Consider the following 72,089-nt stretch of genomic DNA (forward strand, 5'->3'; position numbering starts at 1 on the left):
AGCTATTTCTGCGGAGCTATGTAACGAAATCAGTCCACAAACAGTTCGTCGTCGTCTTTTACAAGCTAAATTGCCGGGAAGAATTGCCAGAAAAGTGCCACTAATGCGCCAAAAAAATATCAAGACAAGATTAGAATTTGCTAAAGAGCACTTACAATGGTCCGGGTGTGAAGGCGAAAAAAATGGAGAAATATTTTATGGAGCGACGAAACAAAAATAAATTTGTTTGGAAACGACTGCCAAAGAAATGTACGCCGACCAAAAGGAAAAGAATTCCACGTTAAATTTACAAAAAAGACGGTAAAACATGGCGGGGGAAACATAATGGTTTGGGGTTGCTTTTCATGGAATGGTGTTGGTCCGATATTCCGAATAGAAGATACCATGAATGCTAGTGGGTATAGAGACATATTGGAAAACGTAATGCTTCCATATGCATCGGAAAATATGCCATTAATATGGACATTCCAGCAGGACAACGACCCAAAACATAGTTCAAGATTAGTTAAAAACTGGTTCTTGGAGAATAACGTACCTGTTTTAAGCTGGCCCAGCCAATCCCCTGATTTAAACCCAATAGAAAACTTGTGGAGTGAATTAAAGATAAGGCTTTCGAAGGAAGTTTTCAAAAATAAAGACGATTTATGGGAGAAAACGCAAAAAATATGGTACGAGATTCCATTGGAGAAGTGTCAGAACTTGATATCCAGTATGCCCAGAAGAGTGGAGAAAGTTTTACAAAACAAAGGTGGATATACTGGATACTAGCTTTACTTTAATAATAAACTAATTTTTTTAAGATAAAATTTATTAGCTTTTGTTTAATAAGAATTTTTAAAAATGTATCTATTATTATGAGCACCAAATTTTTCGAAATTTAAGAAATTTAATTTACTTTATAATATTTATTATTAATTATGAAATATTTTGTTTTTGTTTTTTACTCTCCTTTTAACTATAAATAAAAATCGACTGAATTTTTTTTATAATTTTACAATATACCATTATTTTTTTTCGTTTTTAAAAAATAAATTTTGGTGTATCTATTATTTTGAGCAGATGTGTATGTATATTGGCAACAATTTATTGTTGTTTTTTTTCGTCATTTAACTGATAAGGAAGAAATGTTGGAGATTAAATAAAACCTATTATTACTAGTTTAATGTAGAGGTAAAAAAAACGTCTTCATAAAAAACAGAATATTATTAACCAAAACAAAATTTGATAATGAAAATTGGCTAAACAAATATTTGCCTACCTTCAAAAATGTACATACATAATTTCTAACACAATATTTAGCCATTATATTGCACAGTGGTTTGAGATAATGTCAATTTGAAATTTATTTAAAAGATTATATACAATAAATTTTTAGTGCAAAATATATAAAGGCAAATATGTACGTTCTGTCACTTTTGCCAAAATCCAAAAAAAAAATGTTCGATATTTTTGCAAATTTAAATTAATTTATTAAATTTTCCGAAAATCAACAAATTATGATATTAACAATGAATGAAATCATTTCTCAATATCGAGGAAAATATAAAAATGGTCGATTTATATTTGCCTTCAAAAATAAATTAATAATATGAAGGTGGGTCAATAAGTCCACGACTTTTTGAATTTCCCGAATCTTAACTGAAAGGGCAACACTGCCCCTGTCTTAGATCTCGAATATTTTTTTTTAAGTCCAATGAAATATTAGCATATACTTCTTTAAATTAAAAAAAAACTGGAGTCTATTTTCACTTTCTTATTATTTTAAAAACTCCTTTTAGTACATCTAAATAATTAGTATAAAAATATCAACAACTAACTTACCTTTATATGAGGACAAAGTTTCAATAAATTAAATTAAACAATATGCAATAAATTAATCACTCAACTTCTTTAGAAATTTTGTTTGATGTCACTCAACTCAACTGGCAAGTTGAAATTAGGCGGGAAATTGCACAAAAAAGCTCATTGTTGTGCTTTTAATTTCATTATTCATTTATTCAATCAACTCATGCATTTATTGATTGTTTTTAAAACTTCACATTTGTTGCTATTAACAGTTGCATAATCTTAACATAATGAAATGTCAATTTGTTTAAGTTTGTCTAAATTCTAATCATCAATTTAACAGTGTAACAACATGTTCATTTAGTTGATGTTATTTTTAAATGAAGTTTTCAATAAAAAATCCAATAATTTTTCAGAAAAATTAATCAAAATTTCCGATATCTGCTCTAAGTTTTGGGAGATTTTTTTTTTAAATCTAAGCTTAATCGAATAACTTTCTGATCCCAATTTGTATGACAAAAAATGAGAACTAGGAGTAATTATCCGTTAAGTTTCAACTAATTATCTAAAAAGTTTCAACTAATTATCTTTAAAAAACAGATCAAATGAAAGGTTAGGTGTTAACAAACGAATAGATAACTTGTTTGTGTTTAAATTCCCATAAGGGAAAGTAAGACAATCGATATTTATCACATGGGGTGTGTTCGTAAATTCAGTATGATTGCATCACTGCTGCAAATTAAAAGTTTGGCGTTCGAAAAAGCATATTTGCGATTATTGCTTTACGTCAAACGTTTTTTAATGCAAATTGTTGGCAGTGATGCCGCAAATTTGTGCAACCAATGCATCATTAAGTTATATGTTGCAAAAGTTTGATTTCAACAGAAAGACAGACAGACAGACAGACAGACAGACAGACAGACAGACAGACAGACAGACAGACAGACAGACAGACAGACAGACAGACAGACAGACAGACAGACAGACAGACAGACAGACAGACAGACAGACAGACAGACAGACAGACAGACAGACAGACAGACAGACAGACAGACAGACAGACAGACAGATAGATAGACAGGACAATATGTTCAATCTGTAATCACACATAATAAGAGATACCATCGGAACTGATATTTGAAAATCCCGGGGTTCGGGATTTTGATAAGAAGCCTGAAATTTCGACACGGGATAAATAAGTAAACTAATTTTTTTTTAAAAATTCTTTCGTAGTTTTACTATGATTGCATTCCGACTTAGAAAAGGGGTAAAAAGTGGAACAATTTATATTCGTTCGAGATTCACTATTAGAAATCATTGTCTTCTCAATTGTCTGTTGATGATATTAAATGGTACTTTGTGGACAATTCAACCTCGAATAAATTCATTTGTCCTGGTTCTTTCTCATTTAGATGCATTAGTGCGGTTGAGTTATTCGCATTGTTGAGTAATGTTAAGTCCATGTCCTATATATTTTGACTTGACAAAGGCGTTTAATTAAATTCACTATTTTACATTGATTAATAAGTTGTGGGTCTAGTTTAAATTCTCTTGGTCTGCTTGCAGTTTGTGGAGTATAGGAATATATGTTCGGAAATACTCCATTTACAATCTGGTGTGTTTAGGGGCCGGTCTTGGGACCTTAGTCCTTTTACTGAACATAATGATACTGGTGTATGTGTTGTGTTTATACTCTTGATATCGATGATCAATGCAAATTACCCTATGTTATTTTAATGGCACATATAGTCTATGGACTGGAGGTTTTCTCTTCTACCTTGTCTTATAATACGAGGGCGGGTCAATAAGTCCGTGACTTTTTTAATTTCCCGCCTCTTAACTGAAAGGACAACAATGCTCCTTTCAACAAGCATCCGTCAGTTGACTTTTTTGAACAAGCTTAGTTTGTGTTTGACAGCAATTAATAGCAGACTTGAGGAGAAAATGGAATACAATACAAGGGTGCAGAAAGATATTTGACTCCAACAATGATATCATCTCACAAACAAACAATTTTTTGGAAGGGATATAGATATAGAGCCCAATGTGTATTGAGCTCAAATCGTATTGCGAATTTGATTGTTCGTTATGTTTATAATGTTAGTAGTCGTATGCACATTTTGCAGATGTAAGAACATTTAAAATTTTTGTTATCTGATTTCGAAAATTATTGATTTTCTTTCATGTGATCAAAAGTGGATTTGCACAATTTTATATTCCATACATTATGGCATCTATAGGCCTTCCAAACGAATACACAAATCGATGTCATTTGTTTTATTTAAATTTAAAGATAGGAAGTATTTAATGAAATAAACTTTAAAATAAAATATAGTTTTTTTTAACGATTTATGTAAACTTACACATCAACTTTATTTTATTCATTAATTTACATTTCTTTATTAAAAATTAACAAAATGTAACTTAAAACTACAACAAAAACTTTTTAAATATAAAATAAAATACCCAAACAAACCACTGTCCGTCCATGTTCACTATTTCAGCTTAATGGCAGCACGCAATTTTGCCGAACGACTGCGACTGTTGCGACCCACCTCCTCATCATCGGGGACAATGACATGTTTGTGCAACTGTTTCCAGTTGGAGGAGACAAATGACTCTACTAGTTCCTTGTCGTGGGTAACATCATGACCGCAATATTTAAGAGGAACAGGATTGGCCAAACCTTCTATGACATTGCCATTGAGATGACGTTTTACAATAGTGTCCTCTAGAGAATGAAAGGTTATAGCTACTAAACGTCCTTGCGGCTTTAGATATTCATTTGCCAATATCATGCCATAATTGATTTCGTTCAATTCATTGTTAACAAAAATACGTAGAGCTTGAAAGGTTTTGGTGGCCACATGGGAAGGACGTTGCATTTTATCCATTCTAAAGGGGGTATCACTTAAACACGAAGCCACTAGATCTGCTAATTGTTTGGTGGTTTCTATTTTGTAGAAAGCCGCACGGGCCTCAACTATAGCTCTGGCGATTTTTTTGGCAGCCTTTTCTTCGCCATAGATTCTTAAAATTTTCGCAATATCAACTTCTTCGGCTCGTGCTAAAACATCGGCAGCAGTAATTTGTTCAGTATTTTTTGTTAAACCACGATCCATACGCATATCTAAGGGACCATTTTTCGATATGGAAAATCCTCTATCAGCTTCATCAAATTGCATGGAGGAGCAGCCAAAATCAAATAGAATGCCATCGATACTATGACGTCCCACCTGATGATCTTTGAGGAGACGCGGCAAATCGGAAAACTTTCCTAGCAATGGTATTAATCTACCTTGATATTTAGAGCTCATAGTTTTGGCCAAATCATATGCTACCGGATCACGATCTAAGGCAAACACTTTAATGTCTTGATGCTGCTCCAAAAGTTGACTAGTATGGCCGCCTGCACCGAAGGTCATATCAATAAATGTCTGCTGTGATGAAGGTTTTAAATATGTAATGGCCTCTTGACATAAAACCGGTATGTGAGGAGGTTTTGTTGTGGCATTGGTGGTGGCCTGATTTGAACCCAACGTACAATAAGATTTTATTAATTGTTTGCGCCACATTTTGTTAGAAAAATTAAATTAATTCTTCTTTTTGTCTTCGTTTAAATATTGTAAAAATTCAGAGGACAACACTTGATTGCACTGCTGTGCCGTTAGACCGGTGGCTGTAGAGGCGTAAATACGTGTATATTTACGACCGTAGGTATTGTTGGCCAACCTTTCAAGTGAATCTATTTGTTTGGTAATTTTTTCGCTAGCTTCTTGCGTTAGATTTACTGGATTTGTTAAGCTTTTAATGTGCTTGCGTATTTGCTCACCAAGATCCCTAATAAGGAGAGTATATAAATTTTGTATAAAATGTTATGTTTAAAATGTATCTTCTTTGTTGATCATTGAGGTTAGAGAAAATGCAAATGTGAGTTTGAATTATGAATGGTTTTAAATTAAAACAAATAAAAAAATTAAATAAATAGCATGATGAGTTTAGTAGAACGCATATTGAATGTGGTGTTTTTAATAATTTATATGTTATATGTTAAAAAAGTAAAAAATAAAACATACCAGAGCTGGGTTTGAATACTAAATAAATTATATTTAAAATTTACAATAAAACCGGATTTATAAAGAAAACTTTACATATAATTAAGGGTCTCATTTTGTAAACCGAAACGTTTGGAAGCGTTAGCAATTTGTATGAAGAATACTGGGAAAAGGGTTTGAAACTTGAATATTTTCCATACAAAATTTTGTTAACGTTTGTCGTTTCGTTTTATAAAATTAGACCCTAAGTAAAATTTTCACAATACTGTTTTTTAGCAATAGCACATATTCTTAAGTTGTAAACAATTTTGCGATATCCCGATATTCCCACGACAATTAGATCTTCGCTCCGGATTGACTCGAGTCTCACTTGACGATCGATTGTCAACTCAGCGACAGCTGTATCAACCGAAAGTTTACCATCGCAGAAAAAAAAATTCATAATTGTAAAGAATTTTTTATAAATATTAAAATTGTAGTAGACAAGATCAAACTAATTTTTCAAGATTTTTGAAGCTGAATGCCAAAAATTCTTAAAAAAACGATTTTCACAAAAAAATAAATTTTTGGCACAATAAAACATTTTTTTCTCTTATTTATTTTACTCATATTGTCTAAATTTTTTTTCAAAATTTCATTTAAAATATGTTAAAACAAAAACTATTTTTTTTTTTACAAAAATTTGCAAATTTTTAAAACACAGTTTAAATTTTAGTGAATGTCGGATTTCAGAATTAATCGATTTTCGATCAACCATTTTCATTTCGATATTTGAAATCGATTAGGCGAACCCAGTAATCAACTGTTTTATAATCTATCAGTCATTTTTGGGATCTAGGGTTCCTAATCGCAAAATATTTTTTAGAAATTTTAGTCGCGAAATTTGGAAATGTCCTTCTTAAATTTAAAGTATTAATTCCGCACAGATAAAAGACATTCGTTGTGATTTGTTGCCTATCGAATGATACGATTATATTTATCGATTTTGTCTATACTAGCAGCAGAAAGTCAATTGATACAGTAGTAATACTATTTAAATAAGCTTTTGGGTGTATGACTTAAAAATGTGGAAATGTTTTCAAATTTTTAGATTTTTTTTTTGAAACATTTGTACTAAAGTATATTTATATTGATTTTTATACCATTCACCTTCGTGAGAAGGGTATATATAAAGAAATATATTCTTATAAAGTATAAATATTCTGGATCCTTATAGATAGCGGTGTAGATTAAGCCATGACCGCCTGTCTGCTGTCCGCCTGTCTAAATTTAAAAAAAAAAACTATTCAAAAAAAAATTTTCCAAAAAATTAAAAAACAACTGGAAAAAAAATAAATTTTGTTTACCTAAAAATATTTAAAATTTTTATTTTGAAGTATAATTTGGTGAATGGCATGATACAACAATATAAGGTACACCCAGTAGAAAATAAATTCTCAATTATACAATTCTTGTAACGTCAAACAAAAGAAAATATAAAAAATATGAAAAAAATCAAAATCAAAGTTTGACATTATAGGGCTAAATATTGAAAACTCTCCCTAGTGATTCTACCTTCTACAATTATTGTATCATGGTAAAGGGTATATATGATTAATATTGCTCTCTTACTTGTTTTATTGTTGATTTGTTGTAGAGTTGCATATACTTACATATATAAATATACTTTGATTTCTACAATATAAATTTATTCAAATTATCGGACATTGTTGGCCCAGATAGGACGTTTTGTATCAATCGAAACAAATAGTAGGCTAACGGGACACGTTAGCCTACTCAAACATCCCAACCACTGCATTGTAAATAGTTTCAAACCGGTATTGTATAATATGACCGAGCATTGCCATGATGGGATATTACGGTTTCATGTCTGGCCGCATATTCGGGGCATTTTTCGGAAAATGCTCGCTTCAAACGAATCAATTGCGTTCGGTAAAGGTTACCCATCTTTCTGGCAACACATGGATTCCAAGCCAAAACAACTGCTCATCTTTTCATGACAAGAATGAATAAAGCCAATTTCGGATACTCTGTTATGCATCGATCGAAACAAATAGTAGTTGGACTTAGCACAGTCTGGACTATAAAGAGGAAAAACTTCCCAATCACTTCATTCGAATTACTTTTTAACAGGTATAGCAACATGTGGCCTAGCATTGTCATGTCTGGCAGAATATTATGGACATTTTTGGCCAATGCTCACTTCAAAGGAATCAGTTGCGTTCCGTACAGGTTACCTGTGATGGTCTGGTCAGATTTCAGCAGCTCATAATAGATATGAACCTTTTACTCGCACCAAGAAAGATACATCATCTATTGTAAATACCGCATTTTTAATTCTTACATCCAATAATTTTTGTCAACCATAACCGAAAAATTCGGTCTTTTAGACTAAATTGTTTGATTAGCGATAAATTCACAACTAAAACTATTTTCGCTATGACAAAAACAGAAACTTTTTTATTTAAAACCAAAGTATACCAAGTAGTCCGACTCTCAATTTTTTAAAATTACTCACTCACATATACGGGTACCGTGTGAGTTCAGAGAAATGTTAACCAATGAAATGTCTTGAAATTTTAACTTTTAAATTTTGATAAAAATAACGTTTTTACAGATTATTACACTAACACATGTTATTCTTTATTGTTTTAAAACACTTTTTGCACATTTTCATTGTTAAAACGTTTCTATTTTGCACAAATCAAGAAAAAATATTTTTGGAATTTCTGACATGTAATTTTTTGTTATTGTAGAATTTAAATTATAGGACAGAGTTCCAATTTTTGGTATTGAAAATTCATACAAATTAAAATTTAAAACATTTTTATAGAACTCTGTTGCCTGGAGAAAATTTAAAAGGTACCAACACATGTGTAATTTTGATACTAACACATGTATAGAGTTAGGTACTTTTTCACTAATACATGCTTATAGTTAGGTACTGCTGTCAAAGAGTTGGACTACTTGTTATACTTTGTTTAAAACAGTAAAATTAACATTTCAAGTAGTTCGAGAATTATTGAGATGTGGAAATAATGACAATAACAATAGTTTAAATTTGTTTATATGTATATGTACAATCTGATTTGAAAGTTTTTTTTTCAAAAAGAATTACGCATTTGACCTGATTTGAAAATTTTACTGGTTTTTAGGAATTCCCGGATTTAATCTCTATAAAAACACCCTTTATATTCGATCAGGAAAAAAACGTTTTTAAAATATGAAAATCAATTTCCGACCGTAAAAGATTTACCAGTCATTACTTTAAACATTTGACCATTTCACAACCCAGAAAAAAAATTAAAGTAGTTCAAAATTAATGTAATTTTCACGACTTTTTAAGCAATAGTTATTAGAAATCATTCTAAATTCATTGTTAAATTCGAATAAATTGTCCAATAATTATTATAATGAAGCAATTAAAAATATCATCCAAGAACAGGAATTAAAATATTTTACATTTATTTAAAATTATTTGAGATTAAAGTATTTTAGATGTAGCGTAGAAATTAATATGAAATTAAATAAATATACGTTTGTTTAGTTTTGTTATTAAAATTCATTGTGCATTCATTGATGTTTTCCTAAAATCTTTTTAAATATCTTCCGCAATGTCAATAAATGTGTTCAGCAATGAAAAAATGAAGTCAATCAAATCAATTCACCGCACTTTCATTGGTTCTATGCAATCATTCAAATGAAAAGCCCGTGTATTTAAATACTCGCATAAACATATGATCTACAATGACACTCTAATGTAAAAATCATGCATGTTGCACTTAAATCGAACCACTTCGTCATCACTTGAACTCCTACCTAAACTACTTCCTTATCACGTAATTTTTAGCTGGCATCCTAAGATGTTTCGTTTTAAATCTTGAAAAAAATTAAAAACACAAAAAATTGCTTTATTTTTGATTTTCTTGTGAAACCAAAAAAGTTATTTTATTTTTTTCTCCACTTACAAACTGCATTTAGAGTCGAAAAAAACCCAACCATTTTTAGAAAGGAATGTAAGAAAAGATAAAATCACAATTTACGGTTGGTTGTATAAGCTTTAATAATTTTATTTGTATACAGGCCAATTATGAATAAAAATTCCGCGGGAGTTTTTTCCCTTTTCTCATTTTTTCCTATTCAATTTCAATGAGAAAAAACTCCCGGGGAACAAACTCCCGCGGAATTTTTTATTCATAATTGGGCTGATAATATCTTTAGCTATTCTAAAGCATTTTGGGAAAAGGTTTCCTGATGATCTGGCCTTATTCCCCAATAATAAAGTAAATTTATCTATAATTAAATTGGAAATTTAGCAAATAAAAACTAAATTAATTTTGTATTCCCAAAAATAAGTTTTGATGAAAAATAAAGAAATTTAAAATGAATACAAACGTACATCGGTACTTCGATAAACACCGGTGCACCGGTTGTGACCTGTGCATTTTTTTATATACCTAATACTGATTTTTGTATTACTTATTTAAATTAAATAATATCCTAGTCGCTTACTACTCTATACAAGTTTAACCCTATGAAAATTCCAAATAGCTTTTTGCAAAATTCATAACAACCACGTGTTTGAAAAATCTTTTCGAATATGCATTTAAATTTAAGGAATATATTTTAAAAATTATAAATATTTTAATAAAATTTCTTTTATGCCTGGTTGTGACTTTTATGGTTGGAGTGACTTTCCCAATAAAATAAAACATATTTTACACATATAAAGAAACTTACTCTTGTCCAGTACCAAAAATGTACTCTTCATCAATTAATTGATAGGCATATTTGGAAGACATGGTTTAGTTTTTCTTTAAACAGTTTCACAACACAAACTCAAGAATTTACAAGATTACAAAAGAAAACCACAACACAATAATGCACTAATGAAAATTACAACTAAATTTAAAATCACAAACTAAGTTAACATTCAAAGACAACTGAAGCACAGCAAGTACCATCAGCAACTAATCAATGATGGATAAATGTCATATATATTTATTTGCTTAAAACCATTAAATATGTACGATTTTAAATATATATTTTTTATCTATTCCCCTTGCCCCTCCAGACAAGAACAATATCAAAATTATTAAAGAGCTACAAACATTAAATAAAAGTCAATAACCCAGCTCGTATTACCCAAAGTTATCACATAATAAAATAAAAGGAAAATGTTAAGTGCAATGGCATGAAATGTATTTTAAAATGATAAAATGTTGATATGGAGTTAGTGATCTATGATTTTAAAGAAATTTCATATGGAAAATATCATTGTTTACCTGCCAACTTTTGATTTTTCTGCTGGCCACTTTTCGAGTACTTTTAAGAATCTTTGGTATTGAATCGACATAATTTTGTGTTCTTATTGAGAGTTACTTGAAATGTATTAACATTTATTTATATTTTTGTATTAAATAATTAGAAAAATAACATTTTCTTTTCAAGTTGCTCTTATGATTACACTCACGTTTCGTAATGTTTCGGCGGTTTGATTAAACGTCAAAAAACAGCTGTAAAAACATTTAGTACGAATCAAAACAATGGCATGTCATGAACACAACCAGATTCAGTGTCGGTAAGCGTTTTAGATGAGGTTGACCTAATAGGAATTAATTTACATAGATTTTTCTAATAGCATAGTTTCATTTATCCAAAGTCTCTTTTGCATTGGATTTCGATCACAATGTAGTTTATTTTACTAGATTTTAATAAATTAGAAAGAAACAGTCTAGTTTTTACAGGAATTTTTCTGAAATTGTATGGGATTTTTATATTTGTTTTCTATTTACATAGACCGCTTTCACACTACGCAATTTAGTTGCAAAACAGCATGAAAAATTGTATTCTCCTTAACCCGACATTTTACCTCTGACATCAACAAACATAAGAGACTTTCGCAACTAAATTGCCTAGTGTGAAATGGGTCTTGGTTTTGAATTAAATCAATGAAAAAATAAAATTTAATTTGAAAATACGTCTAAAATTAAACACTAAAAAGTTTTGGGAAACAATAAACACATTTTATAATGATATAGTGATTGTGTTTAATATTTTTAATATTTAAAATTTGTTGAGCCAAATCTACAAAACTGTCTAAACGTTATTATTTGATCCATTTCTATTCCTTTTTTCATAAATTTATTAAAATATTTTTGCTAAATTTCCTACCCACCTTTCTATTATTTTTAGTACATTTTGACATTTTCTACTATTTGCTCTCCCACATTGTCAAATGTTTTTCTTGTCATTTTGACAATTCCTAGAAAACTGTCAAAATTTTTTTTAAACTTCACATTACTCTCACGTCGCTTTCGGAAACGTTCATTGGTACTGCTGCTGGGTCGCATGCCGACCTAAGGGAAAAAGTGAAAAAAGTGAAAGAATTTGTGAAAACGAAAATTTGGAAACTTTTCTAAATTGTTTATATAAAAAAACAATAAGTCAAAGAAACGAACGAAACAAAAATATAAGTTAAAATGTCCGGAATAATATCGATAACGTCGCGACGTTTACCGCGTAATGTGCTCAGTCTGGGTATGCAAGCGGCTCGTAGCCAAGAAGTAAGTAAATGGATAAATGGCTGGCTGGATTTTCAATCCATTGCCTAACGAAAATGCAAGAAGTTTAGAGAGGGTGTGGCGGGAGGTGTTGCCACAATACCGCCGAGCATTTAAGGTGTATTTGTTAAAGACGAAAATAAAGAAAAAAATTCCGAGCATCCAATGGATTATGTAATGTGGAAAAGTGATATTCTTAAAACAAAAATAATGGAAATCCAAAGTGTATCAGGGTCTTGCTGCAGCTAAAGTATGATTCACGTGACTTTTTACTGCTATTAAACTAGCAGAGACATTTGTTTTTTAATATTTTAAAGCGAAAATATTTTTTCTTATTTAAAGTGTTGTGCAATCATTGATTTTCACTTTTTAAGTTCTTTTTATAACTAACTGTGTGCTGCAGAAATGAAAATGTTTATCATTAATTTTATGTATTTAAACATTGCTGCCAAATTTTTATCTTATTGTTGTTTCTGGTTTTCAGGTTAAAAGTGCCAATGTTGTACGTCAATATGCCAGATTAGCTACTGCCCAAGCTCAACTCTTTGGAGAAACCCAGTCTGCAGTTACTGCCAGCAGGTGTGTTTTTCTTAAGTTACTTTGAATTAGAATAAAATTTATTAATTGTTATGTTTTTGTAACATTTTTAGACCTTTGGGCGTTATGGCCAACCAAAGTTTCCACACCTCAGTCAGCATGTGGAATTTGGAAACCATTAAAGTACCCCCTTTTGCTGATTCCGTATCGGAAGGTGATGTTAAGTAAGTTTTATTTATGTATTTAATTATTTGTATTACTACTTTCTAGATTTTTTTTTTGTATTTTTACTTTAAATTTCTTTTAATATCGTTTTGTTTGAGGTTTCTTTTCCCCTTTGTAGATTGTTTAATTTCAAACGTGTATTGTTTTTTTTTGCCAAGGTCCCGTATGTGGGTCATTGGCTTTTATTTACAGCTTTTGTTGTATACTTTTAGTGAATGTCTACCCGGTTTTTAGAAAATCGCAAACAAATTTAAACGGTTTTTTATTAAACTTAGCAGTTTATTAGGTATTTATTATTATTACTGTTTGTATTCTTTGCTGTAAAAGAGTTAATTAATATTTGTTTATTAAAACCATTCGAGAAAAAATTACTTTAAACTTTTAGCCAATTTCAAACATTTCATATCTCATGGCTTTAAATCTATATTATCTGTTCAAAACCTGATAAGAACCCTGACATTTTTATAAAAATTTTAAATTTTCAATAGCAGTCTTTTTTTGGTAAAACTTTTGACTTATTTGATTCATTAAATTATCGAAAGATCATTTGTTTGCGATCTTATGTAGATTCAAAATTTTTATTTAGTTATGATCTATAAAAAGCTTTTTTGGTCAAATATTTCAATCTGAACATACATACCTTAAGAGCTTTATAAACTGACAGTTTATCTGATATTAGAACTGTCATAACAACAGTTGTATACAATAAACTTGTCAAAAAGTTCCCAATTATTTAAGTCTTAAATAAACAAACAGAAAAGGTTCGAGAATTAGTTTTAAAAGCAACTTATTTTTGTGAAATCTTAAATCATAACGTCGCATTGTTATCCTATTGTAAAAAAGTTAACATGTGAAAATGTGATCTAAATAAACATTTCACGAGTTCTTAATTGAATACAAATAAATTGTGATAATGTTTAGTACCTACAATGTTTTTAATGGTGAAATTAAATAATTGTTCGACCCAAAGAGCTGCATTTGCTAATATCGATCAATAAATCGTATTTCAACGGATACAATTTTCAATTTTCAACCGAAAAACAAATAAGTCACTCGAAGACGATTGAAATTTACTTTCTGTATAAAAATAAAAGACTGTAGCGATTAGTTGTAATTTTGAACATAAATAGATTCGTACTTATATGAATATGTATTATTTCCTTTAGTTCCTATATGGAGCATAGGGCCTCTAATTCATGATAATGTATTGCCATGTATTTAGTAATTTTGTTTAATTTTTTCATAGACATTTCCCTCTCCATCCGTTCTATGTATTTTTTATTCTATGGCGTAATATTAAAATTTAATATTTTATTACACATTTGCGTTGTGGCTTTCTGCAATCAGAAAAATATTTACTCGGAAAGTGCCTTTTCGAAAGTTGCGCCTTCAACAATTAAACAATTTTGAAAGTGAAGGGCAATACAATATTGGAAAACAAGAGTATCTTCATTTTTTTATCTTCTTTAATATTTAAGAAGCATAAAAACATATTTCCGAATTAAGATTTTTATTTTTTCTATTAATTTTTAAAGTTTTCATAATTATTATTCAAACATTCTATTTTGGTATATTTCTGTTACATTATTATGTTTTGTTTGCATAATTCAGACTAAAAGGATAAAAAATGTTCTAAATCGATAAAATTATTAGAAAGTGTATTTTTTTTTTTTTTTTTTATTTCTTTATTCATTATTTAACCGAGCCCTAATGGGCCATATATGGTTAAAAGATAATATAATACAATGTGCAAAAATATGAAATTCATTACTATAATTTAATTACTTATAAGTAAGTATAATATATTTATAAGTATGTATATACATTTTTGTTTTATAATATTACTTTTTTACATATATGTACATATTTTAGTAATTCTCATTTAATAAGGAACAATATTAAAGTTGTTGTGTAGTAAAATGATCAATAAATATATTTTTTGCTTTATTTAAAGTAAAAGAAAAAGTTTTTAAATGTGCAGGAAGAGTATTCCAAATTCTAGAAATACGGATTTGGAAGGAATGTTCAAATACCGACAGACAAATCCTGGGTATAATGATTGTGGGAGAGCGGGTAGATCTTGAAAAAGCAAACATATCATATAAATTAGGTGGTGTTTTAGTTGATATTATTTTATAAAATAAATAAAGTAATCTAAAACGAACATACATAGAAAATGAAAATCCAAAAAACAATTTAACATGTGATGAAATGTGATCATGTACTCTCAAGCCATATATGTATCTAATTATCCTATTCACAATTCTGCGTACATTCCCAAAGTTAGTTCTATTAGCAGCCGAATAAATCTCAATACCATAATTCAATAGTGACAAAAGAAATGCATTAGCAATAATAATCTTTACTCTTATGGGAAAATTGTATTTTAAACTGTATAATTTCCTTAATACGAAATTTACTTTAGAATTTAATAAATTTATATGTTTGTTAAAGGAAAATTTATTATCCAAAATAATACCTAAGCAACGCATATTTTCTACAATCTCAATTTGAATATTGTCAATTGTAATATTCAAGCGTGTTGTCTCCTTGATACCAAAGCACATTAACTTAGTTTTATCTATGTTAATCCGCAAGAAATTATTTCTCATCCATGAAACAACACATTGCATTTTAGAATTTATACGTGCATTTAAAATATCAATAGATTGTCTATCAGCAAAAAACACCATATGAATATCATCAGCATATAAATATATATCTGAAACAGGCAAATTTATAGAACGAATGAAATCATCCATATAGATCATAAATAACAGGGTATTTTCCAAAAGTAAATGGTGAATTTTATGTTTCTTTATAAATGACATACATTTTAAACTAAGATATATTGCACAGATTATTACAGATATGAAACAAATGACAGTTCTCAAAAAAAAAAATATCGAACCGTTTGGTTATTTTGAAAATTTTTTGGGAAAAAATTTGTCTCTTTCCAAACCACAACCATATTGACATTTTATTTTGATTGTTTCTTTGGCCATATTACTGGAACCAGTTGATTCATATAAGTGTTATTTGTGATATATTATTTAATAACATAAAAGTCCACCAACAACATAAAGTTGGTAAATAAATAAATACATTTTAATAGAAAAAGATAATATTTTTTTAATTATGTTTATTAAGGGTTATTTTGTTTTATTTAAATTAAAGACCTACGATCATTAGAGTGTGCCGTAGGAAACCTATTTCTAGGAATAGTACACTGAATATGGGAATGAAAGGCAAATTCAGTTCCCCTCCAGAGATCGAAAAGCACGAAATCAGTACAATGTTTAAATAAAAGTTTCGTAAATTTTTTGAAATAGGTCATGTACAAAAACTAATACATGAGTGTATCATGGAGAACCTGACCACATGCTGAGCATACATTTGGGGCGGCACGGTTTATGCTGGACTAGTATGCTTTGAGATTTTTCTCCAACCCTAAACGTCATTGTAATTTATTGTAATTATGTGGATATTGTGAAAGTAAGAACGGAAATATTTCAAAATATATTTTTTCATAGATTCAGCTTATCCAGTGTTTTGTGAGCTCTCAGTGGTTTTATCCAGATTTCTACTAAATATACATTATATCTTCTTATACTCTTTACTATCATTGATAATTTTCACAATTTTTATTTGCGACCTCAAACATTTTATATATTCTGGATCCTAATAGATCCAATAGTCAATTTAGCGATGTCCGTCCGACCTTCTGCTTGTTGAAATCAACTTAGAGAAGATCCAAAACAACTAACGAACATATCGCTCATTTGCTGCAACATCGTCATAATTCAAAAAAAGTCGTTTTGAGAAAAACGACTTTGGATGTTTTATGACATTTTACTATTTCTTAAATAAATTTTCAACAACTCATGCGATTTCTGAAAAAAAACCTGATTTAAATAGTAGATACTAATATCTTTATAATCTGTATATAACACAAATTTTTACTTGTCAAATATACGTGAAAACATGAATTTTCACTTTGACGTTTACAACAAAAAAACACTATATACAAAAAATAATTGACTTTTTTTAAAACTGATAAAACTATATGAAAGCATAAAGAACGGCGCATATTTTGTATTACTCGGTTTAAAACACCCGGATTTTGAGTTATGACGTTGTTGCAGCAAATTAGCGATATGTAAATGATAGATTGATTTATTTATACATACATATTTTGCTATTGATATTCTAAAAACATAATAATTATTCTAGCAAATATATCACAAAAAATTAAAAGAATACGTCAATGAATGGCCGACATATTAGCGAAATCCTTTTTTGTTTCACTAAAAAACGTATTTTCGCCAATATTTTTTTCACTACAGACTTTCCTTCATCAATTAAGCGTAATTAGTTTATGAAGCAGTTTTTTTCAATATTATTCTGAATTAAAAATGACAGTAAATTATTCAATATTTAAAAATATATATATTCGATCCTATAAATGCACCTTATGCCTCAAAAAAATACTTTCGCAGCCTCCATCCCGAATCTCAAGTGTGTTTAAAAGATGGTTACGTTCATAATAAAAATCAGAAACGAATAACATTCACCTATAATACATAAGTATATATTATTGTATTAAGAAGTTTGTTATTATAAATCCGCAAAATCGGTTTAGTAGAAAAAAAGCTATTAAATGTGAGAAATCTTCAAAAGATTTTTATATTTTGTTTAATAACATATTAACACTGATAATTTAACATTGATAATGCGGCTTATCTTGTTGATGTAATTTTTATAAGCAAACTCATTGTAATTTTGATTGTTGCTAACGTGTTTACAGTGTTTTAATTGAAAAAAAAATACAATAACATTAATTTGTTACTGATTTTGTATGTTTGAATGGACTTTATGCTGTAATTTGTGTAATTCTAGTTAAAAGGTGAAGGCATGTTAAGATACCCAATAAGCCATTCGAAAATGTAGTTTTAAAGAACTAAAAGTAATTTAAATAATTTTTAGTAATCCCTAATATTTTAGCTTATTAAATATCTGTTTAAAACTAGAACATCTAATGTCATAATACCAGTGACGTATTATGTCATGTGGTATACAAATTTTGTTTATAAACATTTCGATTAGAGAGACTTACTTCAAAATATAGAGAAATAGGGAAAATTATATTTATAGAAACACAAATAAATATTAACTAAGTACCAACTACATAGTAACAAAGTAAAATGTTTCAAATTACTAACAGAACGTGCCTTTTTTTTGCAATACCAAAGTTTAGATTTGCGGAATATTTCAAAAAATTCATTCTATTTTAAATCTTTCTTCATGAGTACGAAACCAATTACAATTTAATAAACTTGAAATATTATACACAAATGGTCGTCTGTTTGTTTGAATACAAAATTTACATGTAGCTAGATTATTTATTCAAAATGATATTTAAATGAATCATATTGAAACCTCAGACACACACATTTTAATTAATACAGCGTTGAAGCTAAATTAGTTGTCTGGGTAACCGGCTGTCGGTTTTTTTATTTTTCCACTTTGATTTTGCTTGTGCACAGCAAAATGTAATGATGTTGTGTGTGAATGATAATTTAATTGTTTTACAAATCACTTTCACTTGTTGTGATTTCAAGTGCTTACAGATAATAATTCTATAATGCTATTGCTATTTTTTGTATTAAGTACATGTGAATTTGAAATAACCCTAAACCAAAATATTTAGCTTTGTTATTTTAGCATTAAACGTTACCACCAGCGGCTGAATGCAAAAACAAAATTGATAGCTTGGTGGTTCGTACAGCATTGTTATCATGAGCATAATAACTTTCCAATGATAAGATTAAATAAAAATGTTCATCAAGAAATTCGCAAAGTCTAGAAATAGAAAGTGTTTTAAATGAAATTCAATGTTTATTTTTTAGGGATTACTATTGAAATATGGAAAATAATTAAATGAATTCCTCCAAAGGTTTGGACACACTTTTTTAGTCAAAACACTATTGGTCAATTCGCAAGGTTGTCCTATCATGTCATATTGTCATAATATCCTAATATTTCACAATGGTTTGAAAATGTTGTTATTGCCTTTCAAGCAAAAATTGTCCCAAAATTAAAAATGAGCCGAACGCCTAAGAGTCGGTTAAGCCGACCCGCCGAGTAGTGAAATATTAGGACATTATGACGATATGACATGATAAGAGACCTTGTGAATTGACCATATGTTTAAAACAAATAAAATAAAACTAATTACCTATTACAATTGGTTCGAATTAAAGGATTTTTTTTTCAAATTGAGCTACAATTCATTGAACTAGAGGTCTAGATGTCAGATTTTTATAAATATTTTAATTAATTTGTGTTGTTTAAATTATTTTCAAAAATACATACATATTTTTATAATTATATATTTCTCTGTACCTTTCAGATTCACTTGCAAGGTCGGCGACTATGTCAAGGTCGATCAAACTGTTATGGAAATCGAAACCGATAAGACCACCGTTGGTGTACCCGCACCCTTTGGCGGTATTATCAAGGAAATTTTGGTCAGCGATGGTGATACAGTAAAGGCTGGTCAAGCTCTATTCAAATTGGAGAAGGCTGATGCCAGTGCTGCCCCCGCTGCAGCTCCCAAAGCCGACACACCACCACCACCACCAGCAGCTAAACCAGCCGCCGCAGCTCCTCCACCACCACCACCAGCTGCTAAACCCGCCGCTGCTGCTCCACCACCACCAAGGCCCGCAGCACCACGTCCCCCACCACCACCACCAGCAGCTCCAGCTGCCTCAATTCCATCGGCTTCGATACCCCGTGCTCCTGGTATAACTCCACCCCAGGTGAAAGTGCCACCATCCGATTATTCTCGTCAAATCACCGGTACACGTACCGAACAACGTGTGAAAATGAATCGTATGCGTCTAAAGATTGCCTCCCGCTTGAAGGAAGCACAAAATGTTAATGCCATGTTGACAACATTCAATGAAATTGATATGAGGTAAGGGAAATTGCTTGAATTTGTTTTAAATATACGCTAGATAGAATTTACAGCTTAAAACTTAAAAAAAATTAAGAATCACATAATTTTGTACATTTTTAAACATAAATAACAATTTATGTGTCGGAACAAATTTTCACTGAAAATATTTGTTTCACCATAAAATTTCACTAATAGTTTCATCCAAATTTTACACCAACAATTGGTTAACATACATAATTGTTTACTTAATATAGTTTTTAAACAAACATGTTCATAAATTTGTTTCAACAAAAGTTGTCACCACAGATTTTCGGAAAAATTTGTTTCGCTGAAAATGTTTCACTAAAAACTTTCACTTATAATTTTACTAAAGAAAAATGTTTTCGAAAGAATTTCACCAAAATTTTTCACTAAAAAATTTCTCCAAAAATGTTCACAAAATTATTGACGCAAGTCTTGAATTTTGTAGATGAGAGAGGAGATTGATTGGAACGATTTTCCTCTTTTTCTTCCTCTATCAAGTTAAATTGACGTGTGTGAACCAGCACTAACTAATGCACTATGAATTTCATCGAAAATTTTTACTAAAAATGTTTAATTCAGAATTGTACCAATTTCTCTAACAATTTTCACCAAACATTTTTCGCTAAAATGTTCACTCAATATTAAAAACTAGTTTTTATTAAACTGACCTCAAATAAATTTTAATTTTAAAAATTCACTAAAAAGTTTTACTAAAAAAATTTCACCAAAAGTTTTATCTAAAAACGTCACTTTAAATATTACCAAAAATGTTTACTAAAAAGTTTCATTAAACTTATCCACTCAAAATTTTCACTACAAAATTTTTTAAAAAAATGTAAATAAAAATGTCAAAAAGTTTTTTCTTAACATTTTCATCTAAAATTTTGGGTAGAAATTTCATCAAAGTCACCAAAAAATTTTATGAAATGTTTAAAGTTTTTTCTGTTAAACATTTCGGGCTTGGCTCACTAAATGCGAACGAACATTATCTTTCTTATTTTATATTGAAAACAACAATAAGGGTCTAATTTTGTAAAACGAAACGACAAACGTTAAACAAATTTTGTATGGAAAAAATTCAAGTTTCAAACCTTTTTCCCAGTATTCTTCATATAAATTGCTTTCGTTTCTAAACGTTTCGTTTTATCGCAAAAAACCGCCAAAACCCACCTTAAAGTATACCGATCGACTTAGAATCACTTTCTGAGTCGATTAAACGATGTCCGTCCGTCTGGTCGGCTGGCTGGCTGTCCACGTAAACCTTGTGCGCAGAGTACAGGTCGCAATTTTGAAGATTTTTCGATGAAATTTGGTACATATTATTTTTTCGGCTCAAGGTCCAAGCCTATTGAGACTGGCTGAAATCGGTCCATTATTTCTCCTAGCCCCCATAAAAATGTCCTCCCGAAATTGGACTTTATCGGTCATAAATGTTTAATTTATATATGTATCTCCACAAATTCCGCTCCAAATAAGTTTTATATACACAAAATTCATGTCACCAAATTTTGTTACGATCGGTCCATAATTAGTCATAGCTCCCATATAGACCCGCTTCCGAAAATCACTTTAACGTGCATAAATCGCTTAAAAATGTTGGTATACACACAAAATTCAACATAGTTATGGTTATGGTTTACGTGGTAGTTCACTACGTGCGAACAATCAAGTAGAGTCGAAGGGACCCCGTTTTGATGAGACCACACCACTCGTCAGATGTAATGACGATTACATAGCAATGTAACTAAAGTGTGCTTACTAGACCCAACCTGTAGCCGTGAGATATCTCAGAAGGTCATTGAGTTTAAACCCGGCTACCTCACTAAGGTTGGTCAATGTATAGTTGCCCATGAATTTATGTCTCTTGACACTCAGAGCTGGGCATTCGCAGAGGAGGTGGAAAATCGTTTCCTCTTTTTCCCTATCCTTACAACTGCGACAATGGTCGTTAAAAGGGAGTCCCAGGCGATTTGCGTGCTTGCCTAACGCCCAGTGTCCCGTTAATACTGCCAGCAACCTTGATATATTCTTCCTATTCCTGGTTATCAGTTGCATAGTGCGTTTCTCATTAAAAGATGGCCACATCAACTTGGCTACCCTACATGTGTCTAAATTGCGCCATCTATTCTCAGCCCTTGTAAGAAAATGTCTGAGGATGATACCTTTAATAGTCCCCAGTGGAATTGCTACTGAGACCGCATTGGAGATATCTAAGGCAGATCCCATTCTGGCTAGTTCGTCTGCCTGTTCATTACCGTAGTGGTCCCTGTGCGCAGGTACCCAAACCAAAGTAATGTCAGATAGACGACCTAGCCTTGACAGAGAATTCCTACATTGCCTAACTAGTGAAGATGAAATTGTATAGGCATTCAGTGAGAGAAGTGCCGCCTGACTGTCGACAAAAATACCTATATTGCCGCGGGTATTATGATCATGTAGTGTATTGCAAGCTGCCATGATTGCAAAAATCTCCGCCTGGAAGACACTACACTCATTCGGAAGACGATACGAAATGCCTATCTCAGGTTCGTCACAGAAGACGCCAGAACCAACACCACAGCTCATTTTAGAACCATCTGTATATATCCTAGTGTCATATTCGCGCACAAGATTACCCCTACCCCACTCACTCCTGGAGGGAATAAAGACCTTGAATACCCTATCAAAATCTGTGTATGGAGTAATATAGTCAGATGGTTGGAGAACGATCGAAGGCAACTGGCCCAAAATCCCCGCGTGGCCATATGTTCTCGATCTCCACCAACCAGATGCTTGAAGCCTCGCTGCGCTACAGGCAGAGGTGGCCATTATGTGAAGGTCTATTGGCACAAGGTGCAATATAGTGTTCAGTGCCTCTGAAGGACTAGTTCTTAGTGCGCCGGTTATACCAATACAGGCTGATCTCTGGACTTTGTATAGTTGGTCTACGACATACTTCCTTTTAGTTGCAGTCCACCATACAAGAGATCCGTAAGTAAGAATTGGACGTACTATAGCCGTATACATCCATTTAACTATGTTGGGACTAAGTCCCCATTTTCTACCAAACATCTTGCGACAGGTGTAATAGGCCACCGTAGCCCTTTTTACCCTATGTTGAGTATTTAGCTTCCATGACAATTTAGAGTCCAGTATAATACCTAGATATTTCGCATTATTTGAAAGGGGGATTTCGCAGTTTTTCAACCGTGGAAGTTTGAAGCTTGGAATCTTGGTCTTCGTCGTGAAAAGTACAAGTTCTGTTTTGCTTGGGTTCACTCCGAGACCACTAACGGTGGCCCAGTTGTCGAGCAACCCTAAAGCAGTGGACATAATATCACTGATCACGTCCGGAAACAGACCTGATACGAGTATCACCACATCGTCCGCATAAGCGACAACTTTTATCCCTTTTCTGTCTAGATCAATGAGAATCGAGTTAATAACGATAAGCCACAGTAGTGGAGAGATTACCCCACCCTGAGGAGTGCCTCTATCCACTTGCTTGGACTTAACGCTATTACCAAGATTTGCTGTGACTATTCTTGATTTCAACATGGTAACTAGCCAGTTATTGATATATTCTTCAACATCTAGGCTAGCAAGAGCTTGCTGAATAGCAAGAGTAGTTACATTATTGAAAGCACCCTCTATATCTAGAAAGGCTGCCATTGTATATTGTTTAAATTCGAGAGATCTCTCTATAACTCTTACAACCTCATGCAGAGCTGTCTCTGTAGAGCGACCCTTAAGGTAGGCATGCTGACTATTAGAGAGCCATGTTGTACCCTCTAGACGATGCCTAATGTGAGCGTCAATGAGTCTTTCCAACGTTTTAAGCTGGAAAGATGAAAGACTAATTGGACGAAAGTCCTTCGCCTTCTCATGACTTCTTTTGCCAATTTTTGGAATGAAAACGACCTTGACTCTCCTCCAATTAGTCGGAACATGGTTGAGGGAGAGACAGAGCGTAAAAATTCTATGAAGCCAGGGAATGATATGCCTTTTTGCGCTTTGTAGCATCTTTGGCAAAATACCATCTGGCCCAGGTGACTTGAATGGTGCGAAACTGTCAATCGCCCATGATATCCTGTCATAGGAGATGATGTTACTATCGATATTGGATGGAGCCCTACCTTCATTCCCAATAACCGTAGCAACATCCTTGCAGCCCGGGAAGTGAGTATTCAATAGGATGTCAAGTGACTCTGCTGAGGATTCGGACCAGGAGTCATCCATCCTTTTGATATAGGTAGGATTGGATTGCCCCTTGGCTAGAATTCTGCTTAGTCTTGCAGAGTCTTTTGTGTTATCTATAGATTCACAAAAGCATCGCCATGAGTTTCTTTTTGCGACTGCTATAGCTTTTTTGTAAGTTTTCAATAGATCACGATAGGGTTGCCATGATTTACTATTATAGCTAATGTTAAAGGCCCTACGAGTTTCCCTACGTAGTTTAGATAGCTCCGAATTCCACCATGGAGGGAAGCTTTTCTTAGCCTTAGTGACTGGACAGGAAACTTCGAAAGCTTTGACTACAGTTTTACTAAAGTTATCCTCTATTTTTTCAAGACCAGTGATCGAATCTACTACAACTGGCATATTCTTAAGTTTGTGTTTGAGGATCCCATTAAATTTGAACCAATCAGTCCTTCTTGGGTTCCTAAATTGTATTTTCTCTGTCGAGTTCTGAAGTCTAATTTCGAAGAGAATCCAGTTGTGATCAGAAAATGACCTTTTATTGGATACTCTCCACCTATCTACTGATACCTTAGACCTATCATTTATGAGTGTAATATCTAATACTTCCTCCCATCCATTATAATTGTCCGTACTTGGAAAAATGAATGTTGGCGTGTTACCAGAATTACATATGCTTAGTTTGTTGGAATTAATGAAATTAAGTAAAGACTCACCCCTTTCATTTGTTTCACTGCTGCCCCAGATTGAATGCCTGGCATTGGCATCGCATCCCAGGACAATGTCATCCGATGCCCCAACAGAGGACAGTAGAGTACTCACTACGACTGGAGGAGCTGTCTTCTCATGTGCCATGTAGCTAGAGGCGATCGTGAGGCTTCTGTTGCACGGTAGCTCGACCTTTGCTACTGTAAGGTCCTCTGAACTAAGCTGCGTACAAAGAAAAATGTTAATAGATTTTTTGGCAATAATACATGATCTTGGCCTACCATTGTTTCTTGCATAGAGAATGTTATATGCTGAGGCCGGGAACCCCTTCACTTCCAGGTCTGAAGCCCAGGGTTCCTGCACCAGCCCAATGTCCAGGTCCTCTTCGGCTAAGAGTACCCGAAGGTTATCTGTAGCACATTTCGAGTGCTGCAGATTAATCTGCACTACCTTGAGCGCCATTGTCGGTTTTTGGTGGGAGTTCGGATAGCTTCATTTCTGTGAGCAGAGAGTTTGCTGCTTCAACCTCATCCGCTTCACCGCTACCCGTACCTGAGGGCCGGAACACCTTAACCTTAGCGTCCCTCACTCCGAAGAACAGCTTAAGGCCCGCCTTCTCAAGCTCGACTGAGCCAGATTCGGTGATGGCGAGGATAAGGCATGTATGGCCATCGCCTTGCTCAGTACGGATGATGGACCAGTCATCCATGTGGATGTTGGGGTTTTGAAGCTTTAAACACTCCAACATTTTATGTGCATCGGTTGCCATCTTCGGTAACCAAATACGTGCACGCGGTCTCATTGGAATTTCTTGAGCAGGGATCAGTTTGAGGCTTAAACCATCCCATGCGTCGCTAATCTTAGCGATGCATTTGCCAAGAAAGTCCTTTGAGAACTCGTCCATGCATTTGATCACCCTGTAGCCCCGGTGGATTTCACCAGAGTCAAAGCGAGGTGCCGTACCAGTCCTATTAGCGAACAAGTGTTCCATAACGAGTTCAGCTAATTTGGACTCGATAGCACCCCATTCTGTTACCACAGGATTCATGATGCCGTCTTTCTCGGTCGCCAGAGCCATAAGAAGATGGTCTTTAACCACCTCATTGAAAGGCCGTCTGGTGGATGTAGGTCCCGGAGCGGCTTTTTTTTCGGCAACCTTTCTCCGTTTAGGCGATTTTTCTCCCTCTGCCTGAGAGCGATTTCGCTTGGACCTCTCTGTTTCATCGGCTGCTGCCTTTGAAGTGCTGGGTACGGCATCCAAAAACTTTTGGTACTCGTCTACCACAGCCTGGTATTTGGCGCGATCTTCCTCATCACGCTCATGGGGAGCACCGCTGGCAGCATTCTTGTCAATCTTGTCAAGAATAAATCGCGCCTTGGTGTATCGGGATTTGAGGATGTCTTTCTGACTCTTCCTCTTTTTTCTTTTCTTCTTCAATTGGTCGCCTGCCTTGGCATCCGATTGAAGAGAAGCATTTGACAAGTTTTTGGAGGGCAGTAGAGTGCTGTGACGGTCACCCACGCTGCCTGACATTTCGACCAAGGTCTCTTGGCTAGAGGCCAATAGGTCGTCTTCTGATGAAGAACCGAGATCATCAGTATTCATCAGGGGTTTGTTGTTGTTGTTTTTTTCTTTGTAGTTTGATGGTTTCATTTTTGGTCCCACGAGTAGGCACGTAAGGGGATGGACCATCCATGCAGTGACGGCGTACATGGACTAGACAGAAGTGATTACAACCGGCCCGTGTCATAAGCACCGGAGGGGAGCTGTTAGCGACTAATCTTCTTTAACCACTAATTAGCCATTCAGGTTCTCGGCACTGCTACCAACCACGTTAACCTTACAAGTGGGGGAAAAAGGAAAGAAGGAGAGAAAGAGGAAAGAACAGAGAGAGGAAAGAACAGTTTTGGTCCGCGGGTTGTAGCACAGGAAAGAGAAAGAAAGTGCTATCACTAGACGACCATTTGTTGTAATAACACATCGCCTGTGATAGCATATTCATAACACCAATTACATCATACTGTGACCATATGTCATAAAAAGTGTCACAGTATTATGATAGTTGGCTATCGCAAACCGTTCTACAGACCTAGCTATGTCAAGAAGTTTAGACCATTTAGAAAAAGTGTCTAAAAATATTGACAACGCTCGAGCATTTGACAGGGCTAGTGACCTGTTGTAGAAAACAGTATCACTAGACTAGGCAATTGCTCCCCCTATCCGCCACCTGGGACGCGTCCGATGGGAGACTGATAACTCCACACGGAAAAACATAGTTAACTTTAATATAGACTTAAATCACACGACGAAATTTCATGGTGATCGGTCCATAATTGGTCATAGCCCCCATATAAGGCCCACTTCCGAAAATCACTCAAAAATATAAATTATTGAAATTTTAAAAGAAAAATGTTTTTGCTCTTTTACTTAGGGTAGGGTATTATATGGTCGGGCTTGACCGACCATACTTTCTTACTTGTTTTTATTGTTTTCAATATAAAATAAGAAAGAAACTGTTCGTTCGCATTTAGTGAGTCAGGCCCTTCATTAAAAAATTTATATATCACCAAAAAGTTTCACTAATATTTGGATTTAACAAAATTTTTTTTATTAAAACAAAATTTTCTTGTAAAATTTCATAATTTTAACTAAAACCTGTAAATGTGTCTAGTGTGGGTGCAAATTAATTAGTTATTTGGAAAACTTTAAATTAATTTTTATTATTTTTCGTTTATTTTAGTGGTGCTATGGCTTTCCGTAAGGAACACTTGGAAGCCTTCCAAAAGAAATTCGGTATTAAGATTGGTTTCATGTCCATCTTTACTAAAGCTTCTGCCTATGCCTTGCAAGATCAACCCGTTGTTAATGCGGTTATTGATGGTGCCGTAAGTACATATTTTAATAAGTTTTATTTATTTATAAGTTCCACTGTTGTCAAGCTTTTCATTCCTGGGGATAGCTGTTGCGCTCAGTTGGCATTAAGTCTGATTGAGACAATGATTCTGATTCTTGTCGTATCGGAGTGTAGCTGTAATTATCGTGGGAACGATTTATATTAGTAATTGCTAGAGTCTAAACAAACTGATGGCTTCGAATTTAAATTGAAAATCCATCAGTTTGTTTAATGTTAAAAAAGCATAATTTTTATTTCAATTTGCCTTTGATTAGTTTTTAAACATTTGAAATGAGGAAATAACTTCCATTTGATAAAGATATCGCTGAGTTGACAATTTTTGGTTAAGTGGGAATCAGATCGATTTGCTACATTGCAATGTAGCAATTGTCTTGAGAAATATAAGTAACAATTAGAAGATAAACAGGCAGATCAAATTTAAATGCAATAGGACTATAAGTTTTAACTGTTAACCAACAGTTTAGTGTTAAAAAAAGCAGAATTTTTGTTTAAATTTACCATTGCAAATTACTTAAAAATGTAAATGCTTCTAAAAATCATTAATCATGAAAATTATTCAATACATTACAATTAAATGAATAATTAACGGCTATCACAGATAAAGCTATCAAAAGCTTAAGTAATTTATCTTAATAATCATTGAGGAAGTTATATTTTAATACTTTCAAAATGCTAATTAAATTCCGTAACCATTATTAAAGAAATTTTGTATTTTCTACTGCCTCTATATTTATTTTATGTTACTTTTTATCGTTTTGATAACTTTATCTCAAAAATTATCAAAAAAAAACTTAAGTTTTAAATAAATATTTTATATAAATAAACTAAATACAAACATACTTGGTTACTGCATTAAGTACATACATAGATATTGCTTTCCTTTAACATTATACTATATACATTTTTCTAGCTATACATAATGATATTTTGTTTGCCTACGTAACCATTTCATACGTTTGATGTTCTTATCATATTCTTCTGCAAATTTTAAATGTTATTTCTTTTTCTTATACTTTTTCTTTACTCTGCAAGAGTACTAATCAAATAAATATGTGTTTTACGCAATTCGGTTTAGAATTTGTGAAATACATTTGCTTTTTTAGGTCTGCTGACTTGTGACGTCAGTTTCATTTCCAAAATTTAAATCGTGATGATCATGAGTCAACAATTTAGTGGGCAATTTTTGTGTTTTGCCTTTGTTTATGTATTCATGTTCATAATTTGATACATAGACAAGTTTAAACAAGTTTTGTTTAGCGAATTTTTTTATATAAGAAAAAATTCTCTTTTGGCTTTTATATATGTTAGAGTAGTGATAAGAAAGTGTTTAAATGATTATCTAAATAAAAATACGGCATATTTGTTTACAATCATGATAGAGAACAGGGATGGGAAAATTTAAGTTTGTTCGATAAAAAAAATATTCAAATACATAGTACTTTTTTCACCCACAGAGTACTAAATTAGTATTTTAGTACTCTGTGGGTTTATAAAAAAATTATTATTCTAATAAATACTATTATTATAATACTGTTATATACAAAAAAGTCTACAGAAAATACAATTATACAATCAATTTACTATAGGAAATACTGTTATACAACATTTTCTATAAAAATACTGTTATACACAAAATTTTCTATAGAAAATACTTTTATACACATAATTTTCTATAGAAAAAAACTGTTATATACAAAAATTTCTATAAAAAAAAACTGTTATACACAAAATGTTCTATAGAAAATACTGTTATACACAACATTTTTTATAGAAAAACTATTACACACAAAGTTTTCTATAGAAAAAACAGTTATATACAACATTTTCTATAGAAAATACTTTTATACACAAAATTTTCAAAAAAAAAAAAACTGTTATACACAAAGTTTTCTTAAGAAAATATGGTTATACACAACAAATTTTCTATAAAAAAACTTTTATACCCAATGTTTTCTATGGAAAATACTGTTATACACAACATTTTCTATAGAAAATACTTTTATACACAAAATTGTCTATAAAAAAACTTTTATACACAAAATTTTCAAAAAAAAAAAACTGTTATACACAAAATTTAAAAAAAAAACTGTTATACACAAAGTTTTCTTTAGAAAATACTGTTATACACAACATTTTCTATAAAAAATACTTTTATTCACAAAATTTTCTATAAAAAAAACTGTTATACAAAAAGTTTTCTATAGAAAATATTGTTATACACAACATTTTCTATAGAAAATACTTTTATTCATAAAATTTTCTATAAAAAAAACTGTTATACACAAAATTTTCTATAAAAAAACTGTTATACACAAAATTTTCTGTAAAAAATACTGTTATACACAACTTTTTCTATAGAAAATACTGTTATACAGAAAATTTTCTAAAAAAAAACCTTTATACACAAAATTTTCTGTAAAAAAACTGTTATACACAAAGTTTTCTATAGAAAACACTGTTATACACAACATTTTGTATTGATAATACCGTTATATGGCGAAATTAAACAAAGATAATGAAGATTAACACAAATATTAGCATTTTTACATTGAAAAAGCTGTCACATAGTGAAATTAAACGAAATATAAGACGATTTACACAACATGCTCGAAAATACTTATATTGCACAGCAAAGCATTTTAAACAGCAGTATTTTCAGTGGTTCTAGTAGGCTGTTTATACGTACGTTGCCATATTTTATTTACAAAAATTGTTTTTTAGAAAATCGAATGCAAAACTGACTTTACAAGTAAATGTTGTTGAGCCAGTTGTATAAAAAGGCAACATTTTCAGTCCTTAATGAAATAGGGGGCAAACAAATTCAATATTTATTGCCTTTTTGGCTGACATTTTGAGAAACAAAATTTCGAACGGGTAATTATTTTATTATTTTAAAAAATAGCACATGAGAAAGATTATTCATTTATTTAACCAGCCTGCAAAAGGGCAACTTTTTGTCTATGAAATTGTTTAGCTAAACCGAAGCACATATTGCAAAACAAATCTGCGTTCTTGTTTTACAAATACATTTTTTGAGCTACTTGTATAAAAAGTCAGCCTTTAATAAATTTGGGAGAACATTTTTTTTAATATTTATTGCTTTTTTGCTGACATTTTAGAAAATAACACAAAATGTGCAATATGTTTCCACAACGATACCGCTCTTATACTATAAAGGCTAAAATTTGTCTCAAGAATTTGATTTTTTTTATCAAACCCACTACGTAGATTGGTAAAACAAAACTTTGTACTTGATTTACAAATAAATTTTGTTGATTCAGTTGTAAAAAGGCACAGATTGCAATACTGAACTTCGCACTCTTTTCACATATAAATTCTGTTGAGCCATTTGTATAAAAAGCCAACATTTTCAGCCCTTAGTGAAATTGGAAGACAAAAATGACATAATTTTGCCACAAAGAAACCGCTTTTATACTGTAAAAGAGCAATATTTTTTTAATAAATAGGTTTTTAGCAAACTAAAAGTTTGTATTAATTTTAAAAATAAATTTTATTGAGCTAGTTTTAAAAAAATGCACCTTAATGACATTTTGTTTTCGTTTTAGAAAACACTAAAAGATAAAATATGAGAAATAGACCAACATTTTGCTAGAAGGAAATCTTCCTTAGCCTGCAAAATTTTTCTTATGAAATTGTTTTTTAACAAACCCAAACATCTTTTACCAATACATTTTGTTGAGCTGGTTGTATTAAAATTGGGCAAAACATTTTTATATTTATTGCCATTTTGACTAACATTTTGAGAAAGAATCATGTTACCCTTTCATAATTTTGTTTATTATTTAGAAAATAACACAAAAAGGGCAAATATGAGAAAAAGGGTAACATTTTGCAAAAAAAAAACACCTTTATCTCGTAAAAGGGCAACATTTTTCTTAAGAAATAGGTTTTTAACAATCCCAATACATAGATTGCAAACAAAATATTGTACTCTTTTTACAAATAAATTTTGTTGAGCCGGTTGTATAAAAAAGGCTACACTTAAAAATTGTCCAAAACATTTTTATATTTATTGCCTTTTTGACAGACATTTTGAGAAAGAAACATGTTACCCTTTCATAATTTTTTTTATTATTATTAGAAAATAACAAAAAAGGGGCAAATATGAGAAAAAGGGCAACATTTTTCCACAAAAAAAAACACCTTTAACCCGTAAAAGAGCAAAAGAGCTTAAGAAATCACCATTAATATATATTATGACATACATATACATATTTAAAGCAAGCTTATGACATATTTGTTAATTTCCATTTTTTTTAAATTACAGGAAATCGTGTATCGTGATTATGTTGATATTTCTGTAGCCGTTGCTACTCCCAAGGGTTTGGTGGTACCTGTTATCAGAAATGTTGAAGGCATGAATTATGCCGATATTGAAATTGCTATGGCTGCTTTGGGTGACAAGGCCCGCAAGGGTGCTATTGCTGTTGAAGACATGGATGGTGGTACCTTCACCATCAGTAATGGTGGTGTATTCGGTTCTCTTTTGGGCACACCTATTATCAATCCACCACAAAGTGCTATCTTGGGTATGCATGGTATCTTTGAGAGACCCGTTGCTGTCAAGGGACAGGTAATTATAATTAAAACTAAGATCTTGAACAAAAAATTAATGAATTTCCTTTTTTTATTTATTTATTAACAGGTTGTCATTCGTCCCATGATGTATGTGGCTCTTACTTACGATCACCGATTGATTGATGGTCGTGAGGCTGTTATGTTCTTGCGTAAAATTAAGGCTGCCGTTGAAGATCCCAGAATTATTTTAGCTGGCTTGTAAATTCTCTGCTAACATAAAAGTTTTAAAAGTCTTTGTAGAACAATGAACAACAATTCTTTTATGTTTGCTATAAAATACACACACAACAAAAAAAAAGTTTAATCTAAAATAGCTTGCATATATGAAAAGAAAGTCTACTTATTCTTAATCACTGGAAAAACAAACAACCAACTTAAACTCAACTACACAAGTTTTATTTCGTAAAATAAATAAAAAGAATAATTTATAAAACTACAACTTACTACCAAATTTTATTGTTTAACAATTTAAACACAAAAAAAAATACAAATAATAATTGTAAATCATTTTGAAAAAAAAAACTCAGCTACAAATTCTATTCTTTCCTGTTTCTTTTGCTTTATTTTGCTGTCACAATCATTTATTATCTACTATTCTTCTATTTTTATGTTTGTGTAATGATTTATTTTAATTTATTAAAGAAACCAAAAAAGAAAAAAACATAAAAAATCGAAAAAAAAATAACAAAAATTGTTTTAAAATACAAACAAAAAACAACAGAAATGTTTAATTTATTTTTGATGCTTCTTCTTCAATGTTTTGATACGTTTATTCTCAATTTCACCCAATATGAGGGTATCAACGAGTTGTTCCTTGAAAGACCAGAATTTCACTTTTAGCGAAAATTTACATTCGGGCACATAACTGGGCAAATTATCGGCACTGAAGCGATAGTTGTTAATGTTGAAATTGGTGTTCTGAAATTGAAAAAAGGAAATTAATTAAATTAAATTTTCTATAATAAATTTAAATTGAGAGAATAATTGATGAGTTGAACCATAGCAGAACAAGCAAGGTACAATTATTAGAAAGTACGTTCTCAATTATACATTCCCTATAACGTCAAACAAAAAAAAATTTGAAAAAACAAAACGAAATGTCTAAGACAAAAAAAATTAATTAAACAAATTTTTGTGTATTTACTTTTTTTCGTGAAATATTCAATTCAAATTAAATTTTTTCCAAATAAATATGTGTTAGTTTTAATATAACGTGCCAAACATTGCGAAAACTCAATAAAAAGTGATTAGAGTAAATGCGTTATTTGACGTTGTAGGGGTAAATATTGAAAACTCTCCCTAATAATTGTACCTGGTTGGTTCTACCATGGAGTTGAACATGGATGACAACTAGATAGGTAACAGAGAGCCAAAATGTATTGTCATGTATTTTGTTAATGTATTACTCATTTGCTCTCTACTTCCGTTCTATGTATTTATACTATGGAGTTGAGTGTGTTCAAATCAGAGCTTCGAATTAATTATTTTTTAGCTTAATTCACAAAATTCTTAATTCGGAATTAAAAATTGTCATAAATCCATTTCCAAAATCGAATACTTTTGCTTCATTCAAAGTCTTTTATTTAAATAGAATTCATTCAACTCAAATAATTTTAAATTAAAGTGAAATATTGAGTGTGCTCTTGGATGATATATTTAAGTGATTCATTATTGACGAATTTATTCGAATTTAGGAAGGCATTTATAACGAATTGTAATGTACTATTGTTTAGGAAGTCGTTAAAATAACATTCACTTTGCAGGGGGTTACTCTCTATTTCGATTCGAAAGGAAATCATTTCGAATTACAAAATATTTCGAACATTTTCGTTTCGGATCTTTTTGGTGTTGGCATAAAAATATTTCTAAATTGATTTTTTTTTAAACATTAAAATTTTTGTTAAAATACTTGGTCCTAAACTCGAAACTTCAAATGAAATGTGCAACCTCCAAATGACTAAATTTTCAGCACTTGGGCAGAGTAAGGGACACAATGTGTATTATACATTACAAATATCTACTCACCTTCTTCATTGGACAATCTTTCGGAAAATTATTTGAATATAAGTTAATTTCATCTCTAATGAGTTTCAAAATTGTCATTAAATTACTATTTGTAAAAAAGTTGCAAGCATTTAACGATGTTGTATTAATTAAAACAAAATCCGGCTCATTAATACGCCTTAATGACAATAAAATATCCAGCTTAGGCTTGACTACTTCTGCGGCCACTTTAAAATTAACACTTATTGCTCCTTTGTTAGTTTCAATACCAGTCGAGCAGTTCACATTGGAAACCAGGGAACTGTTGCTCAAACATATAACATCTGTTAGGAAGACGTTGAACGGACGCTTAAAATATATAGTTGTTTTAATTAAAATATATTTTTAATAGCGTAATTTAATTTACCCATGATTTAACTAAATGATTTATTGAAATTAATATCGTTAAATATAACCAGAATTTCATTACTAATGTTTTTAAGGTTCCAGTTAAACGGCAAATGATTATGGACAGCTTTAATGTTAATCACTTATTTATATAAAACCAAAAATAGCAGATATATCAAGCGTGACTGACTATAAAGATTTTTTGCAAATATATACATGTTGTTTTGGAATATTTATACAGTTGGGAGGTAAAAAATAGATATTGGACAATAGTATTCAAATCGGTTAAGGTTATATCCTCTGGTAGTGTTCTTGCGCAAATGTTTTCTCCTCTGAGGTGTACCGGCTTGGCATATTACAGATTTCATTAGGTTTTTGGTTTCAGTTACCTACAGTGGTGGCCAGGAATTTAAGGCAACATTTTTTTGTTAAATTCCATGTAATTGTCAATTATTTTTTCAAATATTTCCACAAATATGTATGCATGAGGACTGTTTTAACACACAAGTGTGTTTTATTCGACACATAAAATTTTTCTACAACTTGACAAAATTTTTTTTTTTTTAAATAATCATATTTTCTCACATTTATGTATATCTTATATATAAATAGGCCACACGTTTTTTTGTGGTACACTTTTAAGTATGTTATTGACCACCAATTTTGATGAAACTTATATGGTTTAAAAGGTTATTTTCTCTAGATGTGCACAATATAATTTTTTAAATTTGCTTGAAAAACAACAACAACATGTTTATGCACATCTAAATACATGTGTATTTGTACACAAACATGAAAAATATTTTTGCGTATACTCAAAAGTAACTATATAATTTCGTTATTAGTGGTCGAATTTTGACCAAATAATTTTATTATTATAAAATATTCGGACCAAATTTCGTATTTTTAGTTCCATTAGTTTCGGTCATATCATGTTATTAACAGCGGATGTTCGCTGAGGTGGGTCAACGTATTTCCACATATCTTTGTCCTTATATGTTTTACCGATTTTTCAGAAACTAGAAACATTAATAATAAATTTCATACCCTTAGAGGTCCTTTTATTTTGGCTCTATCGCACTTAAAATTCAGTTGATGAAAAAAATTCAAGTACCACCACTGTATCTAGTTTTCATCTATGGTTTTCAGAATGAACTTGACACTCAAGCAGTCCACACATGTTCTGCATAGCATTAAGATCTGTAGATTATGGTCTTAGTTCCATAACAGACAAATCGGTTCTTAGTTGATCTGGAAATAAAATATTTTTCACGAACAATCCAAAGTATTCATTAGAGCTTTTGGTGATCATAATTTAAATAATTTAGCACCAAGCAAAACGAACGACCTAATTTTCTTGCAATTTTTCGCCCAGGCCAGCCAAAAAAGTTTTTAGGCCATGAATTGGAGGCATTACTCCATGAAGAGTGTTGCCAAACTCATCAAGAGCTTGTAAGAGGCTTTGAAAGACGATTTTGTATGCTTGAAATGCTACTTGAGCGCTAGAAAAGAAAATAATTTTTGCACCGAATAATTACTTGCGATGATCCATTACGATAACCCGAAGCGTAAGAGATCGGGTTAGGGAACATGTACGGAACGCAACATATTCGTTTGAAGGGAGCATTGGCACAAATACGCCCATAATATGCGGCCATACATAAAACCGCAATATTCCTTCATGACAACGCTCGTCCACATGTTGCAATACCTGTTAAAAACTATTTAGAAAGAAGTGGTTGGTAAGTTTTGCCTCACACGCCTTATTGTCCAGGGGGCTAAATACCGCAGTCGAACACGATCGAGTACTTATTCGAACGTGAGAATTTTATTTATTTTTGGGACAATTATAATGATTGTTTGTACTCGATAACGAACGAGTTATTTCGATTACGAGAATTTGCACCCAGACCAATTTTTTTAATAGTTTTTAAAACTATTAAAACTCACCTAAAGCCAGAAAGGTTTTTAAACAATAATTTAATTTAAAAAGTAAAATCGATTTACAAGAATTCATTATATAGCTGCTCAGAAAGATTTTTAAACAATAATTTAATGTTTAAAGTAAAATCGAATTACAAGAATTCATTATATTTCATCATTTCTTTTCGTTTAAAGTACAAATTTTGAATTTTTGTTTAAGTACTACGTCCCTATTATTTTTCCAGCCTTTTGCTTACTTTCTTTTGTGTTTGTAATTCTCATTTAGTTTAAATTTAATTTAAAAAAAATTTTGACAATGTAAAAATTGGGATTGTATCTGGTTATAATGGGTTATCGATAAAATATAAATTTTTTCTAGTATTTAAACATCTATGGGTAAATGAAATACAAAAACTATTTGAAACTTTTGAATTTAAACTTCTTTCAACATTTCGATTTTTTTTTAAACTAGCTATAGTTTGACCCAAAACTTGAAACTTCAATTAAAATGTGAATAAAATTTGTTTTATAAATCTTTTATCAATTTAAAATTTGAATATGGAGGATAAACTTTATCGTCTTATGAATGTTAAAATTGGAATTGAAATTTATTAAACATCAATTACCCTCTTCCTATAGCTTTCTACCATTAATTTAATATCCTGTTAATGAAATCCTCCTATAAAATAGAATTCCATTTGCACTGACAACTCTGCTCTGTTAGCCAAACATTTTAGTTGCTACACGGTCTTCTCCAAAATCGTTCGTTTTAAATTCGTCGTTATAGTTTGTGTTGTCCGCCATTAATAGAAAATGAAATATATACAGTGTAATTGTTAAATAAAACATTAAACTTTAGTGTAATTAAAGAAAATAGCTACATAATTAAAATTATAAGAAATCATTGCGTTAAATTAAAGTTTTTATTATGATAAATCAGTGAAAAAAAGCAAAATTATTAGTTGTGTTTAGTTGTTGTTGTTTTTCTACACTAAAGCCCTTTACACATGATTTTGTGTGTGAGTCGCGTGATGCTGTGTTGTTGTTGTTTGTGATTGTTTTTGCATATAGAAATAAAAGCAGAGCAAGAGAAAAAGTGAACTTAATTTAGCAAATGAAGAGTTTGTTTATGTTTTGAATTTAGTAAGAAGAAATACTAGAGAGATTACACGGTAATCGGTTCGGATATTTAATTTTTATATAATAATGTAAAAAAACATATGTAAAGTAATGTAAATTGTATTTCAGGTGAGTTTATTATTTAGAAACAATAATTTTGAAGCATTTATTATTTAATGAATTGATTTTCTCAAGATTTGTATTTATAAACAATAGATTTTTGTATAGGTTTATAATAATAATAATAAATATTTGAAATATTTAGTGGAAAATGAATTTCACTTTATCTAATTTAATTACATATCTATCTGTGAGAAACTTTTTATTAAAAATCGATTATTTGGCTGACTAATTTGATAAAAATCAAAAACGTCTAGGTATATATATTATATATTTATTGTGATTTTATAAACTATATTCCTTAATTTCAGTTTTCAAAAATATGACATTTTATAAATTTATGTTTCTAAGGTCAATTTCAACGTTTTTAAGCATTCAATTTAAAAAAAATATATACCTACCTACATTTATAGAATAAGCTTATACTTAATTTTTAATTTTTTTTTTAGTTTTTAAGATTCCAATCTTACGGGCTATTTATGGTCAATCATTTGTTACCAAATGTATAAATTAATTTTTATTTATATTAATTTGTTTAACAATCTGAGCTCTAAAAACCATTTGTTTATCTTTCTTGTATGGGAGACCTTCCTAAATTAGAAACATTTTCAAATATGTATTTTAACATACAAAATAATATACTCCGCCACAATTTTGGCAAATCAGGCGACTGGATTAAAATTCAAACCAAAAAATAATTTGCGTATTGCAAAAATTTAAAGTATTTAATTGGTTAAATTATTTAGAAGAGATTTATCAGTTTTATTAATTTCAATTTAAACTGAAAATTAATTGTTTTATAAATGTTTTTAAATACTCTACAATGATGTAAGAATATATGTATGTATCTATGTATCAATTCATTTAAAGGTTTGAAAGAATTAATTCTTAATTCAATTTTCGAAATGAAAATAAATCTATAAATTTATAGTCATAATTCCTTTGTACATCAAATGTATTCAATTCATTACTTTGAGAATTCATTATTTATAGAATCAAATCATTATTGAATTATACAAATTTTCATTAATTCAAATCCATTACAAAATAGCATTAAAAATGTGTGGAATGATTAAAATTTTCTTCAATTAAAATCTATTACAAAAAGGCTTAAGTAAATGATTAAAAACAAAACTGAATGAAGAGCAAATGAATCGATTATTTCTAAAAACCAGTTAAGCAACAGAAAATCCGAAATTGAGTTATTTGGCGATTACTGTTTTGTAAAGGTAAATGCATCGTTTATTATGCTGATGCAAAGCCGAGAAATCCTTGTTTAGTGCAGAAAGATGTTAAGTAACAGAGCTTGACTGGCCCTGCTAGGCTCTAATCTTTTTTTTTTCATTAATATTTACAAGCTCTAAAGTTTAGAGTTTAAACCCCTACTTGGTTGGATATGAGGATGCAGAATACATACAACAAATATGTATGTTTATATGAATATGATGTCAAACTCTTTAAAAAGTTCATTTGTCATTTAACATTTGAAGTTCCTAATAAAATTAGAATATTTCATATGAAATTTAAAATAGTTGTTTGTTTCAGAAACCAGTCAAGTGCAAACTTTATATTATTTTTTAATTATATGTTAATATAGATAAAAAAGTTTTGTGTTTATTAAACAGCTACACAAATGGATAAATTTCATAGAAAAAAAATATAAATTTTGTAAAAGTAATTTTCAGGTTCTTTAATTTACTCAAAATCAATTATTTTTTGCTTAATTCAATTTGTATTAGATTTGAATCAACAAAAAATTAATCATTCAAAGGTAGAATGAACTCTGTTATGAATTAATTCCATTATGAATTTGTTTCAAATGATTTGACAGTTCTGGCAATGTCTAACAACAGATCTGCCAATTTTTGCCATACAAAAATCTGACAACCGTGTGAGCTGACAATTTTTGTTGGACAATTGACTGGCAATGAAATAGTAAGTTTTCTTACATTGACAGTACAATATATTGTTACGAAATTGTACTTGAATTCAAATATAACGATTTTAACGGCTGATTTAAAAGTAGCATAATGTTTTCAAATAACAGTGCTGTAAAACTGTAACATATCTGTGGGCATTATTAAATAAAAGCTTTCAGTTGATTTGATCGTAAGTTGGCAACGCTGTATTCGATTTCGAATATTCAGTTAAAGAACATTGTAGAAAGTACACCACAGATGGCGTATGTATTAGAAACCTCTAGACAGTTAAAGAGAAATCTAGAGTGCAGATGGCAGTGTTATAAATAGTAGCAGAGGTTGCAGTCGTTAGTGAGTTTATCAGAGACGCTTTTCTGATAAAGTTACAATTTTCAAACTACTAAACGCTTTTATTTGCAATCAAAAGTATCCGGTTTATTTAAAGGAAATAAACCAGCGTTTTAAAAAGGTTAAAACGTAACAATACTTCTCAAATAGATTTCTTCTCGTGGGTAAATTAACTACTTTCTAAAGTGCAGTACAACATAAACGTTTGAAGTGACCACATTATAGGTTACCTAGAGACACTAAAGTGGTTACATGGAATGTCAGTGGTTACATGAAATGTCAGTATAAAAAAAATAAAATAAACAGCATGAGAATTAAACCAGTTTTCGTACAAACTCACAAAAAAGTTCAGTACGAAATAAAAGTTTAAAGTGACTATACTCTAGATTACTTAGAGACACTTAAGTGATAATTGCCTTTACGCTAGCTTACCTGGAATGTATAAAGTAACCAATTGACTTCTCTCTGCACTACAAACAGCACATACGTGTCAAATAAACCAAACTATATAAATTGGAGTCAGCCAACTGATCAGACATTGGTGACAAATACTGTCTTTAAAGAATACATTGACTACTTGCTTAACTGCTGGGTATTGAATAAATATAAATATATTCCAAAGTGGTTAGGTAAATAAAATTTCAGTAACACTTTTAGATTATTTTTTATTAATTACCTAAAATGTGCTATATCATCTAGATCTTTCAAAATAGGGTGTATGATAAATACACATTAATCCAATTCTTCATAACTTATTAATTGTATGATTTTCATAACAAATGTTCATAATTAAATGTCAATTAAAAAAGCGTTTTACTCATTATTTTTTAAAACAGATCAAGCATTTTCATATTTATCATCAGCTTTATTTAAATGTGTTTACTTAGTTTTTAAAAGCAACGTAAAATGACAACATGGATTTTTTCAATAACTCTGATAATTATAACAACCGAAATTTGTTTAGCCTGGGTAAAGAAAATTATAATTTTTACGATTTTCCTTTTAAATTTTAATTCAAAACTATTTTAGCGCTCTTTTGTCTTTCGTTTTGATTCGACCGAGTGCAAGCAGAACAATAAGATGACCGACTTTTTGAATTGCTCCATTGTAAAGTTGAAGCGCAATCAGGAGGTTTTCAATTTGAATCTACGCTTTAGTGCTGAAATCGTAAAGCCAACATTAGATTTTTGGATTATAAATGAGAGGCCAGATGAAAAAGATTTTGTTTTGGTCAATTTTACCAATGTTGATGGCTGTCTTTTTCTACAAAACAAGGATACTTATAATATTTTGCAAATTATACGCAAAGAATTTGTAAAGTATTCGAATTTACCGGAAAAATGTCCTGTAGCAAAGGTAACGAAGTTTATTTAAAAAAATTTAAATAATTTTTGATTTATTTTTTGTTTAGCTTACCAAAATTAATGTAAATCAATTAAGAATTGATGCCGAAAATTTTCCACCCTATATTCCGGAGACAAAATTTCGAGTAGAGGTTTATTTGAAAGAAAATATTGATTTAATATTCAGTTTGATTGTAAGAGGAAGAGTGGAGTCGAAAAAACGTTCGATATTTAAAAATCGTTGAAATTTGCAAAAATATATACTGTATAAAATTATCTAAATTATTTAATTTCTACGGGTATTCATCAAGGTATTTACAGACGACAATACTGAGTATTAATATTTGTCAAAAATTTATAAATCATAATACAATTTCATCGTCTAAAACAATTCAAAAACTTCCGAACCTTTCAGTAATCGCTCATTTAGTTTTGTATTTAAACGATTTTTTAACAATTTTATCTCGTAAACTGACTTTATAAGATTCTAGCTCAACCTAGTATGTTTCGGTACCTCAATTGTAGTTAAATAAAAAACTGTTAAAGGATTTTATAAAAAATTACAAGAATATAATTAATATCCGGTTTTTCAGTAGTTTTTAAGGGTTTATATGATTTTGCCTTCGATTTTGCCAAAAACAAGTATGAAAGTAGGGTCAAGCCAAAAATTTAAATAAATTATTTTCGTGAGTGATTTTCGGAAGTGAACCTTATGGACCGATCGCCATGAAATTAGGTCTTGTGATTTATGTCTATATGAAACTTATTTGTGTTGAATTCTATGTAGATACCAAGAGTTTTAAGAGATTTATGCTTGTTAAAGTGATTTTTGAATGTTGGCCTTATATGGGAGCTATGACTAATTATCCCTTTCCGTCCTAAGCAATTTCAAAATTTGCAGATTTCAGTGAATTTTTCGATCACATTTCTTGCACTCGTACACAAAATACTAAAGTAAATCGCACAAAAACATATTAGAAAATTAATAAGAAATAACACATAATATTGTGATATTTAAAAAAGTAAAAAAAAAACGAACAAAATGTATAAATGTCTCTATAAAATACGTTAAATTTACCAACACATTTGTGTAGGTGGGGACGGGAAGGGTTATGTACTGGTCATCATAAAATTAGGTGACATAACTACCGTTTGGAGCGAAATTTGTAGACATATTTTTAATATTTCACGGGAATGGAACAAGTCCTAAAAATGAGAAACCCTATAACTAACGCTCATATTGGTGAGACTTGGCAGCACTGGAAAGTTTGTTCACATCATGGTTATTGTATTTGATAGGTGTTGAAACAGAATATTCAAACAACAATTATGTTTATCAAATACACAAACCCAAATAAACATGAAAGGTTAAAAATCAAGGTTGGATACAGATTCCTAACGGTAAAAAGGTAACGGTCACATTAAACAGTATAAGGAAGACAGAACATTGAAATTAAACTTGATCAGGAAGAAAATAAGTTCTAACAGATATTGACAAGTCAAAAGAAGTCGAACAACTCTTTCGAAGAGCACTTCTATCAGAAAGTAAAGTTAAATGCTCTGATTCGTTTATGTGCAGAACCAAAGCTAGTGCTGGGTTGAAGTCGTATAAAGTTCAGAATGGATGTACTGGCAGTCGTTTCACAACGAAAGATTTGTATGTCGCTGAAGGACGAGGTAATGTTCAAGAACACAATTTCTATTTGATTTTTTTTAATTCTCTTTTGTGGTCCACATTCGGTCCGATCGTTACAAAATTTGGTGACATGAGTTATATAGAAAACTTATTTGTATTGAAGTTTATTGGAATACCAGGCTCCTCTCAGAAAATGACTTCAAATTTCATAATTGTCTTCTAATAACACTGTGCTAGTTGAAAAAACTGTCAAGCGGGGCACCCAGCGGTTAAAACTAATTTAGGTTAGCTCGTATTTTCGAGATATACCGTTATTTCGAAAATGGAAGAGGTTGCACAACATATATTCGCGTAACCCAAAAACGGTTTAGTTTATTGAATAAAATGAAAAAACAAAATTCCGCAATAAAAATACCTTTAAGAAAGGATTAACATGTTTTTAATCTTCGCAGTCGTTTTAGAAATATAAGACTGAAAATTATTTTTTAGTAAAATTTCAAAATTTTGGTTTTTTAAAATGACATGAAAAATTGGAAAATGCAGCTACGTTATTAATTTTTACGTATAGAAAATACAGTTCCAAACATAACAAGCTCTAAGTGATTAAAATCTGTCCACAACTTTTGATTTTATAAACAAAAGATTAAGCAAATATCCCCTAATAGCATTTTAAATTTTTTTCCCATATTTTTACAAAAAGTCTTCTATAAATTTGTTAATTCTTAAAAATTGTATACATTTTTGAAAAGAAGACACAATTTCCTATACGTTTATATATAATATATATATGGGGCATTTCATGTCAAGTGAACCAACTTTTGAAATCGATGTCTTCCGATCGGGATGAAATTTGCACCAAGGTTAGCTCTATTGGATAGTAACTCAGACACAATTTTTCAACAACATCGGTCGAGAACTCTCTGAGTTATAGGGGGTAAAATTTTGACAATTTGGTCAAACAGGGGTTTTTTCTTATCCATGTAACTTATTACCTATTGTTCTTAGCAAAATGTGTCCCAAATAGTATAGATAGCTATTTCTTCGATCTTTCGAAAAAAAATATTTAAAAAAAAAAATAAAAAATTTTTAATATTTTTTTTCCGAAATCAAAAACTTTTTTGACTTTTTTTTAAAATGGGTCCTTTTTTTTTTTTTTTTTTTTTTTTTCTTAAAATAAAGTTTAGATATTTTCCTTGAACACCTACTTGGTCGCTTAGTGGGATGCGAGTGGGATATCTATCAAAATAAATATTTTGTAACTCAAAACATAAAATTTTTGACTTTTTTTGCAAAATCAAAAACTTTGTTGAATTTTTTTTTTCAAAATGGACCCTTTTTTAATCTTTTTTTTTAGGTCAAACAAAAGCTTAGATATTATCCTTGAAGACCCTTTTGGTCGCTTAGTGGGATGCGAGTGGGATATCTATCAAAATAAATATTTTTTAACTCAAGACTTACAATTTTTTACTTTTTTTTTTGCAAATACGATTTTTTTTTCCAAATGGGCCCTTTTTTTAAATTTTTTTTTGTAGTCAAAAGAAAGCTTAGGTCCATTCCTTTAAGATATTTTTAGTCCCTTAGTGGGATGCGAGTGGGATATCTATCAAAATAAATATTTTGTAACGCAAGACATACAATTTTTGTGTTAAAACATATATATATATATACCTTATCTTTTCCACTAGTCAAATTTATGGATTCAAAATCAACAACAAACAGAAAATTTACAGAATCTTATTGTTTTGTAAAACCGGCACTGCATTGCCGACTATTGCAGTACTAAACATAGAAGAACACTGCACGATGTAGCTAATTACTACGAGTTATGTATTTTATCTTTTGTGGCTTGTTTTAGGGCTTGTTTTATTTAGAACTTCGTTTTCTATATGTGTGAAAAATATTAAGAGCGTATATGCATTTTACAATTTTTAATGCCGTTTTAAAAACCAAAAATTTCGAAATTTTCCTAAAAAAAAAATTTTTTTTTGCCAAAAAAAAATTATAATTCTAAAACGACTGCGAAGATTAAAAACGTGCCTTACTTAAAGGTAATTTTATTGCGGAATTTCTGTTTTTTTTAATTTATTTAGGAAACTAACCCGTTTTGGAGTTACGCGAATATATGTTGTGCAACCTCCTCAATTTTCGAAATAACGGTATATCTCGAAAATACGAGCTAACCTAAAAAAACGGTTAGCACTGGGTGCCCTTCTTGACAGAAAAAAAAGTGTCAATTTCGTGCACAGTGTAATTAATATCGTGATGGAATTGGACATAAATAAGAATTATGTGAAAGTAAATCTTTCTACCAACTTTAGTGAGAGGATAGCGCCATAATTAACCCTACCCCCGTATAATCCCTATACCCCCGTATAATCCGAATATAACACTCTTTTGATTCAACTTCGGACAGTCATTAGTTTATAAAGAAAAACACACAAAAATATATATTTTTTTTTAGCAAAATGGTTTGTACAATTTTTATTTGAATATATTTCTTATTTTAACAGTTTTGATAGAATATAGTATATAATTTTACAGTTTTCAACTTAAATTAAGTGTTATGATTTGAAATAAATACAAAATATTTTATTATTGATATAAGATCTTTTTAAAGAGATTGATGTTAAATTTATGGCAAATAAATACAAAATATTTTTATAAACAAATATTAAACAGAATTCTAGTAAATATAGCTACTTTTATATTATAAATATAGTATAGTTACAATTTTGGTTATTAAGATTAAATGCCACAATTGTCTCATTTAAAATATGGAGAAATTGTTTTAACAAATTTCTTTTTTTTATATAATTATAATTTAAAATTAAAACCACATCTCAAATGAAAGAAATGGCATTTGAAATTTTAAGTAATTTTTGGATATTTTAGAGGAATTTTGGGGCATTTTTACAATGAAATTTTAGGGGGGAGAGTTAATTAGTTAATAATAAATTAAATTATAACTAATAAAAAAAGGGAGATACAGAGTGCAATTACAGCAATATAATAAATATTCAAAATAAAAAAATCTTTTCAATAATTTATAATACTTAAATTGTTTTTATTTTAAGCTTAAATTTATGTAAAATATTTCTTATATAAAGGATTAAAGCTTTTGTTTCAAAATTTATCTTCATCATAAATCTATAATTTTCCATATGATTGCTTTTTAATATAGTTTAAAAATAAGTTTCAATTTCTTTAGGTTTAATGGCAAATAATAGTTAGTAGTAAGTTAAAGGGGTTTTGTTGTGTAATCATCCCCCCCTTTGGTTGGCTGATAATTTTTGTAAGACACTAGCAATTACACTGTTTATCCCCCTTTTATGGCCATTGCTGCAAAAGAGCATGCAAAGCTAGTGCTACTCCAAAAGAAAAAGGACACACTTGTTTAAGTGTTTAAGAAATTGTGTTTTTGCAGGAAGTATTCCTTAACATGAATACAATCTCTATAAAGATCTTTATATTATGAATTTAGCAGAAGGACTGAAATTGAATTTGAATGTGGACATATGTATATTTAAAAGTATTTGAAGCAATTTTGTTAATTGTACAATTAACCATTTGCTGGAAAATTTTATTGAAAATTAAAAATTTTTTAAAGAAAGTTTTGAAAAGAAATGTAAATGAAATTTACAGAAGGGATTTTATATAGAATTTATTATATTAAAAGGAATTTTTTCTGTAATTTGAAGACTTTTTTTTAATTAAATATAAACTTTCAAATGATATATAAAAGTTGGGAAATTTCAAGTATAACATTATTGATATATGTTATTGAAATTGTTTTTTTATAAATATTTTCAAGCAGATTGTTTTATTTAAATCTGCTATATTTGAAGTTCAAATTATATATAAAATATTTGAAAACTATATTAAGAAAAATCAATAAATTGATTGAGTTAATTAGACTTTAACTAATTTTAATAGGTTTTATATTACTGATTTGAAAGGTTTCCAATGTTATATAGAACCTAGTTTAAAGTTAAGATATTTTTATAATTTTATCTGAGTTTTGATGAGCTAAATCAGCAATATTTGAAGTGTGTGTATAAGCTTTCAAATTATATATAAAATATTTGAAAACTATATTAAGCCAGAGTTATTTTTTTATTAAGTGATTGAGGAAAACTTAAATTTATTTAGGTTATGTTAGCAAATTGATTTAGTTAATTAAGCTTTAAATAATTTTTTTAAAAATATTACAATAGTTTTTATATTATTGATTTGTATGGTTTCCAATGTTATATAGAACCTAGCTACAAGTTGAAATATTTTTATAATTTTATCAGTTTTTTTGTACTGAGTTATTAAAAATTTATGATTTTAGATAATTAGAAGTCAATATATATGGTTTTATATGATTTTATTTCTTCATAAGGTTTCCAGTGATGTATAAAATATATTGTTTTTATAAATATTGACCATGTTTTATTGTACCTTTTGGCTTTTTTTTTTTTTTTTTTTTTGCTTTCAAGTAGCAATATTAGTTATTACTAAGGTTTCCTATGATATAGGAAATAATCTTTAATAAGGGGATTTTGCATTTGTTATTTAAAATATTGGTTAAAAATTTAAGAAAAGTTTTTTATTTTCAATTTAGTACAAGATTTTATTGAATTGTACTGTAGTATTGATATTATTTGCTGCTAAGATTTTCAATGATATATAAATTGAATTAAGACTGTTTTATTAAAGCAATATTTTTTTAAACCTTTTCGTTGGCTATTATTGTAGAAATTTGGTTCTTCATAAAGGTTTCCAGAGATGTTCTGTTTAGTAGTGAAATCTTAGGCGTTTTGATCTCCTACTTAAGCAGGAAATTATTGTGAATTAAATGTTAGAGTTCAGGGTATTTATTTTCATTTAAGTAATAAAATATTGTTTAGAAATAGAAATTTGTTTCTTTTATTAATTATAAGTAATATTCTTTAATGTTTTGTTAAACATTAATTTGTTATAAGATTTCCAATATATATCGAGATTGAATAAATAAAATTTAGGCAGTCTTATACTTTTGTAGAATCTACTGGGCAGTAAATATATGATTATTGGCTTAAAACGTTTCCAATGATATACAGAATTTATTGAAAACTGTATTGTGATCATTTTTGGAATTTTTGGAATATAAAGAGATTTTCTTTTAGACTGGTAATTGAATGAATACTGAATTTGGTTAAATATTTTGGACACTGAAGAGAATTTAATTTAGTTTACAGAAATTTGCTTAAAAATATAAGATATGCAATAATATACAAAATGTATTACGATTAAATGGATTTAGCAATCGATTGAATACTGAATTTTGATAATTTTTATTTTAATTTTTGGACTGAGACTAGAAATTGGTTAAACATTATTTTTTTTGGACACTGAAGAGAAAATAAAATTTTGTTTATAGAAATTGATTTGTTCTCTTTTTATATTTTATGATTTCCAGAAATATACAAAAGTGTATTACGATTTAAAATATAAAATTTGGGTAGAATTTTTCAGTTATAAAATTTGCAGTAATAGTGAATTGTCTACAATTATATGCTTATATCATTTCCAATGGTATACAAAATTAATTGAAATCTGAATTTTGATCATTTTCATTAGAAGTTTTGCACTTTAAAGTGCTTATTTTTTTGTTGATTTGTTTAAAATCAGAAAATTGTTGAATTTAGTTAATTTATTTTGGACACTGAAGAGAATATTCAATTTTGGTTAAGGAAAATTTTTTGTTTGTTAATTATATTTGTTTAAAGTTTCGTTAGATATAATTTGCTTATAAGATATCCTATAATATATAAAATTTAGACAGTATTATTCTGTTTTAAAATCTGGACGGATTTAGCAATAGTTTACTATTATTATTGGTCGATAGACTAGACGATAGTGTGCTGGACTATTATTCTGAGAGTTGTGGGTTCGATTCCCGCCAGACACTTTGGGTGCATTTGCAGATAAGCAAAACGCTTCGCAGTTTGTTTTTTTTTTAACAATGATGTACAAAATTTATTGTAAACAGAATTTTGATTAAAGTTTTTGCACTATAAAATAATTTTTAATTTTTTTTATTTATTTAAAACCAGGAAATTGTTTTAAAACTGAATTTAGTTAAATATTTTGGATACTGCAGATTATATTTAAATTATTTTATTTTAATTATGTTTGTTTAAAGTAATAAGATCTCCAATAATACTATACGAAATGTATTAATATTAGGAGACAAAATTTAGACAGTATTGTTCAGTTGTAAAATCTGGACGGATTTAGCAGTAATTTACTGTTATTATGGGCTTATAATATTTACAATGATGTATAAAATTTATTGAAAACTGAAGTTTGATAATTTTCATTTTAATTTTTGGACTGTTTTTGGATTTAGTTTATAGAAATTTATATGTTTTTCATTAATTAATTTTATTTAATGTTTTGCTAGATATTATTTTCTTATAAGATTTCCAATAATATAAAAAATTAATTATAATGGAAAATATAAAATTTAGGCATTATTTTTCAGTTGTAAAATCTGGACGGATTAAGCAATAATTTACTGTTATTATTTTCTTATAATATTTACAATGATGTACAAAATTTATTGAAAATTGAATTTGGATCTTGTTGGATTTTAATTTTTGGACAAAATCTAGATTTTAGTTAAAAACTAAAATGTTGTTGATACTGCAGAGAATTTTAAATTTAGTTTATAGAAATTTATTTGTTTTTCTTTAATTAATTTTATTTAATGTTTCCTTATAAGATTTCTAATAATATACAAAATGTATTACGAAGAAATAAATAAAATTTAGGCAGTATTTTCTGAATGGCTGCAAATCTGGACGGCTTTGGCAGTAATAGTAAATTGTCTAGTATTATTGGCTTATAATATTTTCCAATGATATTAATATTGATTGAAAACTGAATTTTGAATATTTTCATAACAAAATTTTAGACTATAAAGTAATTGTTTTCTTTGCTGATTTGTTTAAAATCAGGAAATTGTTTAAAAACTGAATTTAGTTTAATATTTTGGACACTGAAGAGAATATTTAATTTAGTTTATAGAAATTTGTTTAGTTTGTCAATTATATTTGTTTAAAGTTTCGTTAGACATAATTTCCTTATAAGATATCCAATAATATAGAAAATGTATTACGATTGATCAATTTATTATTGGCTTAATTTTAGAATCTGGAAATATATTGAAATCTGAATTTGATTAAATTTTGAACAGAGACAATTCGTCTATGTTGATTTATTAATTTTCAAAATCTGCTTAATTGTGTTATATAGTTGGATTATAACGTTTCACATGATATATGCAATTGAATGATAACTGAAGTTTGTAATTTTTTAAAGAGATTTTTTTGTTGGCTTAATATCATATTCGTCTTTGTTGATTTATTTTTAAATCTGCTTAATTTTATTATAACTTTTCCAATGATATACAAAATTGATTGAAAACTGAATTTTGATATATTTCATCTTATATTTATTTTAATTTAAAGGTATTGGTTGAAAAATTAATTATGTTAAATTTTAAAGCTTGTTCTCTTTGACGGTTTTGTTTGTTGATTAATTTTTTAAATCGCTAATCATTTATAATTTTAAATTACAAAAAGAATTGGAAAGTTTTTGAACAATTATGAACTGTTATCGTCTATAATTTATTATACATTGATTGCAAACTCAATTTTAATATATTTCTTTGTTGATTTGTTTCAAATGTGAAACTTGTTTGAAAAGATTTTGAACAATAATGAAATATTAGTATTATTTTTGGTTGAGATTTTTTTAAAGATTATGTTATTGTCTTTAATTTGTTATACGTTTCCAATGATATACAAAATTGTTTGAAAACAGAATTTTAATATATTTCTATGCTGGCTCGTTTCAAATGTGAAAATTTGTTGAAACTGAATTTTGTTAAATTTTAAACAAAGATCATTTTTGTTAATTGATTTATTTTTTTTTTAAATTGGTAATTGTCTATAGTTTTAAATTAAAAAACAATTTCAAACATTTTTTTAAACGACAGTAAGTAACTATAAGTTAGAATATAACTAGACAGCGTGGTAATGTAAGTATTATTAATTTATTTGTAGTTTTAAGGCTTGTTGTTTTATAAGATTTCCAATGATATATAAAGTTAATTATAAAGAAGGTATTTATTGAAAACAATCTATGGTTTCATGATCTCTCAGCTGTAGTCTTAAGATTTGTTGATTTGATATTTATTTAAATTAGATTTTTGTTAAAACAATTATTAAATTTTCAAGGAATTTTTTTTATGAAGAGATTTCAAACGATATACATAAATATGTTTCTAGGTGAAGAGAAAATTAAATTAAATTGAATTTGTTGTACATGTTTACGACATAGATTTTTAGTTATTTTGATAGTAAATTTAAATGTTTACTTTCATTTTCTATTTTGGAACAAGAAAATATGAGTGGTTTCAGATGATATTACATGTGTGAATTGAAGTTATTTTTTCTAGAGTTTTAATCCCCAATGATACAAAATCATTGTTTGATAGTTTTTTTATTTTGTTGTAGATTATTTTATAGAGCTTTCAAATATAAAATGTTTCTTTAAAAGTTAGCTTTGTACTCTGAGGTTTCAAATGATATACAAAATAATCGAAATTTATTTCTTATATATTTTAATAATAATTTTGATTGGTTTTATTTTCAATATGATTTAAAATTGACAAGTTTATTGAATTTTGTTTGTGAAAATATTTTGTTTTGATAGTTTTCCAAATAGTACACAGAAAAAACTATTTCCTAAACCGTTTCAATTCAAATATATATCACATATTGAACACATTTTTGTTATTTTTTGTGTTTTCAATTACGAAAATAATTTATTCAATAATTTTTGTATTTAAAGTTCAACCAATAATGAAAATTGTATATTCAATTGTCAAAATTATCAAATTCAAAACTCAAAATTCAATAGAAAATATCAGAAAATATTGAATACTTGCTTCAATTATAAAATAATTGAAACCAGTTCAAAATGTGATAAATGTTTGAATTGAAACATAATTTTTTCTGTGTATAAATATAAAATAATTCTTGAAAAGTTAACTTTCAAGTTCGTTTTAATATTTTTTGTACAATATTGTACACTTAGGTATCAAATGATATATAAATTGATTGAAATCTATTTATATTAAATATTTTGATTGATTTTATTTTCAACATGCTTTTAAATTGACAAGTTTAATGTTTTGATGGGAAAAAAAGGTTTTCATATTTTTTTTTGAATATTTTTAAATTTAAAATTTTATTTATTTAATAAATATTTATTTGGATTATTATATTAAGGGTTTGATTGTATATTTTATACTTAAAGAGATTTAATATAAAAAACTTCACAAAATGTAAAATAGATTTTGATTTCTATTAAAAAAAAGTTTTGGTTGGTATAATTTTACGTATATTGAATTTTCATCTATATAATTTTTGTATATTGATATAGGTTTAGTAATTTTAAGAATTCAGGTATTCTTAGGCCAGGTAATTCATTCAGGAAGTGATTCAGAAAGTGATAAAAATTAAAGTAATTATACTAAAATAGTAGTAGGAAAATTCCAATAAGCTTTCTAATGATATAAATATCAAAGAATATGTATGTTTTGTGAATTTTTTGTAATTTTAATTAAATTTATTGTTAATTTGAACATATTTTTAAGATACTAAAGAGAGGTGCAAAAATGCTTATAAAATTTAAAAATTTTAACTTGAAATTCTTTAGTTCTGTTGGGAGTTATTTATTATTTTGATTGTTCAGATTTTGAATGATATATTAGATTTTATGTTGTTAAATATATTTTTAAGGTTTCTAATGATATATAGATTTTTTAAGTATTTTGATTATTTTTTTTTTATATAACTGTTATGTTTGTCATAAGTAATCGTTTCAGATAGTTGTACTTTTTAAGTTTTATTCAATGGTTCAAAGGAATTTATTCTTAATTCCATTTTTGAAATCAAAATAAATTTTATTTCCTAAACATTCCGTTAATGAAATCCGAATTAAAATTTTAGTGAATTAAGCTCAAATTGAATGGATTAATTCAGCTGTGGGTTTGTTAAACTAGGTTTTTGAATTATGTATAAAAGGAATAATTTGGTAGTTTCTTGTGAGAATGTTTTATTTTTTGGTAAAATATCTTTTGAAGTTTAACGATTTTTAAAAAAGAAATTATTTATGGTAAGTTATCTAATGAGATATAAAATATAAAAGCTATATTTACAGTAGTTTGTATATTTTATTAGTTAATTTAGTTATTTATATTTGAAGGTAATTGTAGAATTGTTTTTTTGTAGATTTGATTTAATAAATTTTTTTTATTAAGTGTATATATTTTGAGAGCTTTGACTATATTTAAATAATATATAGAAAAGAGGTTAAATGGCGACTTTTAATTTGCTTTTATGTGTTTAAAAATATAATTTTTCATGAGATTTCAAAAGATATAATAAACAATATATAAAATTTGTGTATGTATAATGTACACAACTTTATTTGGATTTTAGTACTTAAATCAATATAAAAAGGTTTGTAATATTTTGATAGATTTTCTTTTATTATATTTGTACTTGTAACATGGGGTCTCCATGTGCAATAAACTTGGAAATAATTATGTACTCAACTGTAAAATTATAAACAATTTTTAAGATATTTTTAAGAGGATTGGGAAAAGGCTAAACAAATTTTTACTTGAAACTTCAATAAGCTTTCTAATGATATACAGAAATATTCTTTAGTTCTTTTGGGAGTTATTTATTTATTAATTCCAATTTCTATTATTATTATTCAATTGTAATTGTTTTATTATTCAGATTTTGAAGGATATATTAGATTTTATATTATTAAATCTATTTTTAAGGTTTCTAATGATATATAGACGTTGGAAACAGTTATTTGTTCATTGCGAAATAATTATTCAAATAAAATTTAGGCAGTCTTAGTCCTTTGTAAAATCTACTCAACAGTAAATATATTATTATTGGCTTAAAACGTTTCCAATGATATACAGAATTTATTGAAAACTGAATTTTGATTACTTTTTGAATTTTTAAAGTATAAAGAGGTTTTTTTTGGATGAAAACTGAATTTAGTTAAATATTTTGGAGAATATTAAATTTAGTTAATAGAAATTGATTGCGTTAGACATTATTTCCTGGTACGATTTCCAAAAATATATATAGGGTATTACGATTTGAAATATAAAATTTGGGTAGAATTTTTCTGTTATAAAATCTAGATGGATTTAGCAGTAGTAATAAATTGTCTACTATTATTGGCTTATAACATTTCCAATGATATATAAAATATTTATTACAATTTTTGGAGTATAAAGTTCATGTTTTTTGGTTGATTTATTCAAAATCAGGAAATTATTTGAAAACAGAATTTAGTTAAATATTTTGGATACTGAAGAGAATATTTAGTTTTGTTTATAGCCATTGATTTTGTTAGACATTATTTCCTTGTAAGATTTCCAAAAATATACAAATTTTAAATATTACGATTTGAAATATAAAAATGATATAAAAATTGATTGAGAACTGAATTTTGAAAATTTTCATAACAAAATTTTGGACTATAAAGTAATTATTTTCTTTGCTGATTTGTTTGAAATCAGTAAATTGTTTGAAAACTGAATTTAGTTAAATATTTTGGACACTGAAGATAATATTTAATTTAGTTTATAGAAATTTGTTTGATTGTCAATTATATTTGTTTAAAGTTTCGTTAGTTATAATTTCCTTATAAGATTTCCAATAATATAGAAAATATATTACGAAATTTAGACCGTATTATTTAAATGTGAAATCTGGACGGATTTAGCAGTAGTTTAATATTATTATTGGTCGATGGTCGATAACTGGACTATTATTCTGAGGGTTGCGGGTTCAATTCCCGCCAGAGACTTTGGGTGTATCTGCAGATAAACAAAACGCTTCGCAGTTTGTGTTTTTTTAAACAATGATGTACAAAATTTATTGAAAATTGAATTTTGATTATTTTTATTAAAGTTTTTGCACTATAAATGATTTTTTTTGTGTTTGAAAACTGAATTTAGTTAAAGATTTTGGACACTGCAGTTTATAGAAATTTGTTGGTTTGGTTGGTTAAAGTTTCCTTCGAAAATTTTTTCTTTGACAAAAATTATACAGTATTATTCATTTGTAAAATCTGGACGGATTTAGAAATAATTTACTATTATTATTGGCTTGTAAAATTTACATTGATCATGCTTATTTTAATTTTTAAACTGAATCTACAACTTGGTTAAAAATTGATTTTTTTGGATACTGAAAAGAATTTTGAATTAAGTTTATAGAAATTTATTTGTTCTTTTTTGCTTAGTTTTATTTAATGTTTTGTTAGTTAATGTTTCTTATACGACTTTCAATAATATACAAAATCTATTATGAAAGAATAAATACAATTTAGGCAGTATTTTTGAGTAGTTAAATCTACTATTATTGGCTTATAATATTTCCAATGATAAAAAATTTGTTGAAAACTGAATTTTGAAAATTTTGCAAGACAGATTTTGAAATTTGAGTTATATATTTCCTTTGAAAACTTTTGTCTGAGTTTTTCGATATTAATATTGTATAAAGTGGATTTTGAAAGATATTTCAGTTTTTTGTACCGGGTCATACCTTTTTTAAATTAAGGGTTTTTAAATATTTTTATTCATTTGAAATATGCATTTTGATTTTGGAAATAATTGATTTATTTTCAACTATAAAGTGAATTTTGAATTTTTAGTTTTTGGCAATAGATTTTTTTTTAAACAAAATTAGGTTTCTATAAGAAATAATTGAATCTTGCATAGAAAACATTAATTTTATTTCTCATTAAGTAGACGAAAAATTTGAATTTATAAATTTTTTAAATGAAAAACTAAAAATATTTCTTTTAAATTAAAATTTATTATTTTTTATGACATTAGAATCAACAATTTGCTGCGAAATAATAAATTTTTGTATTGGAAAATTGGATTTAGATAATGGGAATTGGATTTTTCAAATAAAAAATTTAAAAAAATAAACAAATAAATTAAAAGATAAAATGATTAAGATTTTAAATTGAAACATTGGGTATTTGGATACAAAAATGGAATTTAGCAGATTTTGTATGAAAGTTGACAACTGCGATTTGTCAAATCCAAAGATTTTGAAATTGAAAGTCTACTTTTTGTATTAAAAAATTGGATTTTACTCTTAAATTGAAATTCATTATATTTTATTACATCAGAATCATCAGTTTGGATCAAAGTAGTAGATCTTTGTATTGGAAAATTGGATTTAGACAGATTTTGTGTAAAAGTAAGAACTAAAGAATAAAAACTTTAATGAATTTAGCAAATAAATTGGACAAATTTTATTAAAAAATTAAATGATTGAAATAAAATTGGATTTTTACTGATTCTGGTTCATTGAATTAAAATATTTTTTTTATTTTTATTGAAACGTTTTTGAATTTTGACATATACGAATCATTAAGATTTTGAATTAAAATAGTGAGTTTTTGAATACAAACAAAATGATTTCGGTAGATTTTGTTTGTAAGTTGATATTTTTAAATTAAATTGAATTTTGGTGGGTTAGAATTATAAAGATTTTGAATTAAAATATTTGTTTTATGAATTTGAAATATTTTTATTGATAAACAATTTTTATAAATTTGAAATTTATGGGGTCAGTAACATTAAGATTTTTTTCAAATAATAAGTTGGATAAACTAAAATATTTTTTATTTTATTTTTAATGAAACGTTTTGAATTTTGACAGATTTTGTAATAAAATATTGAGTTTTTGTAAGTTACTAATTTATAGTTTTAAGTTAAAAAACCATGAAATTTCTTTTAAATTAAATTGAATTTTGGTGGGTTAGAATTAATAATATTTTTAATTAAGATATTGGCTTTTTGAATTTGAAATATTTTAATTGAAAAACAGTTTATTTAAGTTGAAATATTATGTGGTCAGTATCATAAAGATTTTGCGTTAAAATATTGAGTTTTTGTATTGAAAAATTCTATTTTGACAAATTTCGTGTGTAAGTTTTTAATTTTTTTAAAAAATGTAGGTGAATCACAATCAGATTAAGATTTTTAAGTAAAATATTAAGTTTTTGAAAGAATTAGAGTTAAGGATTTTCAAATTAAAAATTGGATATATATGGAATATGAATTTTTATAAATTATTTAAAAAATTATTATTTTTTAACTGAATTCAAATATTTATTTTTTGATTAAACAAATTGGATTTTTATAGATTTTTTGACAGCTGAGATAATAAATTTGACGAATTTTGTAAAAAATAAAAAAAAATTTAAATATTCAAATAAATATTTTCATTTCTTTCTTTTAAATTGAAATTTATTGAGTTTTAGTGAATTAAAATTTTTAATCATTAATATTTTTAATTATAATATTCAGTTTTTGAATTGACAAATTTAATTTTTAGAGATTATGAATTGAATGAATTTTGTTCGTAAATATAAACATTTCAATAAACAAATGAAAATATTTCTTTTAAATAAAATTTATTTAGATGTGAAGATAGTGAAATCGATAAATTTATAATGCAAAAAAGGATTTTGACAGATTTCGGGTGAATGTTTCAAATAAAATATCAAATGAATTTTGTAATGAATAGAAAATTTTAAATAAAAAAAATTTTATTATTTCTTTTGAACTGAAATTTGTTGATTTTTTTTGAATTCGAATCCTAATTTTAAATTTAAATAATAAATTTTTGTATTGAAAAAATTGATTTTGACAGATTTTGTGTGTAAATTGACAACTGCGAAGTTTCAAAAAAAGTTGGATGAATTTTGTTAAACAGAAATTTTTTTAAAATTTTAATATTTCATTAAACTTATGAAGTTTAATAAAGTTAGGTGAATTTGAATCCTAATTTGAAATTTAAATAGTAGATTTTGGTACTAATAATATTGATTTTAACAACTGTGAATTTGCAGAAAAAAGAGTTGAATAAATTTTATTAAATTTAAAATTTTTTAAAATTTTAAATTTCTTTTAAATTGAATTTTATTGAATTTTGGAGAATTTAAATTCAAATTTTTGAATAATTGAAGAAATTAATTTTGCGAAGTTTCTAATAAAAAAAGTTGAACGAATTTTGTTAAAATTTTAATTTCTATTATACTGAAAAGTTTATAGAATTTTGGAGAATTCGAATTTTAAATTTAAATAGTAAATTTTTGTATTGAAATTATTGATTTTGACAGATTTTGTGTGTAAGATTACAACTGTGAAGTTGAAAAAGAGCTAAATAAATTAAATTAATTAAAACATATTTGAAATTTTTTTGAAATTTAAGTTTGTTGAATTTTGGAAAATTCCTAATTTTAAATTTAAATATTCGATATTTGTATTAAAAAATTGATTTAGGCAAAAAAAAGTTTAATGAATTTTGTTAAATAGAAAATTTTAAATTAAAAAATTTTAATATTTCTTTTTAACTGAAATTTATTGAATTTTGTAGAATTCGAATTCTAATTTGAAATTTAAATAGAAGATTTTTGTATTGAAAAAATGGATTTAGACAAAATTTGTGTGTAACTACAAATAAATTTAATTAAATAAAACATTTTTTAAAATTTTAAATTTCTTTTAAATTGAAGTTTATTGAATTTCGGTTAATTCGAATTATAATTCGAAATTTTTGTAAAGAAAAAATAGATTTTAACAGATTTTGTGTGTAAGATGACAACTGGGAAGTTTCAAAAAAAGTTATATAGAACATTTGTTAATATTGAAATTTATGGAATATTTGTATTGAAAACATTGATTTTGACAGATTTTGTGATTTTTTTGTGTAGTTATAACTACGAAGTTTCAAAAAAGAAATATTGAAAACTATTTTTTTAAACTTTAATATTATTTATTGAATTTTGTTGAATTCGAATCCTTATTTTAAGTTAAAATGGATTTCGACTAGTATTTATGTACAATAATATTAAAAGGCCTCTTTTGGAATAGAAATATATTGAATTTTGGTGAATTTGAATTAAATGTTTAACAACGGATTTTGTTAAAATATTATTTTTCATTGAAATATAAAGATTTTGAAATAAAAGTTAAAAAGATTTTGTTTAAATATTAAAAATCTAAAGCTCTTTTTATTAAAAATGTATTTTGATGAATTACACAAAATTAAGAAATGATTAGAAAGATATTATTGAATATATAGAAATAAATATTACAAAGATTAATATGAGCAATTGATAAATTTTGAGGATTTTTGTTAAAATGCTAAGATTTTGAATGTTTGTAAGTTGAATCAGCTAAAATTTTCAAATATTTTAAATAGGTTTTCGAAGGTTTTTATTTTAGTAATATTAAAAAGAAATAATTGTTAGAAATGCATTGAATTGTGATAAATTTGTTTGAATTGATTAATTGACAAATTTAAACAGTTTTTTGAAATTTTGTGTGAAACGCTGAATTATTAATTTAGAATTAATTAAAAATTGATTTTGATGGTTTTTTTTATTCAAAAAGGGAATATTTTAAAATATTAATCTTAATTCATAATTTAATTGATATTAGTGAATTACATTTTTGATAATTCCGAATGAATTGCTTAATAATTGAGTTTGATAATATTTTGAAATTAATATTAAACATTTTTGATAATTCAAAATTGTTTCACAAATAGTTTTTGAATGGAAAAATTGTTCAGATTTAATTGTTAATGAAAATTAATTTTGAGACAAATTTCAAAAAAAAAAAAAAAAATATTAAAAAAAAACAATATTTTGAAATTAAATTTTTTAAAGATTAAAATAAAAATTATGATACATTTTCAATAATAATAAAAATATTTGAATTATTAAATGATTTTGACAGATTTTGTTTAGTAAAAGTGATTTTGAAATTAAATTTTTTAAAGATTAGATTGAAAATTATGATACATTTTCAATAATAAATAAATATTTGAATTGTTAAATGATTTTGACAGATTTTGTTTATTAAAATATTTGAATTATTAAATAACATTTGTTATTTTGAATTTAATTTTTTTTAGAATAAATTGAAAAATAAAAATTTTTGAATTATTAAATGATATTTGTGATTTTGAAATTAAATTTTTTAAAGATTAAATTGAAAATGTTATTTTCAATGAAAATATTTGAATTATTAGATGATTTTGTCTGATTTCTTTCAATAAAAGTGATTTTGAAATTAAATTTTTACAGATTATATTGAAAATAATTAAGAAATATTCTAATTATTAAATGACTTTGATAGATTTTGTTTATAAAATTGAAAATTTTTGAATTATTTAATGACATTTGTAATTTTGAAATTAATTTTTTTAAAGATAATAATAAAAATTTATGAATTATTAAATGATTTTGACAGATTTTGTTTATTAAAAATGATTTTGAAATGAAAATTTTCACAGATTATATTGGAAATACAGATTTTTAAATTAATTGATTTGGATAGATTTTTAATAAAAGCTTAGAAATAATAGTATTTTTAAATGAAAAATTTGATATATTAAAAATATAGATTTTCAGGTTAAAAAGAAGTTATTGAATTGAAAACCATAAACAGAGTAAATCGACTAAAATATTTGTTTCGAAATGTAAATGAAAAACAATCAGATTGCAAATCATCATCTAAATTTTTTAAACAAACGAAAGTTTACGTAATTATTTGAATTGAAATTAAATTAATTTGAATTTTTAAATTTGTTGGTAAATTTAAAAAAAATATTTTTTATTGATTTTGTTATGAAAACATTTAATTTTGGTGATTTGTTTGCAAGTTGAAAAGGATTTTTAAGGTTTCATAAATGGGAATTAATTATATCGAAGTAAAATGGTATTAAAATTTCTAATTTAAAGAATTTGATATACATTTATTTTTAGACACAGGATATAGGATAATGTTTCCGAACAATAAAATAAATGGGCTTATTTTCGATGCTAAAACGCAACAGCTTTATCTGTACCGGGTTTTGCATGTGCTAAGCTTTTTAGTACAAAGCATTTCTATTAGATTATCAAAAGCTTTAAGCAACTTTTAAAATTTAAACATTTTGGTGGTTTGTTTGCAAGATGAAAATGATTTTGAAGGTTTCATAAATGGGAAATTGTGATGAATTTATATTTAGACAAAGGATATAGAAAATGTTTCCGAATAATAAAATAAATGGGCTTATTTTCGATGACAAAACGTAACAGCTTTGTCTGTACCGGATTTTACATGTGCTAAGCTTTTAATACAAAGCATTTCTATTAGAATACCTAAAGCTTTAAGCAGCTTTTAAAATTTAAACATTTTGGTGGTTTGTTTGCAAGATGAAAAGGATTTTGAAGGTTTCATAAATGGGAAATTGAGATGAATTTATATTTAGACAAAGGATATAGAAAATGTTTCCGAATAATAAAATAAATGGGCTTATTTTCGATGCCAAAATTAGATTATCTAAAGCTTTAAGCTGCCTTTAAAATTTAAACATTTTGGTGATTTGTTTGCAAGATGAAAATGATTTTGAATGTTTCATAATTAAAGAAATTAAGATGAATTTATAATTAGACAAAGGATATAGAAAATGTTTCCAAATAATAAAATAAATGGGCTTATTTATTAATAGCTTTTAGTACAAAGCATTTCTATTGGAATACGTAAAGCTTTAAGCTGCTTTTATTTAAATTTATTTTTTTTTATTAATTTTGCAGTATGATTAAGGCCCTAATTTTGTAAATCACATCACAAAGTGATATTTATAGGGAAAGCAAAAACAAAATTTCAAAAATTTTAAAAATTTGTTTTTGTTTTATATACAAATTTTTAACAGAACAAACGCACCAAAATTCAAGCGTTGATTTGCCTTTCATAATTTCAAAATTTTGTGTATAAAACAAAAACAAATTTTTAAAATTTTTGAAATTTTGTTTTTGCTTTCCATATAAATATCACTTTGGTGACGTGATTTACAAAATTAGGGCCTAAATTATTTTGAGAATTAAGGGTCTTAATAAAACCATTATTTAACTACAACTATTTAGCCTCTAAAGATTTTAGTCTTACAAAAGTTATACATAATTTTAATATTTGTTTTTATTAGAGTTTTCAATTAGTGATATAGCTTTCATAAAGCTTAAAGCTTGAGCTTGAATTATTTAAAGTTTTTAATTCGAACATTTTACCAAAAATAATAATAATAAAACAATTGCAGAATTTAATTAGAATTTGATGAGTTTATGCTTTAAATTTTTTAATAATCACAAAAGCTTTCATTAATAACAAGTTTATAAAAAAGCTTGGCTTAAAAATTACTTCAATTTGTTGATACATTTAGCTTTTAGATAGTTGTGACTGTTTCATATTATAAATTAAATATTTTTGTTTAAAATTCTGCTCACTTTATATTCAAAAATTAGTTTGCTATGCTGAATTTCTTTTAATTTAAATTGCTTTCATGGTTTGAGTACCTTAAACTATATAATCAATTTCCTATTCACGTTTTCCAACATCAAAATTTCCAATTATCTGCCTTTAGAACCGGCTAAGGGAGTGAGAGAAAGAGTGAATAGAACTTAAAGAGTTGGGGGTTGGCCAGTAAATGTGGTTTATTGTATTAGACCAGCTACTGAGTGAGAGTGTCTGTCGTTGTCTCTATATTTTCTTGGGTTTCTTTGGCATACAAATTATGGCGGCCTGGCAAAAGAAGTTTTAACTTCAATTACTGTGTTTTGGTTTCTATGATGGATGTATTTTGTATTTGGTAATATTGATAGCAATTATCTTTTGAAAATATTGTCCAGTTGAATGAATTTATTAAATGGCAGCTTTTACTTCATGTTCTGCTCTTTGTAATATTGAATTATATAAGGGTTAGAGTTTTCTTTTTATGTTGGCTTTTTAAGATGATGCTGGCAGACTGCTTGCTTTTTAGATTGTGTTGTGTCAGAGGACAAAAGTTTCATGTAAAAGGTTTTAACCACATTTGAAGAGATTTTAAAGATATTTTACTTTTTTTTAGTGATTTTGAATGGCAATAGATGTTTATGTTTATTTAAGAGCTTTTTATAAATAAAGTTTCCTTGCTTTTGAGGTTAATTTTGGATAAGTTTGAGAGTTATGAAAAATTATATAACAAGGGACTGTATAAAATGTTGTCATAATAAGTTTTATCATACTTTTTTTAATTTCAATAAATTTGTTAAAAAGCTTTAGTTGTTCTAGTAAATATTTTGTAAGGACAATTAAACAAGTTTTTGACACATTGGTTTATCTAGATAATCAGTTCGTTTAAATTTATATTGAAGTAATTTTTGTTTCCCGAACAAATTTTTGATTAAAATATTGAAAGCGAAGAAATGTTTTTTAAAAATGTTTCAACTTTGAAACAAGACAACTAAACAGGGTTTTGACAGAATGGTTCTAGATCTATAATATAATTTTAGTCCATTTAAATTTATATCTAAATAATTTTATTAATCTTTGATTAAAATATTGAAAATGAAGAAATGTCTTGAAAAAATTGTTCAGCTTTGAAATAAGTATGTTAATTATCGAATTTTTTTTCAATTTTAATAAAATTTGTTGCTTTGTTTTTAAATTTTTAATAAAAAAATAACCCTAGGAAAGTGGCTCAGAACTTTTAAATTTTCTCACATCAAAAATAATGGCCCGTTTTAGTTGTGTACTTCCTGAGCAAGGAACCCTTCACTACAACCAGCTATTTGGTTAAAGGAAGGGTAAGGAAAATTAAACCTTTTTACACACCTTACATTTTGGAACACATCTAAAAACGGGTTAATTATACTTCTTTAGGGGGTTAAAAAAATCATTCCGATTTTATAAAATTTTGCCAAAATTTCGAAATTCAGTTCAGTTTTAAAATCTGTTTCGGTTTCAAAATGAAAAATTGTTTGTTATTCCTATACTTTATATTAAAGGAACCTCTCACTTTAACATGGCGCTGTCTAAGGAGGGGTAAGGTTAATAAACACTTTTTACACACCTTTAAATAAAGCAGGGAATTTATTTTGGGTAAAATAATTTTGAATTCAATTTTGAACATCAGTCTGTTTTACCACAATTTTCCTAGGGGTTTTGAATTTCTTTTAAATGTTCAATAAATTAAGCTTAATTTATAAAATACTAATAAAATTGATTAAAAGCTTAAAAATTTAGTAATATTTAAAAGAACAATTTTAATTTTTGAGAAATAAATTTAAACTTTTTGTGAGTTTTTTGGTTCGGTGTATCCAAAGAGCTTAAAGCTTTTCAAACGATATTTTTGCATGCGACAAGGAAAGGTATAATATCTTATTATTAGAAATTTAGTAATATTTTAGTGAACAATTTAAATTTTTCGTTAAAATTTAAAAATTTTTATAGTTGTTGTTGTAAGCTTTTTGGTATTCTGGATCGAAAGAGCTTAAAGCTTTTCAAACGACATTTTTGCTTGCGACTAGGAAAGGTCAAACATTCCATTATAAACTATAAGGTTTTTGTAAATTTAATAATACTAATAAATTTGTTTTAAAGATTATAAATTTAGTAATATTTTAGTGAACAATTTGAATTTTTGTTCAAATAGAAAAATTTATTATATGTAGTTGTTATTGTAAGCTTCTTGGTATGGAGGTTCGAAAGCGCTTAAAGTTTTTCAAACGATATTTTTGCTTGCGACAAGGAAAGGTCAAATATTCCATTATAAACAATATTTTTTGTAAATATAAAAAAAATAATAAATTTTATTAAAATATTTTAGTGAAAAAATTTAAACTTTATCGTTCAAATTGAAAAATTCATTACAATTTTTATCTTAAGCTTTTTGCTATTGTGAATCGAAAAGGTTAAAAAGTTTTTTCGACATGGAAAGGACAAATATTCCGTTATAAACAAGAATTTTTTAAATTGATTTGGACAGTTTTTAACTTTTTTAAGTTATTAAGATTTTGCAGAACTAGTAACTAAAACTTCAATATCAAATTAGATACACAGTGATACAATAGTGAACGAAAACATATGAAAGGGTTCTCATGTAGCGATTCTGTTATGTTGGAGTCCATAGAGTACGGAAATGATTATCGTTGTAGTGAAATAACGTATCTTATAGTAACAACATCAAAACATGATACAAATGTTCTTTTGAAACTAATTTTGAATATGATTTGTAAAAATCGGTTATTTTGAATTCAAATTAATGTTAAACATATTTTAAAGGTATTTTTTTGGAAAGAAAAACGTTCAAAATTTTTGCAAAAATTTAATAAAGTCATTGAGATCATTTGACAATAAAATAACTTTTGAAGCGATTAGAAATTTAAAGATTTTTCAAATAAAGTAAAAGTGTTAAATAAATTATTTTAATGTTTATTTTTGTATATATTGTTGGAATATTATTTTAATTTGATTTCAAATGATTTCTTTAAAAGTATAAACAATGTGAATTTGAAAAGAAACTAGTGAGAAAGTATGGTCGGTCAAGCATGAGTAAATGAGCAAAAACATTTTTCTTTTATAATTTCAATAATTTTGTTTTCGTGAGTGATTTTCGGTAGCGGGCCTTATATGGGAGCTATGACTAATTATGGACCGATCGCTATCAAATTATGTCGTGTCATTATGAAACTTATTTTTGTTAAATTATATTTGGATACCAACCTTTTTAAAAGATTTCTGCTCGTTAAAGAGATTTTCAAAAGTGGGCCTTATATGGAAGCTATGACTAAATCCCCATTTCAGACCGATCGCCATGAAATTAAATCGTGTGATTTATGTCTATATGAAACTTATTTTTGTTGAATTATATTAAAAAATTTATGCTCGTTAAAGTGATTTTTGGAAACGATTTTAAATGGAAAGAATATGAGATAGTTTTTAAACATAGATTTTGCTTTTCATTGATCGGATTTAAAATTAGTTTTATTGCTTGTGTAATTTGTTTAAAAATTTCGGTTTCTTAGTTTTGTTTCTTAAGTTTGTTATTTATTTGCAATACTTTTTTTTTAAGTTATTTTTTTATTTAATTTATTGTAAAAATTTTATAGGGGTGATTTCAAATAATTTGAATTTTATATTTAATTTGGTTTGTATTATACCGATCATTACATGTTTGACAACTTATAACTGGCAAATTTTGTCAACCTGAGGTAATGATGACAAACGATTCTTTTATTGTACTAAAGTTATTTGGTAACATTATCCTTTTGTAGGAAACAATTGTCAGTTATGAGTTAGATTTTTTATTTCAATTTCTGATATTAGTTATCAAACAAAGTATAACAAGTCCAACTCTTTGACAGCAGTACCTAACTATAAGCATGTATTAGTGAAGAAGTACCTAACTCTATACATGTGATAGTAACAAAATTACACATGTGTTGGTACCTTTTAAATTTTCTCCAGGCAACAGAGTTCTATAAAAATGTTTTAAATTTTAATTTGTATGAATTTTCAATACCAAAAATCGGAACACTGTCCTATAATTAAAATTCTACAATAACAAAAAATTACATGTCAGAAATTCCAAAAATATATTTTCTTGATTTGTGCAAAATAGAAACGTTTTAACAATGAAAATGTGCAAAAAGTGTTTTAAAAAAATAAAGAATAACATGTGTTAGTGTAATAATGTGTAAAAAACGTTATTTTTATCAAAATTTAAAAGTTAAAATTTCAAGACATTTCATTGGTTAACATTTCTCCGTATATGTGAGAGAGTAATTTTAAAAAATTGAGAGTCGGACTACTTGGTATAATTTGTTATCAAATTTCGGATTTTGTTAATAATATTTAAAATTTATTACTGCTTTTATTAATTTCCATATTATTTTTTTGAATTATTGTTTAGATTTTTGTTAAAATATTAATTTTGTTGTATATATTTCGTTGATTTTTATAGATACACAGAGTAAAACAAGTTCGAGTGCTATATCTTTACCAAAGTATTCTTTAAGATAAATATTAAAAAAAAAAATTTTTTGGTGAAACAAATTTGTGGCTAAAATTGGTAGAAAACTAATTTTGTTTAAAAAAATTTGTGAAAAACTAATTTTGGTAAATGAAAATCTGGAGAAAAAAAATTGTTTAAAAAATCGAGGTAGTCGAGGTAATATGCTTATATCTCAGTCATTTATGGGCCGATTTTTTTGATTTCTTTATAGCAGATATATTGATGTATCTATCTTGTATGTAAGTTATTTAGGATATTCGGAAAGTTGATTTCAACATACAGATGGACAGACGGACATAGCTATATCGACTCAAGCGATACAGAATATATAATTTTTGGGGTCGCAAAAAAAATTACAAATTTATTTATGAAATTATTGAAACATTCAATTTAAATTTTTTTTAAAAATAATGAAAATAATTTTTGAAATTTATAAATATTTTGAAAATTTTTAAAATTTCTCAAGGTCCATAATATTTTCAAAAAAAAAAAATTTTACTTTAAATTTATAGTTTTAGGAATGAATTTTTTTAAAAATTATTGTTAAGAATTTGTATTTTTTTATGTTTCTGAAGAGCCTAAAATAGCATTTATTTTGTTATATCTGAATTGATTTTTTAAGAATTTTTTCACATATTTGGTTCGTAATTTTGGTATAGATTTTTTGCTTAAAATTTTGCCTTTCATGATGAAAGGTATCATTAGTAAAATATTAATTTTAAGTGAATTTAAATATTATAAAGTGTGTTGGAAAAGAAATAATTACAAATTTTGTTGTAGAATTGATTGATTAGTTTGAATTAAAGAAGGAATAAGTAGCTCACATTTTGAGTAAAAAATTTATATAATTTTTTGCTGTTTTAAAATTTTTTTTTAATTGTTTTAAAATTAGCTTTTTCTAGTTTTTTTTTTATATTAAAATAGGTAGATCATGGTTTTAAAAATGTTTTATTAAATTTTCAAATATTACTTTCTAAATTTTTGTTTAAAAAATATCTTGTTAATAATTTAACTGGTATTGAATTTAAACGTTTTATTTATTTAGTTTGATTTGATAAATTTATAATAATTTTTTCAATTTTATGATATTTTCCCAAATATTTTATGAATTTTGTTGGATTTTTTTATTACTTTTTTGAGAAGTTTTTCACAAATTTAATGTGCTGTTTTTCTATAGCGAATGAGCGTTTTGAGTGGACGTTTTTCATGTATTTTGTTTTTGTTACAATAACAACACACATGTTAAATTTCCACTCAAAACGCTCATTCGCTATAGAAAAACAGCACATAAATGTCTTTTAAAATATTTTTATTTTTCGAGTCGTTTTTTTGTGATATTATTTTGAGTATTTTTAAATTTGTTTAATTTTTTACAGATTTAAATTATTTTTAAAATATTAATTAGTTTTGGATATGAATTTTTAATTTAATTTAGGCGAACAAGACCGTTTAGCTTATAAGTTTTTTGTAAAATTATTTGGTAATTTCATTTAAATTTTTAATTTTGCTAAAATTGTATCAAGTTTATTAATTTTGCAGTGGTAATTTCTTTTAAAATGTAACTGAAAGTTAAATAGAAATGTTTTTAAATAATTTATAAAATTTCAAATTAGTTCATGGTGTTTTTTTTCTAGTAAAGATAATTTTTCTCTTCTCTAAGGTATGGGATATTAACAAAATAGTTTGAAATTTTGGACCATTACTACAATATCGTTTATAGTTTCACTAGATTTTGAATTACCAAACATTGAGGAGAATATTTTTGAATAAAATTATTAAATGAAACCGTTAAATTTTTTTTTTACAAAGTTTGCATTACTTTAATTTCAATATCTTTTCATTTATTTTTGAATTTTTAAATACTGTTCGGTAAGAAGTTCAAATTTGTTTTCATATAAAACAACTAAAAATGCGTCCAGTCATTACATTTTTCATTCATAGCTTTAATTTCAAATATAATTTAGAGTCATATTATTTTTAAATTTATATCACTTGTATAAAATATTTCTGCATCTTTTCAAAATTGATATTTAATAAAGTGCCTGAACTGCTAATACTTTTAGGTAGTAAAATGTGTTTTAATAGATATTGATGTGTAAAGCACTTATTAATTTGAGTTATTTTCATAAAAAGTTGATTGTAAATCTAAAGAAATCAAACAATTATTTATTCTGAGAAAAAATTCAGTGAATATTAAACTTTTTTATACATTAATAAGGTTATTACTTGATTTTGAGTTAGTTTTAATTTAATTTGTTATTAAAATTTCAACAGTATATTTATAAATCAAATATTTTGAAACTAAAGGCGGTAATGAATAAGATTATGCGAGTTTTAAAGGCTTCTAGGTTCAAATGAAATTTGCAAATTTCTAAATAAAGTTTTGTGGTTATTTCCAAAGTATATTTTTAGGCGTAAATTTAAATTTAAATATTTAGTATATTTACTGGACTGATAGATTTGAATTTTTATAGTTTTTAATTTTTTAAATGATAGTTTTAATTGAGAAATGCTTAAAAAATTAATAATTGATGTTTAAAGTATTGCAAAATTATATATTTTCTGAGATTAATTTTTAATTTGTTAAATGTTTTTATTATTACAATTTAATTCATTGTTAATATTTTAGTTTTAATGGAGAATTTAGTTTTATATGTTTATTTTTTTAGTAAAAACTGATTTCATTTAAGCGATTTTGTAGAATTTAAAAGTTTTGTTTCAAAATTTTAAATCAATACATTTTTTATTGTTTTAAGAATTCCATTTGAATTAATTTGATTAATGTAAATAATTTTTAAATTTACATATTTTTGCTTTGTGTTAAAAAATTAATTTAAAATTGTTTTAAAAAAATAAATTTTGAAATTTAGAATTATTTCAAAAATTTTTTCATTTATTCTGAAGTTTTCAAAATATTTTCAAAAAATTTTTTTACTTTCAATTTATTGTTTAGTTTTGTGAGTGTTATTTTTTGTTTAAATCAAGTTCGATGCAAAATCTATTAATTACGAATTATTTTGAAATTTGGGACAAATATTATTTGAATAAAGTCTGTCAAATTGAATTTACATAATTTGTTTTTATCTAGACTAAATAAAATCTGAGAAACCTCAAGAACCCAAAAAAAATTATTTAGTTGGTTTTAAGGGAATTTCATACATTTTTGAATTGTAATTTTGGTAATTTTTGCTTAAAATAGAGAGGTAAATAGTTATAAAACTAAACAATTTAAAAATTTGTTATTTTTTTTTATAGATTTTAAATGCGTTAAACACAAACCTAGATAGGGAACCTGGAATATAGAAGAATAATTAGCACGACAATTTTTTAAGCTAATATAAAGGTATAGCCAGAACAAAATTTTGGTGAAAAAAGTTTGTGAAAAATTCAAGCTAGTCACGGTTTTATGCTTATATCTCAGTAATTTATAGGCCGATTTTCTATTGCGGATAAATTGATGTATCAATCTTGTATGTAAGTTATTTAGGGGCTTTTGGAAAGTTTATTTAAAAAAGTGTTCAAAAATTATAAAACAAATAGTAAATTAGATGGATTTCTCATTTTCTAAAGATTATTTTCAAATATGTTTGTACAATTGATTTTGTATATATTTGTATGCGATTTATTCAATAAAATTATTTGAAATTTAAATTAATGCTAACATAAGGAAAGAGCATTATACATAAGTATTTTAAAAATTAAAAAAATTATATTAAAAGTTGTGAAGAAAATGCATTCGATACAAATTTGTTATTGAAATACTCTTTTTTTGCCTTTTTAATGATTCAATTCTAACCTCACAAAATGATTTTGTTGTATAATTAGCAGAGACAAAAACCCACACTAATGTAATTGCTCTGTTTGCTACGTAGCTGTACTTTAGAGAGAGAGAGAGAGAGGGAGTCATAGAAATGCTGGTATAAAATGCTGCCTATTTCTAGGATGTTTTAATTTAATTTGTATCATAGATACATATATTTTTGAATTTCGATTTTATAAAGGATTTTTTTAGAGTTTTTGGTGTAATTATATTTAAAATTTTGAATTTATTGGTCATATTTTGATTACGATGTATAACATTGAATATTTTCCAGTAAGAAAGAGATAATTAATAATTTTTGTGATTTTGATTTCATATAAATATATAAAGAAACTGAAAAAATTCTCTACTTTTTAGAAACAAATTTATTTAAATTTTAAAAATTTCTCCAGACTTTATTTTATGTATTTGTATGGCTTACTACTTTAGATCTTTTTTTCTATTTAGTAATTTTTCCACTGATTCATACTAAGTTTGTGCAAAAATTTTCCATATTTATTCTATGATGGTTATTTATCATTTTTATGACTCTATTTTTTTTGTTTACTCTTCTGCTGAATTCTTTAAGAAATTCTTTATTTGCTTTGGTTTTGCTTTTGGTTTTATGTAGAATTTTTTTGTAATTTTGCCAATTATTTCTTTTGGCATTATTGTGCTTCTTAATCGCTGGTAATATTTCTTATTTTTTTTTTGCACTAATTTCTTCTTTTTCTTTGTCTCTACAAGAGTTTTTCAATGGCGCATTATGACTTCCGTTTTGTTGGTTGTTTTTGGTGTGTGTGTGTGTGTAAGTTTTTTAACTTTAATAATAATAATGTTGATAATTTATTTACTCTAGACCAGTAGAATTATATTTTATAATGAATTTTCTTTTTCTTGTTCATGTTTTTAGAGAAATGTAAAAGACGGAAAATATGAATCATTAAGACTTA

The 72,089-nt window shown here is 27.3% G+C and overlaps 4 protein-coding genes across 4 annotated transcripts; 2 read left to right on the forward strand and 2 right to left on the reverse strand.

Annotated features, from left to right (window-relative positions):
- Positions 1-4,156: 4,156 nt before the first annotated feature.
- LOC135957217 (probable methyltransferase-like protein 15 homolog) lies at positions 4,157-5,360 on the reverse strand. The gene has a single exon (XM_065507921.1). It carries the CDS (start codon positions 5,358-5,360, stop codon positions 4,281-4,283), a length of 1,080 nt encoding a protein of 359 aa, XP_065363993.1. The 3' UTR covers positions 4,157-4,280.
- Positions 5,361-5,378: 18 nt separating this feature from the next.
- Positions 5,379-11,326, reverse strand: LOC135957225 (ubiquinol-cytochrome-c reductase complex assembly factor 2). Its single transcript, XM_065507933.1, has 2 exons — positions 11,126-11,326; positions 5,379-5,625 (listed from the first exon to the last, which is right to left on the reverse strand). Exons 1-2 carry the CDS (start codon positions 11,194-11,196, stop codon positions 5,379-5,381), a joined length of 318 nt encoding a protein of 105 aa, XP_065364005.1. The 5' UTR covers positions 11,197-11,326.
- An 810-nt stretch (positions 11,327-12,136) lies between these two features.
- On the forward strand, positions 12,137-33,278 carry LOC135957235 (dihydrolipoyllysine-residue succinyltransferase component of 2-oxoglutarate dehydrogenase complex, mitochondrial). Its single transcript, XM_065507944.1, has 7 exons — positions 12,137-12,406; positions 12,888-12,982; positions 13,054-13,164; positions 19,578-20,147; positions 27,782-27,926; positions 32,244-32,549; positions 32,622-33,278. Exons 1-7 carry the CDS (start codon positions 12,323-12,325, stop codon positions 32,754-32,756), a joined length of 1,446 nt encoding a protein of 481 aa, XP_065364016.1. The 5' UTR covers positions 12,137-12,322; the 3' UTR covers positions 32,757-33,278.
- An 8,176-nt stretch (positions 33,279-41,454) lies between these two features.
- On the forward strand, positions 41,455-41,962 carry LOC135963372 (uncharacterized). Its single transcript, XM_065515202.1, has 2 exons — positions 41,455-41,730; positions 41,786-41,962. The coding sequence occupies exons 1-2, from the start codon at positions 41,455-41,457 to the stop codon at positions 41,960-41,962; spliced, it is 453 nt and encodes a 150-aa protein (XP_065371274.1).
- The last annotated feature ends 30,127 nt before the right edge of the window (positions 41,963-72,089 follow it).

This window comes from Calliphora vicina, chromosome 1, assembly GCF_958450345.1.
Source record: "Calliphora vicina chromosome 1, idCalVici1.1, whole genome shotgun sequence".
In the NCBI taxonomy this organism is placed as follows: Eukaryota; Metazoa; Arthropoda; class Insecta; order Diptera; family Calliphoridae; genus Calliphora; species Calliphora vicina.

Coding starts and splice junctions, on each gene's coding strand:
- LOC135957217 (XM_065507921.1), bottom strand. CDS start 5,360: ATGTGGCGCAAACAATTAATAAAATCTTATTGTACGTTGGGTTCAAAT.
- LOC135957225 (XM_065507933.1), bottom strand. CDS start 11,196: ATGTCGATTCAATACCAAAGATTCTTAAAAGTACTCGAAAAGTGGCCA. Junction 5,626..11,125: donor GAAAAATCAAAAGTTGGCAG/GTAAACAATGAT, acceptor TCTCCTTATTAG/GGATCTTGGTGAGCAAATAC.
- LOC135957235 (XM_065507944.1), top strand. CDS start 12,323: ATGTCCGGAATAATATCGATAACGTCGCGACGTTTACCGCGTAATGTG. Junction 13,165..19,577: donor GTATCGGAAGGTGATGTTAA/GTAAGTTTTATT, acceptor TGTACCTTTCAG/ATTCACTTGCAAGGTCGGCG. Junction 32,550..32,621: donor CCGTTGCTGTCAAGGGACAG/GTAATTATAATT, acceptor ATTTATTAACAG/GTTGTCATTCGTCCCATGAT.
- LOC135963372 (XM_065515202.1), top strand. CDS start 41,455: ATGACCGACTTTTTGAATTGCTCCATTGTAAAGTTGAAGCGCAATCAG. Junction 41,731..41,785: donor AAAAATGTCCTGTAGCAAAG/GTAACGAAGTTT, acceptor TTTTTTGTTTAG/CTTACCAAAATTAATGTAAA.